At 37.5% G+C, this 60,948-nt stretch overlaps 1 protein-coding gene across 5 annotated transcripts; it reads left to right on the forward strand.

Moving 5' to 3' along the window:
- Positions 1–19,706: 19,706 nt before the first annotated feature.
- Positions 19,707–57,207, forward strand: MYOCD (myocardin). 5 transcript variants are annotated; one of them, XM_014058814.2, is made up of 14 exons: positions 19,707–20,040; positions 30,387–30,452; positions 31,389–31,437; positions 35,655–35,710; positions 38,334–38,409; positions 39,977–40,138; positions 44,439–44,614; positions 48,023–48,148; positions 48,832–49,088; positions 49,855–50,002; positions 50,738–51,691; positions 52,350–52,463; positions 53,996–54,053; positions 55,563–57,207. In XM_014058814.2, exons 3-14 carry the CDS (start codon positions 31,389–31,391, stop codon positions 56,129–56,131), a joined length of 2,745 nt encoding a protein of 914 aa, XP_013914289.2. In that variant the 5' UTR covers positions 19,707–20,040; positions 30,387–30,452; the 3' UTR covers positions 56,132–57,207. The 5 variants fall into 5 exon arrangements, with proteins under 5 accessions (XP_013914289.2, XP_013914288.2, XP_087565949.1 ...); XM_087709822.1 differs by lacking the exon at positions 19,707–20,040 and adding an exon at positions 20,388–20,764; XM_014058813.2 differs by lacking the exon at positions 31,389–31,437.
- Positions 57,208–60,948: the final 3,741 nt, after the last annotated feature.

Below are 60,948 nucleotides of genomic sequence, written 5' to 3' on the forward strand. Positions count from 1 at the left end.
ACCTTTTTCATATGCTGACATTGCATGTGATGTCCATTAAAAAGGAGAAAGTCTTCAGTCAAATGGTCATACCCACACTGTTGACCTGTTCATGGATGGCTCTGATAGTCATGCATTCCTACTGTCTGATCTAGTTAGGCTCAGCTTACATGGGATATTTAAAGTTCAGAGGAATGACTTGCCTCCAGAAATTGTGGGTGCTCCAATGCTGGAAGCTTTTAAGAAGAGATTGGACAACACTTTGTCTGAAATGGTATAGGGTTTCCTGCTTGAGCAGGGGTTGGAGTAGAAGACCTCTAAGGTCCCTTCCAATCCTGTTACATAGATGTTTCTTTCCTCTTCTGTCTCCTTGGAGGGAGAATCTGAAAAGAACTAAGACTGGGGCAGTTCTCTGAAGCTGAGAACTTACAATTACATATTGCTTTCTGTGCCTGCCTCTGGCTACTGCTTCCACTGTAAACACAATCTTTTGTAGCCTTCTTTGGCTTTCAGATCAGAGCCAGGCTTCTTGATTTTCCCCAACAATATTGTGCCCAGTGGACTACTTCCAAGAGGCAAACTTCCTTTCTTTTCCACCCATTGATGTCTTCATGGAAAATTTTTAATGATTTCTTTTTAAAAAGAAAATAAATATGCAATCAGAGATGGTTTTATTGAGAGACTGGCAAAAGACCTTTTAATAACATCACACTTCATAATAATTAAATTATCTATACTAATACCACAAAAAAGCCATCCAAAGTTTCTCTCCTGAGTCTCCTCCCTCCCTCCATCTTTCTCGCATTCTCTCTCTCTCCCCCTCCCTCCCTCTCTCCCTCTCTCCCTCTCCCTCTCCCTCTCCCCCTCCCTCCCTTTCTCTCTCTCTCTCTCTCTCTCTCTCTCTCTCTCTCACACACACACACACACACACACACACACACAATAATATTTGTGCTTTCAGTTTAATTTTCCTCTTTGGTTTTTCATCTTGAATCCTGGAAGAATAGAGTCCAGTAGTTGAATTATGTACCTGTAAACATAGTTTTAACCCTTACCTATTTGCAATTAATGACATATGATGTCACAGATCAAATAGGCTGAACTCAAGCAAGAGGTCATAAGACATTTTTTCTCATATATGCGTGTGAGAGTAAAAGAGCAATCTGGGACTCTGAGAAGTCAAATGCATATTCTAAGTAGGTGATGGCATGATTTCCTCCAGATTATTTTTCCTTTGAAGTGAGGTTAAACTGTTGCCATAGTATTCTAAGCTTGTTTTAGAACTTAACATATGCAAATAAAGCACCAAAATAGCTCTGCTCAGGTTGAATAAATTTTAGCAGAATACTGCCATAAGATTCCAAAGGCCTTGAATAGGTGATGAAGTGCATTGGCTGTCTAGTCCTTTTGTAGATGTTTGAAAATCCAATGTTTTCCAAATATGTGTTTAACATATAAATTGATATTAACTTCAGTTGCGCAACATTTCTTCATTCCTTGAAATAACTGTAACATTTCTCATGTTGGCCTCTCTGCTAATGTCCTCCAAAGCAGCTGTGCTTAGGTTTCTATTTTTCCTTTTGGTTCTCTGCTATTTTTTCCATGATGTCACATACATATTGGGAATTCATTCGTTGACATGGAGTCTTATCAGCTCTTTTGTTTTCTGTTGGGTTTTGGATGAAGGAAAGTGAACAAGCTCTATATGTACTACAACAATATATTAAATCACCCAATCTCATGTTGTATTTCCTACCATAATGAATCAGGTGACCCTTTTAAGGCTCACAAGTGGGACATAACAGAGAAGTCTTACTTTCTTTGTTCTTTACAACTAGCTCTAACTAGATGAGATTTTTTTTAAAAACTACATGTGCGTAAGGGAATCTTATTCTCTATTCTTTTGACATGTTCTCTCCAAATCACTATTTCTTTACTTTCTTTGTTTGTTTTGGGCTTTTTTGCCATATCAAAAACTTAGTTTTGAAAGTATTATCCATTTCAAAAATAATTAGCAGCAAAATATGGTAATTCAGTTGAAGATGTATAAGTCCAAATCACCCTACGGTTCTTTGGATCTTGGCCATAAACATAATCAAGACATACACTCCAAACCAAACTGGGGGGAAATGATACATGCTGAGAATATTTTTCAGTATTTGTTCCAAATAGTTCTGAAAGACTCACAAAAGCAATGGGAAGCTTTACTTTTTGTATCAGATTTAAGCTCTAATAGTTTTGGCCACTGTATGGAATTAAGTTCAACACATAACAGCTATAAACTGCATGCACATGTTGGGATGAATATGTGGGGATTAGGAGTAAAAAAAGAGTAAAGGCAGGGAGCTGTGGGGAAATCCTACTACACCTCCCTATATTTGATAGAAGATATGAAATGTGTGAACTCAAAAACATTATGTATAATGATTACTGAGTAGCCCAGCAATATCAATTACACCTAAGTAAGAACACATGGGGATATAAGACCTGTGGGTTATCTAACAAAAGCAGTGCTTAAACCAAGCCTTGAAATGAATTTCCCAACTTTGAAAACAGAATATTTTCAGGAGTATAGAACTTGAGATGCTTTATATATTTGCACCAGCGGGAATACTCTAAATTCTTCCACTTAAAATGGGAATGACGTCTGAACAAACCTTTGCCTCCTCTATCGGAAACCCAGGCATTTTCAAATGATATGCACTTGAATCCAAGCCAAATGGTTTCCCATATGATATATACAGGAAGACCCAAACTGAAGAAAGCCATAGACATTTGGCCTAGAATAGTCATTCTCTGTGAATGCAAAGTAGAGCAGGAAGCTAAAACCAAGTAAAGTGCTCTTGACTGCTAGCCTGAATGACCAGGAATGCTGTGAATTAACTTCCCCTGGCTTATCTCAGGTTTCTGGTGTTGACAGTAGTAGTGATTTCTTGCTATCACTAAAAATGGTGCCCGGAATCTCTTGGCAGCAGGAAGAGTGTTTGGTGCAAAGATCAATCCTGGTAACCTTTCTAATGTTGATGGGAAAAGGGCCAAATGCCTCTTTCATTTTGCTGCTGAAAGACCAAGAGATTTACCAACTTCACTGGCTAAATTGGGATCCAGAAAAAGCAAAAGGGGAGGCTGGACAGGCAGCCATCATGTTCTCTGCTGGGAAAGCCGGAGCTTTGGAAGTCTTATCTTTTTAAGCAATAAACATGAAAATCTGTGCAGTAGATGGGAAGCAGATATGGTGTGGGAAAGCAATTCCCCCAGAGACATGACTGAAGCAGTATCCATTCAAGTGGGGAGCAAAGGGAAGAGAAGGAAATGGAGATGTTTCAACAAGCAGAACAGCAAGATTATAATAAGCCACATTTTCAAATGGACTGTTAGTGCTCTTCTATTCCAGGGAACTAATGAGCGTGGCATTTTGTAATGGAGAAGAATGGAAATGCTACGCTGAGCCTCACTTTGCAACTAGAGTTGGCTTGTCATTCTGTTTGTGAAACCAATTGTCTTTCATGCACAGGCGTGTATTGACTTCAGTCCTGGTTATGTTTATCTTGAGTTGCCAATGAAAAATGAAAAACTCTAGTCCTAAAGACAGATGAACTGTGTGCCCTTTTTCCTCCTCATAAGCATATTTAGCATTATGGTAGAAATGCAAACAGATCCAGTTACAAGTGCCAATAACTTCCTATGTGTATCATCATCATCATCATCATCATCATCATCATCATCATCATCATCATCATCATCATCATCATCATTTTAGCCATTGTCTATCCACTGCAGAATGAAGGCCTGTTTCACATGTTTCTAACCAATACAATCCTGTGCTTTCCTTTGCCATTTGGGCCCACAATACTTGCTGGTGTCATCGATTCATCTTGTTTTAGGTCTCCTTTGAGAATGCTTTTGTATCCATTGGGATCTGTTCCATGACTGCCTTGGTTCACCTGCCATCAGTTCTTGCTATAGGACCAGCCCATTTACATTTCAATTCTTTTACTCTCTTGCTGATATTGTATACTTCATTTGTTCTACAATCCGTGTGCAGGTCTTTCTATTTTGTCTGGTAATGCCAAGCGTGTATCTTTCCATGGTTTTTTGTAGCTTTTGTATCAATTGTGAGATTAGTATCCATGTTTCACTGCCATGTGTTAGAGCAAGTAGCACACACTGATCAAAAACTTTTGCTCTTGAAAATTATGCTTAGCTTGCTGAATACCTGCCAACCACATTTAACACACTGATCAATTATCTTTATTGCATCACTTTCCATTGAGATCTGTGGCCAAGGTATATGTAGTGGTCTACTACATCTAGTAGTTCTCCAGATAGATATATATATATATATATATATATATATATATATATATATATATATATATATATATATATATATATATATATATATATATATATATATATATATATATATATATATATATATATATATATATATATATATATATATATATATATATATATATATATATATATATATATATATATATATATATATTCTTTCTTTGGTAAATTTATTAAATTTATCCTGGCTGTTTTTTCAGATTTATTTTTAAGCCAAATGGTTTTCCTGCTTTATTCTGATGCAAACAGAAGACATTATTTATCTATTGCTATCTCACATCCTTTTCAAAGGACTGACAGGTGAGAGGAAGTGGTATAAATTGGTCAGTGAAGCTTTTTCTCCAAGCATACAATAATAATGACAAGGTTTAAAAAGTGCCCAGGCTTTATTATCTCTAAATAGCATTCTTCTGATGTGTTTACATAACAAACCTTTGCAAAACAACTCTGGATAAAGAGCCATTGGCAGACTTTCCCACCAACTGCATGGAATAGAAATAGAATCACTATTTAATTTATTTTTATTTATTTATTTAATTTGGTGTACTGCCAACTACCAAAAGATTTGTATGGGTGTATGATTTGTTGATTTGCCTAGTGACATAATGAAAAGCCTGGGTACAGTGATATAAATGGGAATAAATACAGACAGAAATACAAGGACATTGGAAAATATTGTTAAATGTTGAAAAGAAAAAGGTCATCAGCTCGGCACTCTTTACGGTTTTATCCAAGAATGCCAGCTAAAAGAAGAGTACAATATATATAGTTATCAAAGACAGTGGTGCTGGATTTCTTAATCTCTCTATATAAAAGTGAAATACCACTCACTCATCATGAAATCTCCAGAACTGTAAAGCCTACAAACTTGAAAGTTGGTATGTATGTTCCTCTTGGCTTCTTGGTGCTTGCTAAGAAAGGATTTCTTGAAATGACATTCAGATCATTAGTATTTCTTATACAGTAATTAACATGCTCTGATGCTAAGGAGCTCTACTCCCTCTCCCCACCTGAAAAGAACTCTGTTCCAACTGCCTGTTGTCTCACATTCTGTTACCTCAGTTCAAACTGGCAGAGGTTCCATTCCTTCACTCAGGAGTGGTCTGGGGCTCCTTATAGTACTAAACATTGGTATCTCATTAAAATGCTTATGGCTTTCACCTATGGAACTGCTTCTGGAGTCAAGGCAGTGGGAGCAATATTTCCTTATGTGTTTCAATCACCGACCACCACTGAGCCAATGGATTGAACCGGAGTGAACCAGATTTTTCCTGCATTGCCCAATCACATAGTTTTGTCGCGAAGCACAGGTATCCAGCTAGTGTAAAATATTTCTGTGATATTGATTGGTCAACTTAATTTATTCACCTCAAACTTTGGTAGTTAATGAATTTCTTCCTTTCCCCCAAAGTGGCTTCTCCTAACTGCAATTGGTAGCAACTAACCAGCCTTGACCGATTTCAAAAAAAGAAGCAGGGTTGAACCTGATTACCGTAATGTGTAAGATGTGAGATCATCAGGAAGTTTTAGGGCTGATATCTGCCTTGGGCTATCCTGAAAGCAGAAATGGCAAAACAGGTAATGGTATTGAATTGGCAGGCCATCATTTGGATCCAAAGGCCAGGAGAAAGAGGTACATCTTAACTATCTTTCTAAAGGAATGTATAGTTGCCCATCATTATATTTGAGCATTTCTTTTTCTCAGAAGCAGGGAAAAGTCATGCTTCCAAGATTCCCAAAAATGGCATTGTCCCAGTGAGGGGATCTCAGGTGTATCCTCTATGTTGGAGCATGTAGAGGGGGCAGATACACTTGGCTCTTTTGACTGTGATTAAGCCTTTTCAGGCCCAAATCACTTTTGATTTGACTGTAAGTTCTATAGAGGTTTGTCCTTGATATTATTGCAGGTATTGCCTGGTGAGAAAGCCAATAATTATTAGTCCGGATCTGAAAAAAAGGCCAGGGATCTATAAGCATGAAAACCAAATTTAAAAGAAAAGGATTTTGGGGTGGGGGTGGGGAATGCTATAAAAATGATTGCTAGCAAGGCAGTCCAAATCAATCTATAATATATAATTATCAGGGAAAGGGACATCCTTCATAATTATTACTTATAGGACACAGGAAAGCATGGCATAGGTGCTCCTGAGATTTCAGCATTAAGTGAGGTATGTTTAGCAAGGAGAAAGTATTTGCATTGTTTCAAGTATAAAATGGAATTGTTTCTGATAGAGAAATGGCATTATCTCTATATCAAAATTATCCCATTGAAGAAAGACAAATTTAGCAGTGTAGTGAGGGAAGAATAAAGGCCAATCTTGAGCATTGTGATGATGTTACTTTTTTAATTTCAGTTTAGAGACACAGTTTAAAACTGTAATATCTCTTCTGTGGTTCTTGTAGCAAAGTACCAAATTAGGACTATTAATTCTGATTTCTCTAATTTTCTGATATTTAGAAATAAGATACAATCTTCATCATTTAAAATGTAAAATATCTGGCAGCTCCTATTCTGTAAAACTGTAAAACAAAAAAACCTATAAGACAGCCAGTATTTTGGAGTCAAATATAGAAAGTTTAAGGAATTCATAGTATGATTGAATAATTGTGAAAAGTTTATCACTTATATGAAGTATCTGTTGGATATCACAAGAGGTTTTCAAGCTGTAAGAGCAGTAACACACTAGAATGTCACACTAGAACAGTCTGGACATCAGCATATCCTTCCTTCCTTCCCTGCCTTCTTCCCTCCCTCCCTCCCTCCTTCCCTCCTTCCTTCCTCTGTGATACTTTTAGGAAATTAATTTTGGGATATTGAATCACTTGGTGACTCAGAACTCACCCAGCTAAAAAGACCATGGCTGAGATACCAGGCTCCAGCTTAAAAGACATATTCCCTCTTTTCTCTCATGAAGAAGAATGCTTATAAAAAAGGATGCCTTCACATGGGAACATAGGATACTGCCTTATGCTGAGTCAGACTGTTACTCCATCAATGTTACTATTATCGCTAATGACTAACTCCAGATTTCCAGGCAAAAGTTTTTCTAGCTCTATGTAAGGGCTGAACTATAGACCATGTATGCAGAATACTAGTATGGCTGGAATGCTTTCTGGTTAGAAAGGGGGAATCAAAATAACAACAATATAAATACAGTAGCATTTTAAAGCAACTAAAACAAATTGTTCTTGCTTCTACTTACTGGTTTTACTCCTCTGCAGACATTACATAGTTGACAACTTCTTATGGATGATCTGCTATGGAAGGTAGAGTTAATTATCAGGATAATAGAGTTACTGTTTAAAACAGCAATAGATAGCCTTAGAAAATATTCATCAGTCAGGGGATGTGGGAGTGGGGCAAGCAAAGATATAGAAAAAGAACTGGTGTCAAAAAGTCCTGTGATATGTCTATTATTTTTTTACATCTCCCCCAAATGGATCTGTCTCTCTTTTTGGCTATCAATAGAAGATGTCATCTGTCAGCTGCATCTGGACATTGAACCACACAGAGTAACATCTTTAATCTGTGTTCCCCCACCTCCTCCTTCCTTCAGACACACCCCAGGAAACCTGCCAGACTATTATGCCCCAGCCCAGCAATGAGATAATGCATCTTATCTATCTGACCAACTTTTAATGTGGTCCTCTTGATTAGTGTTTAGAAACCAAGCAAACAATTGATTTAAAATAATTGGTAAATTATGATTAAATAAAGATGTTTATACAGAGGAGTTTGTCATTGATATGATAAAATAAATATTTGCAGAAGGAACTTATTCTTGGCCTGGAGCCTGGCCCATGAGCTCTATGAGATTGACCATGGTCTCATTTTAATAAATATTAGAAGGCTTTCCAAGAAAACAAAGTACCCCCTTCCACCTCTTAGGCAGCACACAGGCACAAGACAAATATTGCAGGCCAATGTAGCTTCTCTTTGCGTTATTCTGCCAATAGTGACCATTTGCAAAACTATAAGTGAGTATAAAAAGATAATTTGGGGCTAGAATGGGGAAGAAAAATAATTGCATATAGGCAGTGTTTCTAGAATCAGAAATTTCTCAAGTAAAACTAATACAATCTCAGTATTTCATTTTAGAAATATGTGAAGTTAATCATTGTCTGCTACCAAAGTCTTGAGTGTTAAAATTTCAGAAAACAGAGAATTCTGAAAATCCTTTTTTTAGTCGAATAGACAGATGATTCTGAAAAAATATAGGACTGTTAACTCAAAAAATGAAGTTAGCCCAGGAAAACAGGAAAGTGTGAGAAAGAAAGTAAAGATTGCTCTTAGCTCACTTTGATTTGGTGTATGCATTGTTGCACTTTCAAAATTCTGTTATTATAGCCTACATCAATAAAATAGAATATTTTAATGTAATGCTTATTTCCAGTGGTGTGATCAACTGGTTTGCTGAGCATGTGTGCGCGCGTGTGGGCCCACCTGAAGGTTGGAACCAGTTCGCACACAGCTGATCTTCAGCCCTACCGATTCGCTCGAATCAGGCCGAACTGGTAGAATCTCACCCCTGCTTATTTCCCTAATATGGCCTACCTTCAAGGGCTAGCGTCTTTATAGATACCTAGTACTATCATAAAACTGGGTTCCTGAGAAGAAGAAAGTGATTAGATTCATCAGGGCTTTTAAAAAATAACATTTTGACATATTTTGTTTGTGGGAACTCACCCATCTCTAACATCTATAATGCAAATTTTGTACCAGTTTTTTTAACATAGTAGATTCTTGAGACTACTTCAACAGTATATGTGTAAGTGTCTTTCTTGTTTTGTTGCAAATGCATCTAGTGTGGTTAGTGAGTTTTCTAAAGAAATCTATTTCTTTTGGTCTGTATTTTGCTGTAAGCATTTTCATGTGCAGTCATAAGCTTGGGGTTTGGTCTATCCAATGTACATTGAATTCTGGGTAACTTAGCACCGAATTAATAGGTTGTGGCTTGTCAAAGTCAAATAATTGGTTATTCCTAATTATCTGTAACACTGAGTCTATTGAAGCTCTGATTGTACAGATTTCTGATAATACAGATTAGGTGTCACCTGAGTAATGGGGGGGGGCATGGCTGGATTTACATATTATGTTAACTCATTGCTTGTTGAATTAACTACAGTGACAAGTTTTACTCATTATATTCAGCCATAAGTCATAGTTTCTAACCACATGTTTGAATTTATTCAATACACATTAAAGGTTAGTGCAGTATATGAGTCCAGTCATTATCAACTTTCAAAAAGTGTGAAATGTATTGCATCTTTTTTCCATAGCGAAGATAAGATTAATAATAATATAAGTTCTACTATTCTCCTCTTACTTCCCCATATACTAAGAGTTAACAAAGTAGAATTAACCTAGTTTAGAAGACTCTGAGCTTACATAGCACTTAAATAGCAGTCAATAATGCTTGACTGCATTATTTCTAAGTAATTGTTTTATGAGAGAAACAACCCTATTCCAACTTTTTAGGAGTTTTAATCAAGAAATAAAGTCATAGCTGTAATTTATGCTAAGGGAAGCCATGCCATGAATAGAATTTATTTATTTGTTTATTTAATAAACCTCAAGAGTCTCTGGTTCAACACTATATAAGTCAGGAATACTTTTATTATAACACCTACAGGAATAGAACCTTGGGAGTTTGAAAATGCTTCCCCTCTATTTTCTTCTATCTTCACGTGGCTAGGAAGGGTCTTTGTCTGAGACAAAAATTGCTGATGTTATTTTCTTGGCCTACGCCTCTGATGGCGAACCTATGGCACGTGTGCCAGAGGTGGCATGCAGAGCCCTCTTTGTGGGCATGGGCGTCATCGCCAGCTGCTCTTTGCGGGCGCCGGAGTGCCAGAAAATGACCCCCAAAATAACCAAAACAAGGCCATTTGGGGGGCATTTTTCAGGCTGTTTTCAAGCCATTTGGGGGGCATTTTCAGGCTGTTTTTCAGGCAAAAACTGGTATGCTCATTGGCCAGCTGGTCTTCAGGTTTCTGGCACTCTGGCACGCACACATGCACTCGCATGCACACGTGTTCCAGTTTGGGCACTCAGTGCTGAAAAGGCTCACCATCACTGGCCTAGGTCCTAGACTAAGGTGACCAGACATCCTGATTTCAGTGGGAAGTCATGATTTATAATAATTTGTCCCGTGTCCTGGGGCGTTTTTAAAAAGTCCCAATTTTCTGGCTTCATGTTGAAAGCCCAGTGGATTTGCTTAAGAAATCCTAACCGGAGCAAGACAAAAGATACTCTGTCTAACCTCTCTCTCTCTGTCTCAGTACTTTCATTGAAGATATTAAAAAGTTAAAGTAAGAAAACGGACACACACACCCGCGCCCCTTTTACCTCATTTTATAAGAAAAAATGACCAAGTACTATAGGGCTCCAGGAAATACTTGGCTAGAGAAGCTGCAAGTGTTCCTTCCTGGATTTTCTGGAGGGGAGGGGCACGGAGGTTGGAGGTCGGCTCGTGTGAAAAAATGGTGGCAAAGTTTCTTTGAAAAATATTTCCCTGACTAATTTCACCATTTTAATTTGCTCACTTCTTTGTATTAACATCTACATCATTCTGGATTGACTTGGAGTGCTCACTTGTGCCTGCTGGTAAGTGAGCTGGATTTTTTTCTTTTATTTTTTTAATGTATTTTAAAATAATATTTTATTTATTGTGCATAGGATTTTTTAAAATAGTTTTATTCTGTGTGGATTCTTTTTTTAAATTGTCTTAGACTATTTAAAAAAAGATTCTATCCAAAATAAATTGAAGTGTAACCATTTTTAAAAATTCTATGCACAATACTTGGAAATGTTTTACTTCAATTTATTCTGTGTGGATTCTTTTTTTAAATTGTCTTAGACTATTTAAAAAAAGATTCTATCCAAAATACAAAATACCAGCTGCAGTTATTCACTTAAGAACTGTGGCAAGAAAGGTGGTATAGTAACCAAAGTTACAATGGCATTGAAAAAAGTGACTGATGACCATTTTTCACACTTAGCGACCATTTTCACACTTAGTGACCATTGCAGCATCCTCATGGTCATGTGATCAAAATTTTGATGTTTGGCAACAGTTACAATTTATATTTGTAAATTGTAGTTATGTTGAAATAAAAAAATATTACAATACTATTTTTGCGTTGTATGAAAATTTTTGTTGCTCCGTATAAAATTTTTAATCAAGGCCCCCCCCCCCCATCAAAGGTGTCCCTCTTTACCAATCTGAAAATCTGGTCACCTTACCCTAGACTCAAGTCCGTATTATCTGATCATTGCCTTGTATCATTGTCCCTTCTTCCTATCCTTTGATGCCATTCTCTATACTCTGTATAGAGTCACAAAAAACTCAGGTGGAGATCTGCCCAGAAGAGTGCAATTGCAGCATCGTAGGCATACTGTTGGTGGTGGCTTGTTTTCCAAGTTCAGAGAACAAATCACCACCAACATCTACTACCACCCATGGTAGGCATACTTTCTGGTTCCCACAAGATGACATTATTTAATTGACAGGACCCAGAGTACACTCACCTTGCTAGATTGTACCACATGGGCAGAGACTACTGGAGATTAAATTTAAATAAATTGTGAAATCTAAATTTCTCTTAGAATAATAGAGTTGGAAGGGACCTTGGAGGTCTTCTAGTCCAATCCCCTGCTTCGGCAGGAAACCCTACACCACTTCAGACAAATTGTATTTACTGATACATGTACATACCTTTAGAGCTTAGGGAAGAGACTCTAAGCTTCATTTTGAAGCCGTTTTTGTATTCTCAATTTGATAAGTGATTTAATACTCAGGAAAAAAAAACATTTGAAAAATCTGCAGTTTTAGAATAGCTGCGGATGAGTAATGGAAAGCCACGCAAAATAGCAGCAAAGGCTTGAATTCATATTCTAACTCATATTTATTTTCATGGGCCTACTTCCCCCGCTCCAACTTCAGCCCTGTGTTGGAAAAAATGAACCCAAAATTACCATGACAATGCAAATGAAAAATGAAAATAAACTCTATCAATAGCACACAAAGATTGCAGAAGGAGATAGTGATTGAAAGAACATGGATTTTGCCAGTCCTGCACAGTTGCCTGGGATAATCCCCATATTGCCAGTGGGGATGAGGGAATGCTTGCAAAGAGACCATTAAGAAACAATCTTACAGTGTGTTCTACTTTTATTATCCAAGTGTCATTTATCCCATCCCATAATGCATTCAAGTTGAAGAGATATGGCAGTGGAAAGCTGACTGTTAAGTCAATTATCGTGGAGAGATTGTTCCTTTTGATATAAGCACCTAAATAGATGCACTTGTGTCAAAGGCTTATGTTAGACTGCCTACAAAAATAAGGAAGAAAGGGGAGAAAAAGATATCATTATTCCAGTTTTGGGGTTATAAATAGCTGAAAGGAACGCTCTCAAAGGCTTGTCTCTTTTAAAATGAGTTACGATAATTATGAATTTATCCAAATTTGGGTGGTTGTTGTTAATTTTCCTGATTCCTTCCCCACTCCCAGGGGTGGAATCCACTTACCAGTTCGGTAGCAATGTGAGCTCCACTTCCACACATGCATAGGAGCTCCCGCGTATGCACAGAGCATCAACAATGGATGTGGGTGGGTGGGCAGAGCCTGCTACCAAGTACCTGAAAAGGTAAGTGAACAACAAGGGGGGAGGGAATCCGCTGTGCCATGTGATTTAGATTAAGGATTCCCTGCTTTCTAGCTAATACGGTATAAATCGCGCATAACAGCTGATCGTCGAAATTATTATTATTATTATTTTGGCTACCAGTTTGGGTGAACCAGTGACACTTTTACTACCATTTCGGGCAAACCAGTCTGAACTGGTAGCATCTCACCCTTGCCCCCTCCCCAATACATCTGAATTATCTGAGGAGTCAAACATGGCTTCCTACTGGTAGATGACTATGAAAGGTGACTTGTGATGCTCAGTGTAAGCTAAAGGATTCTCCTTTCTGTAGAATGTTCTAGTCCAGGGTTTCTCATTCTTGGCAACTTTAAGACATGTGGACTTCAACTCCCAGAATCCCCCAACCAGCTTGGCAGATTCTGGAGCGAAATTTACACATCTTAAAGTTGCTTAAGTTTGAGAAACACTATCCTGGCCTATTTATTGCATTGTAAGAATCCTTCTCTGTTCAGTAGCTGAGGCTTGTGTCTTGTAGCCCCTTTTATCTATTTTTCCTACATACTAACAATCCTTTGGTGTAAGTTATTTCTTTATCTGAGAGTGGATTAGAATTTAGGTCTGATCCAGGACTTTTGAGAGTAGGCCACAATTGCTCTCAATTCTCTTGACATTCTTCATACAACCCATCATTACATCATTATAACCGAACACCCTTCATAAATACTACATTTTTGCAGATCGGTTTTTCAAAAAGGGCCATTCTTGCCACCCATCAGAGATGTGATTGGCAAGGTTGAAACCTGAAAAGTTGCCAGCATCTATACTCTTATTCATCCTAATGCACCATTCACATTATCTGAGAGTTGGCATTTGCTTTTTCCTTGATATGCTTACAGCAAAATAAAACTGTGCTGGTAAAATAAATAGTTGCAAGGTGTTCATTTAGTAGAACTCATCAGATAAACTTTACCATTATGGAAATATAATGGGACACATTGTATAAAATTAGCAATCACTCTCACAGCAGTAGACACTTTTCCAGTTGATTTCAGAAGAGCAATGTGTCAGAAGTAACAAAAGAAGTACTTTTCTGGGTGAAAAAGTAATGGAAATGTATTTTATACTACTACCAGATATCTAGATTATTTTCGTCAAGTGTTCACCACATTAAGTATGGGGAGACATAGATTTGTTTTCACCTTCAAGAAAACTCATTGGATGCTTTTGGGCCAGTCAGGCTCTCTCAGATCAGCTTACCCCAGGACTATTGTACTGGGGAAAATATTGAAGGAGATACCATTATCCATGATGCCTTGAGCTTTTGGACAAAAGGCAAGATATAAACCCAATCAATATTCTTTCTCAGACGATTCATCTTATATGCTCTTTTATTTCTCTTGTATGCTTTTTGATCAAGCAGCTTTGCCTGCACCCAAATTGCTTGTTTACTCCCTATACTTGGTTTAAATGCCAGTTGCACGTGGGACTTCGTACATGACTTTTTGAGAGCATGTTTTGTATAGTAGTTAAGGCATCAGACTAGAAACCAAGTGATTCTAGTCCATCTTGGGGACAAAGCCAGCTGGGTGACCTTGGGCCAATCACCAGCTGTCTCACCTTCATCCTTAGGAAGGAGATGGTGGCAAGCTACTGAAATCTTGCCAAGAAAACTGCAGGGACTTGTCAGGCAGTCACAAAGAGCCAACAGGCCACACAAGCACATACAAAAAAGAATATTCATGTACATGTAGGTTCATCTAAATATAAGAGTTTGACTACTGGATCAGCCCATCCTGATGCATTTATTTAAATATCCAGTAATTAACACTTAGGAGTCCTTGGTGCTCTCTAACTTTGGTTTTTTTTCTTACTCACATTTCATTACCCAATTAGCAAACTTCATTAGGGCTAGTAAGAGAATAACAAGGACCCCACAGTTCAAACCCTAGCTTCAGATCTTTTTTTCTATTAATTAACACCCTCTTATTTGTTAGTCAAGCAGGGTGACTTTTTCAGCAAAAAGAACATTAAGATAAATGCTTCACTTCTGGGCAGAAAGATAGTAGGTTTACATCAGCAGCATCAGATCCCATTAAATTCTGATCTTATGCACATTTAGCCTCTCCCCCTTTCCTAGCATGTCTATTCCTTTCATATTTTCTTCTGCTTTGTTGTTTTAATGAGGGAGATTACCTTTCCTTCACAAAGAGCCTATGTTAATGACAAAGTAATACCGCAGACAAGACTATCATTTATTAAATGCCCATCATAGGTGACTTTGGGTGACTAACATCATTTAATTAATACCCATCCATCTTATAAGACCTAGAGAGACAAATTTGATGGCCATCATTTTATCATTACAACAGATGTGTAGGTTTAGAGACAGCTTTGCCAAATATCAGTTCATGCGCTTACCCGAGTCTGTACTACCATGAAGATTGCATTGCCTTTGGAAGTTGCTTATTTCTTCAATGATAGAATAGAATAGAATAGAATAGAATAGAATAGAATAGAATAGAATAGAATAGAATAGAATAGAATAGAATAGAATAGAATTCTTTATTGGCCAAATGTGATTGGACACACAAGGAATTTGTCTTTGGTGCATATGCTCTCAGTGCACATAAAAAGACAAGATACATTTATCAAGAATCATAAGGTACAACACTTAATGATAGTCATAGGGTACAAATAAGCAATCAGAAAACAATTGATATCAATATAAATTGTAAGGATAAAAGCAACAAAGTTACAGTCATGGAATGCCAATTTAATTTCCTTTTGTTGCTTCAGCATTTCAAGAATCATGTTTGGCTAATGAGACAACTTTTTAAAGATATATTTCACAGTTCTTTATGAGGTTTCATATCTTCACAGTTGTTACTCCACAGATGCATTTCAGCATTTGCTTTGCCTGTTTCACAGATTACATCACTGTTTCATTGCACAATGCAAGGAAGCAGCTTCCTTGCAGCAAACAATGGATGGTTTTCACTGTGAATTAGGCTAGTTTTCCAGTGAAATAAATGCTGGTTTTCCCCTTAATTGCTAAGGCTACCTGAGTTTTGAATCTGCTGGCTCACTAGGCATATCTGCTTCTCTAACTATATTTCTGTACCTCAGCTGGCTTTTACAACAGAGCCAACTGTTTCTCAGATAATTGAGATCTCAAGGGTGATGTAGTATTTTTAAAACAATGAAACTGAATTTGATGGATGCTCATTCTAGAAATGATCTGGAAATTAACTTTGAAAGAAAAAAAAAGACTGGCAATGTCCATTTATAAGGTTTGGGCTTCTAGATAGATAGGTAATTTGTTTGACTTGAGTTTTTCCCTGGGAATGCTTTATAAAATATGTACTATGGAGGAGGAAAGGGCACCCTCTGATTGGTATTTTAACTGTTGCCCTTTCCTCTTAGGAAAGCTTAGCTTTTGGGTGTTCAATGTGTATTCTAGAAAGTTCCCATGAGGACATCTCAAAAGAGCCCACCAAGGCTACATTGGCCGGGAGATTAAGGGGAGCGCACACAGTGATCTTCCAGAAGGACAGAATTTGTGGTAGCAAAGCCAGCCTACCCCACCCTGCACTTAGTTCGTATGTTGCATCCCTCCCTTAATAAACACAACAGATTGCCATTTTTTAAAAAGGATTAAATATTTATGCTAAGCAGAAAACATTTTGCATGGTTTTTTAAACAGCTATGTCATCTTGCTCTTTTCATTCTCTAATCTTACAGTTCTGAATCAGAAGTGAAAATTTTTAGCCTATTTCCCAAGAAGTAAATATTATGATGGAAACATCAGACAGCTTACTAGTGACTTTAAAAAAAAGGCAGAGAAAGCATTTTCTCTAGTAGTGTGTTGTCAATTGCAAACATCCCCTGGGCTACTAATGTGCCTAGAATGATTTTGTTCTAGTAGTCTAATCTTAGTGTGTTTCCAAGTAATTGGCTCCTAATGTTATCAGTCCAAAAGCATTGTGTGACTTCTTCCATCTTTCCCTCTTAAAGGATTCTTGGGTGGCAAAAGACAATAAAGACCACAAAACATGAGTTGGTTTGAAATATGTCATTCTGGAATTCTCTCCACCTTCCTCTTGTAAAATTCCAGGCATGAGGCAGGGCAGAACCTGTTCCTCAAACACGCTTTGAAGATTATCTGTGATCACCATCTCTTTCTAAAATATTGCATTGCTGAATAAGAGCAAAAATAACAATCCTAACTATATAACACTGTACTGCACTGCTATGGATCCCACAAAAGCATCTACTGGACACAAAACAGATATATGAATTGATCACACCCCCTTTTTCTCATCCTTATTTAATGTTGTATGCATCTGACTGCATGCAACAAAAAATTCTGAGCAGTTCCTATAAAGGGGAGCTGCAAAGCCAACAAAATGTCTATCTCTTTAAAAGACCTGTTAGGGGACCTGAAGAATAGGAGATGAGCAACTGGAGAAACAGTGTTGCCTATAGGTCATATAAAGCCTCTACATTTCAAAGAAAAGGGTAATTTTACAGCAGTTTTATATATATTCAAGTGAACCAGAATTCAGTCAATTTAGCTCTTGGTGATTACAATTGTTATTGGATTGTATAGTTTCAGAGCAGGCTTTGTCCTATCTTAGAATGCTTGTGTAGAAATTTACCTCGGTCTGCTTGCCCATAATCCAAATAATTGAGCAGTGGGAGAGCTACTACAGTATTGATCCTTTATCCCCAACTCCAGAAGCTTTGGACTTGCAGAGATCAATGTACAAATGAGAGTTTGCACATTTAGCAAACATTTGAAATCAAAATCAAGGTAATTATTTGTAATGATAATACCTCTAGATAAGCTATGTTTCAGGTCTGATGCTGCAAAAGGAGCTTTACAGTGGATGTAGGCATAACATTGTATCTGTTAGCACTTCCTTGAAGAAGCTGTGTCTTTTCTTTTGCTTGCCCAGCATCCATACAATTCCAGGAAAATATGACTTTGACTTAAAAAGTGCCAAGAAGTTCAACAAGATGCTGCCATGTCCACTTCAAACCATGTTTTCAGCTTCAGGGCATGTCCATAAAAATATTTTGAAAATGGTATGAAATACACAGCATTTTCTTTCTGCATCTCCATGCAGCACAAAGGTCTTATATTTGAAGGATACTTTAAAAGCTAATTTGCAGGGGCTGAGAATAGCCATTGGGAAACTATCAGAAGAGAACTGAGAAAGATTTTGGCAGAGGAGACAGATCAAAATTACTGTTTAACTGTGAATTTCCCCATTCATAGTGGGGAAACATCAACATTGGGTGGGTAAAAAATTAATTACCCCTGGTCTAATTTTTTTTCTCCAGCTATTGCTATAAAGAGACATTGGTCAGGTGGGGAAGGCAATTAAGGTGATAGTCTCGGATCATTCTTCTGAGATGCCATTGCCATAAGGGTTGAAGACGATGGTAGAGTTCTTTGTGCCGCCACCCCTTGCAGTACATGTCCCTGGTACATGAAATATCTGTGACTGAATCATTATACAGATAAAAGTACATAAAATGTATTGCAGGAATTCAGCTGAAAGATTGCGTACATGGAAATACCAAGCACATTTTTTTTAAAAAAAATACTGCAGACATTTAAAAATAGACATGGGTTAAAAACAAACAAGGAGTAAAGCTGCATGAAAATCCTGCCCTAGTTTGTGAGAATAATAAAAAAACTAATTGAAGTTCAGGATATGTTATCCTCTTGGATGGATGGATGGATGGATGGATGGATGGATGGATGGATGGATGGATGGATGGATGGATGATAGATAGATAGGTAGGTAGGTAGGTAGGTAGGTAGGTAGGTAGGTAGGTAGGTAGGTAGGCAGGCAGGCAGGCAGGCAGGCAGAGACAGACAGACAGACAGACAGACAGACAGACAGACAGACAGATAGACAGATGTTGGATAACCATTTGTCTGAAGTGGCATAGTGTTTCCTGCCTAAGCAGGGGGTTGGTCTAGAAGACCTCCAAGGTCCCTTCTAACTTTGTTATTTTATTCTATTCTATTCTATTCTAGATAGATAGATAGATAGATAGATAGATAGATAGATAGATAGATAGATAGATAGATAGATAGATAGATAGATAGATGACAGACAGACAGACAGACATAGACCTTTAGATTTAACTCTTTTTCAGCTGGCTAAACAATAATTTAAACATGAACTGGGTAGAGTAGGGAGAACTTTGTCACTACTGGACTCACCTAGAACCTTTGTTTTCAATATCAATATTTTAAAGCCATATCTGCACATAAAATCTGTTTTTGGTGAGTTTTTGACCATTATTTATGTGACATCTGTGAATTTATTAATAGCTTTTTTTGTAGAATAACAGACATAGAAAAGAAGAGCCAATTACAAATCTCTGCCGAAGTCCTTGGAATGTCGTTATTAAGCTCCCTGGTAAAAGCCCTGTCCCTACTCCGGTCTTCTTTTTTGAATTCTTGGTTGCAACAGCTCAGCAAGAGTTAAGCAGGAGTCTTGTTGATATTTCAGAGTTGCTTTGAACCCCTGCAGTCAGAGGGAGGGAGAGCCTTGATTGGCCAAGTTCCTGTTGGTAGTAATAGCGGATCAGATATCAAACTTCTGCCTTTCCTAAGGACCCTTTAGGGATAGTCTGCTCCCTGCTAGACTATGACATCAGTCAGGACACCCGGTGATGTTGCTGATAGTAAACTTTGAGAAAGGAGGGGAGGGGGTGGATAGAAAGGAGGGGTCTGCTTGCTGAAGTTAACTAGCCCAACACAGTGCAAAGGCATGCAGTAGGTTTCCGTGGCGGGTTAGTGCTGGATGAGACCAAACTTCCCAAACTCTTCTGCTGCATTCTGCAGTCACCTACACTCCAAGGAGGGCTAGATGAATTGCGATCCTTTGGTTGTGGTCAGCTTCTCTTCTTGGTGCCGGTTTATGATTTGAACTGAGGGGCTTTCTGACCCTGGGAATTTTCACAAGGCTTCACCATGACACTTCTGGGGTCTGAGCATTCTATGCTGATTCGGAGCAAATTCAGATCAGGTAGGGCTAACACAGCAAGAATTTCTCCTAAAACTTTCCTTTTCAGTGAATCTCAGCTAGAGGCTGTTTCTCATTAAGCAGCATGCAAGTAAAATAACCAAGGAGTTGTAAAGCTGTCATGGGCTTGCGATCACAGAGGCTATTCAGTAGACGAAGAATGCATTTATATCTGTTCTTTTTATCTGCTCCCTCTCTTTCTGTCCTTTCACTGCTTACAAGTTATGTCGATAGTCTAGCTTACTAAAAAAAAAATTCAGCTGTCATTCTGAAATCTCCTAATCTAGGGGAAATTGTGTGGTGTGTGTGTGAGAGAGAGAGGGGGGGAGAGGGAGAGAGGGAGAGAGAGAGAACTGGATCAGAAATCCATAAGGCTGCTTGTTACAATATGAGTATCTCCTCCTATCTGTTCAAGTCAGGTGCTCTCCTGTGAATGCCGGCCCTAATACTTTATTCCAACGTCTAGGCAGCCAGCTTTCTTCCTTTAGAGTTGTGACTAATTGGACAAACATGAATTGCAGAAAGGCATCATTTTTTTTAGAAGTACAAATAACAAATGGAACATGCAAAATATTTAAAATGACATCACCCGAGAAATAAAGCTAGAGCCAAGCGACTGATTGCCATTTACTGAAGCTTTGCTACAAAAAAACATGTACCAGATCTCCACAGAGGGTTGAAGCCCCATTCAGGGCTTCTTCTTTGCAGACCTGCAACAGGAACAAAGGTGAGTGATAGTGAACCAGAGACCATTCTCTGACTGAGTAGTAGCATCTGTAAATAGCATCATGGTAATTTTGAGTGAGTGTCATAGCGTACAGGAGAAAGGAAGATTCTTCTGCACACACTTGTCTTGATATTTTGTTTTTATTGGCTGTGATGAAAACAATTGCCAATTTTGAAAGCATTCTGTTCTTGCCACCCAAGGATGTCTCTTATGTGTGACCAGTGAATGCACAGCACACTCCCACTCTGCATTTGTACGGTGTAACTCATTCCAGGATGTCACCCACTCGATATGGGAAAAGGAGATGGTGGCAGCTGGGTTTGATCTCTGCTACATCAGAGATAACAAGGAGATCAGAAGATTCCTTGATGCTAATGCACTCGGGTACTATCAGGACGTGTGAGACAGCTGGGTGGTCAGTTGCAATGTTTGCTTAGAAAATAGAAAGTTGGCAGCTGCTTAAAAACTCCAGAGAACTGTGTACACATGTAAGAAGCTTTGCCTGGCTCGGTTCTCCATGATTTGGGATCAGTGCTTTGCTGTGGTTTCTCTATCAATGTGATCTTACATTTCATGAGAATAACTCATTCCTCACAATCCATTAGTAGACTGTCTTGGGCTAATGCTACAGAGCCATTCACTGAAAAGGAGAAGGCTTGATCTGTAAACCAGGAATCCCAGAGCAACACTGCCATCTTCCTGAAACAGGCAGGAGAGATGGGGATAATTCTCTGAGCCACCGCATTCCTCTAGAATGAGCCACTATTGTTTTTAAGAGTCATTTATGTGTTATTTTTAAAGGCGGGGGTGTTGGGGGGTATAGAGATTACAGAGCTGATGGTAGGATCACAGAACATAGTTTTCAAATGATTCCAGGCTAAAAGTAAACTTTATGACTCTTTGAGACCCATACATTTTGTTCCTTTTAGCTTTTCTAATGGAGTCAGTTTATGGGGCACAGTTCCAATCCAGATTCTCTTTCCAAAAAATGTAATTACCCTGTACTTGTTTTAGGACAATGGCATATGCAATGCTGGGGGTGACTGTGCCCATCTTATTTCCTGGAGAACTCTTTCGATGAGCTGTATAGGCAACACCTATGAGCAGTTCTCCGTAAACTAATATTTTTGAAAACTAATGTCGCTTAAACATGATCTTGTTGGGTCAAAAATATGTAAATGCATTTACTGTTTGTCATTTAGCATATTGAGGGGAACAAAATGAGTCTCTGACATATCTTTTCTTTTGTATAAAGCTGGGATTCAACTGTTAGTTGAATCACAGTGCTTAAGGTCTTAGCTTAGACTGTTCTTAGCTTAGAACAGTCTATCTAGTTAACTTGGTGCTTGGAGTCATTCTCCCCAAAGTGAAGGAAAAGTGCTACCTACAGATTATGGCTTGCTTGTGACATCCAGTTCCTGCCACAGGAAATGTAGTGAAGACACAAAGGTGTATGATGGGTTCTTTTACTTTTTTCAAGTGTGCTATAGAGCTAGACAATCAGAGAAATTGTTTTCCCTCATCTTGGCTTTATTTTAGCAATAATTTGCATTATTTGTGCCTGATACTGTTTTTATAGAATGACAGCATATCCGCATAAACAAAAGAGGTTACCAATAAGGCAGTTACTTGCTAAGAAAGTATTTCATTTCTTGAAATCCCAAGTTGCTTATAGCGACAGCTTTGTCATTATAACAGCATAATGCAGATCAACAAGATGGAATGTGTTTGAATGGCCCAGTTCTCCCTGGGGTAAAAGAGGTGTATCAAGGCTACCCAGGGAGGGGAGTTAGTAAAAAATCAAATATTTACATCTAGAAATTTCTTTTTTCCTGATATCTAATTTCTAGGCAGAGAACATATTACTCTAGGTGAATGCAGATCAGGCATTGGGCAGATCAGACATTGGGATTACCATCTCAGTGGTACTAGACTAATGTGAAGTACATAAGGTGCACAAAATTAATTCAGTGTTCAGGGCTTGGATTCTTGGGAATCCTGTGATCTTCAGTGAAACTTAAAAATCCTTAACTTATTGTAGTAGATATGTAGATGTCTATTATCTTGAGAAAAGAAAACCGCACCCTAACCTATATCATGTTGATTCCAATGAACATTAGATAGTTTTCCATCTGGACAGAAGAATTGTTGAAACATATGTTCCAACTTTGCAATTCATATGTTTAATTTGTATATCTGTCTGAAAAGTTAGTTTATTGGCTAGATTTAAAATGGTGATAAGAAAAACACTCATAATGTATATTCATTACTTACCACATTGTGCTTATAACTAAGCATTTACAATTTTTTATTTTTTTACCACTGTCACTTTTTTGTTACCGCCAATTCTGAGTTTCATTCATAGTGCCAACAGCTTACTGGACTGTGCACCGTTTTCTTATGAGAGAAAAGTAGCAGAAATATTCTGTAACATAGTACATTTTACAAAATAGTAATGTGTCCTGCTGTCTTATAAAATTTAAAAAAACAAATTTGTCATTGTTTAAGAATACATGCTGAGGGCATATTGGATTGTTATGATGACTAATTGAAATAATTGCAGAATACATACTTAAGTGTCTCCTTTCAATTTAGGTGGCAACCTCTGATTTTTATAATTCCCTGTGAGTTCATTAAATTATTTATGCATTCCTTATTTATTTAATAAATAATGGCCGATAATGGCATTCTCCTTGTACATGTGTGGGCAGGTCAGAAGAAGGGACAAATGGTTATTATTTGACCTGTGAGAAGGATATTGAAGAATGCTTTGGGATAATTATTTATGGGATAGTCTAAAGATCAGGTTCCTTGCCACTGTCTTGCACATTTTGGTAATCTTTCAGATGAATCTCAATAATTATATATGTTATATGTTGAATACTTCTAGTAGTTGGAAAGCTACCCCAGCACAGAATGCAGCAGTTTGAATTTGGTTGTCCATTGTAAGTGACCTTCCCTGGTTACAAGGCTGTTTCCAGATCAAATTCAAGGGGCTGATCTTTCTTTTTAAAATCCTAAATAATAGGCCATCGTAACTAAAGAGTAATTTTGTTCATAAATCTCCCCCCCCCCTCTTGTTTTAGAGTCAAATGTAGAAACACTGATTTAAAAGCCATCCTATACTCAGCTGAAATCGTTTACTCCTAATTGTAAAACTTCCTGGGGGTAGCCTTATTACAGAATGTTCTTCTATGACAAGTTCTCCTTGTCTCGAAAATTGACAGGAATAAATCATATTTTGACAGGCCTGTTGAGCTTTCCTTTGTTTAGCTCTTTGGTTTTTTTCTAGGACTGCATTCATAATAATTGTAGTTTTAATTGCTTCCTACTTTGATTATATTAACATGAACATTATAAAACCAAAACTCTCATTACAAATAAAGAAAGAAAGTGATAACGGTAGGTGGAGTTCTGCCAAGCTTATGCCAAGGAAAAAGCAAGCAGGTTTCGCTTGCAGTGCTTCAAATGCCATTGGGACAGACTATCCACTGCTCTGAGTGGGTATCAATCTGAAATGGACTCAGCAGTCCTGCAGGCATGGAGATTTTTCCCCTTCTTCTTCCATTTCCATAAAGTGCAGAAACTATGGCGTATGCTATTTTGTCTATTTTGCCAAAGATATATAAATAAATTTTAAAAACCCTGAGGTCATCCTGACAAATTTCACAGAAACAATGACTCTTTTGGCCTGGCTGCCAGGTTCCAAGTATCAATGGAATTGTATTAAATCAAATGGGACAAACATTAAGTGGTTGGCCCAAGAACCCTCCCCCTAACTGTTTAACTTTTGCTGGAGGTGGAGGGAATCCTTCCAGAGAATTGTTGCTCCCAAAAATACATGTTCAGATAGTATCGGACTGCTGCAACTAGATGATGCAACTTGGGAGACTACTTAAGTGTTCATCTCTGATCTGCTAGCTAACACTGAGGGTTCAGGTTGGTGACTGGTGTTTGACTACATGGGAAGTTATGGCTTGTGGGTTCAGCCATACTGGCTAAAGAATCTTAAGCAGTTGTACTGAAAATGGGTTGGTTTGTCAGTGTATGAAAGGAACGTGTGTGTTCCTTTGAATGTTGTATTGAGTATTATACTGTATTGAATTGAGCGTGTTTTGAGTACAGAGATAACTTACAATACAACACTGAAACCTAGATTCATTCAGACTATTTATCCTGCCTCTGCTTTGTTTAGATTCTGTGCTGTCTGAATGTATTTTATGCTCTCCTATGAATGGAGAGCAAACCTCTACCTGTTTTCCTGTCAATAGGTGTAGCTGGAATCTGCTTTGTATGGAAGTTCAGATGCTACTGAGAATGAGAGACAAATAAAAGAACTAGACATACTGGATTTATATTTTAATAGTGCAGATTTTGGGAACATGTTAGACAAAAGATCTGTTTTTTAAAAAATCCATCTAATGTGGTAACAAAGAATTGATAAGCTCCTGATGAAAAAAAATGTTCAAATTCCAAAACAAATGTTCTTTTGATTATCCCTCAAAAGTTCCCAGAGTTATGACTGAAGATTGAAATCAACATTGTCTGCTTTATTTGCACATTTAATTTCATTAGTTATATTTTTCACTGGGACTATTATTATGCCTTCATCAGAAAACTGAGGTTTTTCATGATTTAAATCTCAGATTTATCCCGCCTGCATTTGTTATAGCCTGTGTCATGGTCGTAATTGATCTAAAGGCAAAGGCAAAGAAGAGCAAACTTACAAATATCTGAAATTGTTTATTAATGCAGAAAATGAGCAGGTGTATTTAGACTCATTGCTTGAATAGTGGTGAGAAAGATGCTTCGGCATTATGGGAAAACATTTAAAACAGACATAATGGAAATATTCATAAACCGCCCAGATTAACCCTAGGTGGCCAATAAATTGCATAAAGATATGTTGAATTTCATCATTATTTTTGATAGATTTGATAGCTTTACCACCAAGTCTACATATGAATAACTATCTGATCAGTTTAGAAAACACCTGAAGAATTATGGTAACTTGACATTTTAATGATATAGTCATTCAGTAAATCTCTAATCTTGTAAAAGGTTCTCCCTGAGAGACACAGGACATATCAGTTTTTTCACTAATGAACATATATTGGGATGAGGAGGGGGTATAATAACACCGTGCCAAAATTAGACTTCTTGACCTCAGGCAGGTTTTTTATCAATAGTATAATCCTAACACATTTATCTCAAAAGAAGGAAAGCTCAAGAATTCTGGACCTCGCTCAACAACTGAATGGAAAAAAAAAGAAGAATATGAAGAATAAATTTGCAGCATTGAATTAGTTCATAATGTATAGAAAAAGTACCTCGGAAGGCACCAGAAAGTTTTCCAGCTTGGTACAATTTCTGGTATCACCTTCAGAATATCACCCTTTGAAAATGCACAAAGGAGTGTTACTTTCTAATTTTAGGTCATTGCTAATTTCTGAAACTGAGTTCCTTTTCCCTGACATACAGTACTGGAAGATCTCATATGGGTGGAATTCATCGGATAAACAAGATTAATCTGTGCCTTTTTAATGAACTGTGAATAATTAAATACCTGTTCTGCAGTTTTGTTGCACTGGAATAAATGTCACCTATGAATGAACTTCCAAACAGTGCTACCGTTAGTCATAATGGGACTGCTATGTTGATTAATATACCGTCGGGAGTATGGAACAATTTTTTGAGACTGGGATTTGAAAGTGTGTGTGTGTGTGTGTTGTATGACTTAGACTATGCCTCTGGCTGTTCTGCTGCCCTTAAAGGCAGGGTGGAGACTCCAAGGTACAACTGCCAGTCTAGCCAATTTTTGAATGCGCTTAAAGGAGGGAGTGGCATCTTCTGTCTTACTGAGACAGAAGGATGTCTTAGGCTATATAGGCTTTTTGGAAAACTGCCTCTATCTGTGTATTTGTAGCATTATGTTAATTTTCATAGAGAGCCTATGTAAACATAGGATAGATTGATGGCCTATCTTGTTCATTGTTCTAGTTAAATAGTTTTTCATGTTTCATGTTTCATCTACTGGTTCTGTAACTAACCAATGATGATGGCAAATTAGCTCAGCCTTTGTTCAAACTATCATTTGAAAGATAAGAGATAAACTATCTCTAAAACTAAATGAAATGATTGCACAGCTGCTCAGCAGATTATTTGTTAATAGAATAGTACATGGATCGTAAATGAATAGAAGTAATAAGTCAAATTTTTTTGCAGATGAGTGATTCACTGCAAATTCTATCTCACATACATGCTTTTATTTTAAATAAAAGAACAAAGTATTCATAATACCAGTTGTATTATTCTGATATACACAAGATAAAAGTGGTTTCAACTGGACTTTTTAATGAACATATTGGTGTTGATTTTCATAATACATGAGTATTTAAACATTCTATTAGCTAATAATTAGTTGAAACATCATTATCATTGTTTATGCTGTAATTGAAAGGTAAACAATAAAAAAATCTTTTTTAAAATGCCATTGTTATCACAAGAACATCATAATGAATGAATAAACAAATAAATACTAGTATATGACCAATTAGAAAATAATTAATATTCTGCCTTGACAATTAGTAATTGTATATGGTTATAGAGCAACTCTTTTTATTAAAAAAGAAGAAGAAATGTGTTAGACCCTCTCTGTGGTTGTTATTTTTCTGGTCTTCTATGGGGAAGAAAATTCCTCTGAAACTTCTGGGAATGATTCCCTTTCTCTCCCATACATATATGCTGAAGATGCAAATCAAGTATTCATACCATTCAAACTAAAGAATGTAGATGAATTATAGGACTGCAGAAACTCATCTAATGTTTCCTCCCAGGATTGGCGCTTTTGAGCTTTGCTGTAAATGGGAAGTTTTCGTGGTGTCAAAGCTTTGCATCTGGTTTCTAAGACCATACAAAACAGGCCACACTTTCTGAATGTCCAGGTCTTGGGCAGCTGCCTCCCCCAGCTCTCTATCTCTTTCCTTCCATGTTCTCCTGCTGAAATGACATCTCTGAAGTGGGCAAGTTCCTTGTCTAGTCCTGATTAAAGCAGCATGCAAACAGATGTTTTAATCCTTCTGCAGTGGTAAGCCTGAGCAGGCATAAACAAATCATGAGAGCTTTTCAAGAGGGTGCTGGTGCCCAAGGAAGCCATTTGTCTCCGGGACTCATTTCTTGGAGATCATTTGTGGAAATGGCAAGAGTCCTCACCACTCACTTCCATCCAAATAAGAACTACCGTAGTCCCTCTCAAGAAGGCAAAGCTCCGTTCCCTTAACAGTTCTGCCATGATTTAAAAATTGAGATGCTTCCCCCTCCCTGACGTAGCATTAATGAATTTCTTCACCAAGATAATGGATGTTGATTTTCTGAAGTTTTTGAGAAGCCCTGTATGTAATTGCAGCAAAAATGCATATACAGAGTTTTGTCTATTTGTTGATATAGCAGTCATTTACTTAAAGGTTAAAGGAAAAAAGTAGATTTTGCAAAACTGAAAGAATAACATCTAGAATGAATATTACTTGGAAAAAGAGAAGCTTATATATTATACAAGTTTCTAAGACAATTGTTTCAAAACTATTATAGGAAGACTTTAATAAAGTGTATGTACATTTGTCTTCAGATGAGTATATGCTGAGATGAATCTAAGGGGGGAAATGAAATTATTCACCATGGCAGCTCTATCTACTCACTTTCTTTCTGTTATAACATCTTATCAATACTGTAATCTCAGATTTCTTGATATAGAGAAAAGAAAGATTGGGGGGGGGGAATCTAATGTAAAAGAAAGTGAGGTGGCAAAGGCTTTGAATACTTCACTTTTACTTGACTAAATTGTATTTGGTCAATACAAATTGGCAAGATTTTATTCTACTGAGTTTTGGATAAGAATTTTCCCTGCTGATTTTTTCATCAACAGGATGGAAAGAATATAAGATGTTTGAAAGTGTTCCGATAGGAATGGGAGGGGTTGATAGATTCATTCTTTGCTAATCTTGGTTGGTTCATCTTCTGTTGCAGTTTTGGGGATGTTGACTCCTACTGCCCTTTGCCAGGCTTACTCGCTAGTGACTATGTTTTGGATTGCAAATAAGTACAGATCAGTGGTGAAATTATTTTTTTTTTTACTACCGGTCCTGTGGGTGTGGCTTGGTGAGCAAGGCAGGGGAAGGATACTGTAAAATCTTCATTCCCACCCCGCTCCAGGAAAAGGATGCTGTAAAATCTTCCTTCCCACCCCACTCTGGGCCCAGTCAGAGGTAGTATTTTCCGGTTCTCCGAACTACTCAAAGTTTCTGCTACTGGTTCTCCAGAGCCTGTCAGAACCTGCTGAATTTCACCCCTGGTACAGACCTATCAATATGTTGAGCAATTTTGAAAGATTTCTGCATAATATTTGTAATATGTAAATTGATTCTTGACTTGTTTCTTTGACAAATGGCTGAGTGTATCACATCTTCCTGTAGCAGGCAAAATATGATTTATTTGCTTAACATTCTCTCTGGTCTGCAGCTTTCATTTCTCCTAATTTTTAAAATGTCAGGTCCAAAATGCTATTGAACTTGATTTTCAATTTGGAAACAAATCTAGTGACTTAAATGTCAGAAGTTTCAAGATTAATCAATTATTTATAGTCACAGGCAGGCTTCTCTGTAAGATTGTCCATACATTCCTAGACTGCCTCTCATTTTTACTACATCCATTATTTTTCTTCAAAAGCCCCAAAAAACAAAACAATGGAAAGAAGAAGATTCCTTTTCATAGCATCCTTCACTTATAGCTTAAGGCTGCCATCTCACTTACCTGGGAATAAAACTTACTGATTTCTAAATAAGATACATGCACAGCATATTATGTTATCTTTCAATTTAATTTGATGTAGTTAGAATTTCAGTCTAATAATACCATTCATGCTCTGGCAGAGAAAGAATAGCTACTGCTTGCATTCTCTTGTCATTCTTCATGTTCTTATCTTACAGATCAAAGTTATCCCATTCCTTTACTTTACTATCCCAAACCTTACTTTTTGGTTCTTAGATATGGCCCTATTCGGGTCTTTTCCCGATTTTTTTGCTTCTTCTTGTAGTTCAACAGAGCACCAAGGGTATCTGTTTGGCCACATATTCCATATGTGAAATAATGTAATTTTGTAGCTGTCCTACTTTTCTTTTGTAAACTTGTGAAAATATTTTGTTTTTTCCATCCCTGCCTAACATGAAAGAGAACTCTACAAATCAAAACGAAAGCATTATAAATTTATTAAAATAACAAAAGCTCAATATTTTTGTCAGCCTAGTCAAATTTGCCACAGCTCCAGTCTTGCTGCTGTGTTATAAAATTATTAACCTTTGCATATGGGAGAGTGGAAGGGGGAGAATGTGGAGAAAGGATCCTTTGACCAAACCTCAGGTTAATTGGTTTAGTTTTAGAGAATAAGAAAAAAAAGTGCATTTCAGTAATAAGACAAAGCTGTTGGAATAAAGGCGATTCTTTCTTGCGGGTGATCCAGTCCAGAACTCTTCCTTTGTAGTTGTAGTGTGGAAAATCTGAACAAATGAAAGGTTTGCAGTTATTTGGGCAGAACTTAGAGTTCACTTCTGAAAGGTGCACTCTCTCCTAGTTTTACAGTTGCGGTTACAGCAGCGAAGAAGCCGAGAGCAGCTTGCCAGCCAAGGCATCATGCCACGTAAGTACTTTGTTTTGTTCTCTCTACCTATAGTGTATCCAAGCAGACTTGGTTGAGGTCTGCCCTGTCCCCTCCACCATTCCCCTGCTCTCTCAACCCAGTCTCTGGAGTATTTCGTTAGGATAATTATTGCTTCAGAGCAGGACACGGCCTCTACAGGTGCACTGCTTTAGCATCTCCAGTCTAATGCTATGCAGTACCCTTGGAGGAATCCATTTTTTCTAATGGGAGGGTTCAAAAAGGAGTACTGTAAAGAAAGATGTTTCCCAAAGAAGGTGAATATATGTGTCCCAGAATACTAGTCCAGGATTCAATCTGAATCAGTCACCGGGACCAAAGGTTTTGCCTTCCAAATGTTGGATCCCATCCTCAGGAAACGTCTCTGTTTTGCTTGGGCTGTTTTATGTGTGATATTTGTATGGTGGCTATTGTGTAGCTTCTTAGATGTATATTGGGGGGGGGAGTTGATGGCTGGCTATCAACAACCCAATAGCCAGCCACCAATGCACAGAACAACTCAGAGCACATAGAGAAGCTCCCTGAGGATGGGCTTCAGAAGATAAAACCTCTGGTTCCAGTGACCGACCCAGATTGGATGCCGTAGAAAGAACTTTTTTCTCTGCTCCTCATCCTGAGAGGAGTTGTACTCCTATTTTCTGCTGAGATGATAAGCAAGTAGAAGGAATTTCCCTGGAAATAGTGCTTGGGATATTTTTTAAATTGCCAAGAGCTATTGCTGCTGTAATAATGAAAATAAGGTATAAAACTTTAACTTGTACTTTTCTAAGAATTCTAAAGAGCCCTGGGTCCATTGGAGGGTGGTGGTATAAGTGTGGTAGACTAGATTGTATTAATTTGTTGCCAGGTTTGGGATGCCTTGCAAAACAACCCCTCTAAGGTAGGTCATTAGGTCATGATTATTCCAATTTTTTGCAGATGGGGAAACTGAGACTGAGAGAGATAACACCTTGCCCAAGGCCACCCAGTGAGTCCATGGTCAAACTAGGATCTGAATCCAGGTCTCCCAGCCCAAACACTCTATCTGCTGGATCACCCTAACTCTTAGCCACACACACCATTTCTGCAAAATCCGTTGGGTTTAGCATGTGGCTGTTAGCTCTGCTATTGCTTTCCTCTTGAGTCACAACTTGCCAATGGTTCTATGTATTTGGCATGGATCATCTGTCACTTCCCTGCAAATAGCGCATGCAGCAGCTTGGCAGTTTCATAGGGCATTTCAGCCTCTGTAGGACAGGTACAGCATGTAATCACTTCTGAGTGGATCTCACGGACTGTTTATGTAATTGTGTGGCCCAAAGTTCTTGACAGTTTTATTCCTATCCTGCTATCAGGCCAAGCTGGCGTGTTCTACAAAAATGAGGTGTCATTGGTGTTTGCCAACTGTCAAAGGATGCTTTGACACTCCATAAAAGTTCTAGTTTACCTCCTGAAAGGCATTTTTGGTCACAAAGAGAAGAAGGAAGAAAGTGACGGGGAACTAGAAGCAAGAATAATAGTTGTAGGTTATGCTGTCAGGCAAACAGATCTGTACCACCTTCCAGACATTCACCATATCGATGGATAAGCCTTTATCTCCCTGTTCTTCATAATGCAAAATGTATCTTCTTCTAGAAGACAAAGCTTGACAGTATTCTTCACATCCACTGTAGAGCAATGGATTTATTCACCTAGGTTTTAAAAAAGCAGATAGAAGAGCAACCATGAAATAAGGCATGGGTTTTGTTAAATTCAGCAAGCCATATATAAGATAAATGGATTTGTGCTACATGTCTTTGGCCACTGTTTGTTTTTTCTGCAAAAAAAGTGGATAAGGAAAAATCTGAAACAGCCTTTGCAGTAGTCCATTTTAAATAGTAGTCATCTATTATGGCAAGTGTTGTCAATTGCCTTTTAATCTGATCATTTGCTCATTCTCATTCTTCATTCAGTGATGATTTCTATAGAATAGGCAGGGAAATAGTGACCAAAAATGGCCAGAAATAGCTGCTGAGGCAATAAATAGTATGCCAAATAGTATGAATTTGGATAGGAGATTCTTGGAAAAACCACATAGAGGAAGAGCAGAAGTATCAGCCATAATATTCAGCCTTCTTCCTCATTTTTGTCAGTATTTACTTTATATAAATGCTCTGCTTTTCTCTGTGATTTTTCTTTCTATATTCCTTGCAACGTCACACAGGAGAAACTGATTACTGAACATAACAATTTAATTATTGCCGTTATTTGATTCATTGGTAGAGTTTGTTTTTAAAAATGTATTTTCCTGAATTCTATTCTTCAAAGCATTTTCATCACCTCCTTAGTCCAGATCACACATCAGGACAGGCATATTCGTTCTAGAACATCTCAAAGGAGGAAGAATTTTAGATCAGTGAAGTTGGCACTGATCCTTTTTACAGCCTATTCTGCCTTTTCTCACAAATCTTTCTTCAACTGTTAACTGTGGCATTAGAAGAGGTTCTATGCTATTTTTTATTTCATTCTTTTTTTCTTTTTGTTTAGTTTTTGTGGAGTTGCTGTTTGTGTTTGAGTGTATATTGGAGGCATATATCACCTGGGTCCTCTTAAATCTGGGGAATAAATAATAAATTAGCTTGCCCAATACATCAATGCAGAACGACTCACTTCTCCGACAACAAATTTCATTTGAAGCAGAGAAGCCATAACTGGCACGTGAAAATTGTATAAATCATTAATTAAGAGCAGTTTTTACTCTCTTATTATTTGGGGGATAGGGAACAAAAGTAAAAAAAAAATGCTTGTGAAATTAAAAAAAGTATCATCTGTGATTTTCTTATTGCACAGCTTGGCTGAATGCCTTATGAAATTGTGCAAAGAAAGCAAACAATAATTTGACACTTACTAAAACAGGGTCCTGAATTGTGTCTGCAAACTTTCTTTTGGGCCACACTTCAATTAATGAAATAAAGCTCTAGATCTAGAAGCTTTTGTATAGCTTTGGATAGTAGGAAGTTTTACTCTTTAACCTATAATAAAAAGGAGGCTTAGAAATGGCCCCAAAAATGAGATTGAAGTCAGTCAAGACTTATGTGCCAACAGATCTTCTCTAAGCCTCTTAAAATACGGAGCAGCCTCCCACTTGATGAAAAACAGTTCCAAAAACAAGTTTATGGGGAAGAAAGATTTCCTTATGAAAAATTCACTGATGTTTCAAAGAGCCAGATTGGACCACTTGATCAGTATTTATTTAGCTTCTAGTCAGCACAGTTTGTCAAGTTTAAGATTTTGCAAAAGAAGATTCCTGCCTTCTATTTTCTCATTTTGAAAGGATTTTTTTAAAAAAAATGACAATGGGGAATTCTCTCTCTCTCTCTCTCTCTCTCTCTCTCTCTCTTTCTCTCTCTCTCTCTCTCTCTCCCTCCCTCCCTCCCTCTTATTTTCTCTAACTCCAATGAGATTACTAGATTAAGGATAAGTGTCAAATCTGGCATAAAACAAACTCCCTGCTGATTAAACCTTATATTCAGGCACTTGCAGTTGCACAAGACCTCTCTCTATCTCATTGTTTGTGTGAACGTCCATTTCAGTATAGTTCCTTTCCCAGCACAAAAAAAGGACCAAAGGAAAGGTGTGAATACAACGAGCTGAAACTCTGCATGCTGGCTTGTCTGCCTAGTTAAGTGAAATGGGATCTTAATTGTCCCACAGCTCTTTACAAATTAAAAAAAAAGATAAACTATGAAAAAACACACACATACAAACCCCAAAACACACTGGCTGGTTCCATGCAAAACAAAAGGGAACTTTTTCTTTTTACTGTAGCTTGTTTAGAAGCAAACAGACAATTAGAGCTGGCCTATTGCCTGTTAACTCAGGTCAATTTTACTCCTGCGTCATTTTTCCTAGGCTACGGGACATGCAAGAAGAGTTTCAAGCAAGAGTAGATGTAGGGGGAATCAGAAGCAAGCAAAATATTTTATATTATGAAAAATCAGAAGACACGGGAGATGGAAAAGCAGATATTTTTGAAGTGCCCCTTGCCAGCAAATAATTTATTTTCAAAATATATTCTTGAATTTATACTCCACTTTTCTGTTTGTTCCAGCATTCCAAGTGACTTATACTAGCTTTAGTATTATTTCATATATAGCAGTGTTTTTCAACCTTGGCAACTTCAAGAGATGTAGACTTCAATGCCCAAAATCCCCCAGCCTGCAGGGGGAATTGAAGTCCAGGCTGTTAAAGTTGCCAAAGATGGGGAAAACCTGCATTATTGCATAATCGGAATTGGATTCCATGTGAAGGACCTGTAGAGAAAATGAAATGATTGGATACTCAAAAATTGAGGAAGCAGCTTTTGCCTCACGCACTACAATTTCCCTGTCTCTTCTCCTGAGTAAATATGTAGTTGCTGTTCACTGCTGGCACACAAAATGTTTTCAAAAGAACATTGCCCAAACGTACCTTTTTCCATTGATTCTGGGCAACTTGATGGTCCCAAGAGGCTATGCAAGCTACACCCCACCCCCTCATTACAATAATTTGGCATTTCCCCCTCCTATATTTTGTTGCTGGCTTTTTAAGATGGTTTTTAACTGCCTGCTAAAATAAGTATTCTAAAATGGTTCATGAAAGAAACACAATTGGAAAAATTGGAATTTAATGGATAACTAGTAACTCTCTAAACTTAAAAAAAAGATAAAATAAAATGGGGTTTTCCTTTCATTGATTTCTTAAGTGCTGATGATATATAGCTCAAGTGTTGCTAAAGGGAGACATTCATTCGCAGTCCAGTTTACAGCTAGATCTTCTCCGACTGATCATGCTGAATTCTCCACCACAATCTGAGAAGCATGACCTTATGTAACAGTATTTAGAATTAATATACAAGATTATGAATGCATTTCTTAGACTGTTTCAGAGAAAATGCCCAGATCCTGGATAAGCTGTGCTTTTGTGTTAGCCTTCTTCACACCAAGATATCCACCACAAGAGAGTCTCCTGCTTAGATGACATCTGTCTCTTTGCTCAGCTCCACCCTCCACCATTTTTCATGCCACCACCCGATCTATGATAAAGATGAATGATTTCTATAAGATTGCAAATGTTAGTGTTACTGTTGTGACTATTATTGTTATTATTATGAAGAATGTGAAGCTGAATGTAAGTATGCTCTATACATGTTAGGCTCACTGGGCTTCTCTCTATTTCTGTTTGCAGCACTGAAAAGCCCTTCTCCCTTCCATGAGCAAAAGAAGAGCTTGGAGAAAACTAAGGTAACATTGGGGAGGGATTTGAGTGGGTAGATGGTGATGGCATCCCTCTGGATAACAATCTTTTTAGGACTCAGAGAATCCCTCTGCGAAGCTGTGGCTGAAAAAAAAAGCTTAATGACATATTTCAATGAAGGCAACTGTGCTAAATACAGTGATGGGATGTTCAGCTTAGGCATTGGCACATAGCCATAGGAAAATGAATATTTGAACTCTGTAAGATGGAAAGTGTATTCAAGTTAGCTACACTTGATCACGCAAGCCACAGGGGTTGTGGGGAAATCCCAGAAGGAAACCTTGATACCTTTGCTTGCTGTGTACCACATTGCTCTTTAGTTCTTATGACAGTGTAAGGTTCCTTTGAGCTGGTGCTCTTGTTATCAACAGCCCTTGCTGTGAGATTAGGCATTGTAAATCAAAGCTGGAAGAAAAGCCAAAATGGAAGAGCAAATGACAAAAGGGTGTGTGTGTGTGTGTGTGTGTGTGTGTGTGTGTGTGTGTGTAATATCAAATTTATCTTACTACACGTAGGCTTATTGGTTAAGCCAGATTCCTATTATGAAAACAGATTGACTTGTTCTGTAGTTGATCACAGGTTTGGATAATAGAAACACCAGTACTGCAGCAGGGTTGGGATTCTAATAATGTTACCCACTTGCAAATAAATTATCTGGAAATTAAGGATTTCTTGTGTTTACTGGTGATTCAACTTGTTCTCCCGCTCCCAACTGGTGTAGGTTCTCCTATTTTCAAAGACTAAAGTATCACCTGTCCTCCAACAATATCAATAGGATGATGTCCACTCCATACTGTTTGTGATATAACTGATAGAAATACTTATTTTATTCAGGCAAGATTCCATTTCTCTTTGCAGATATATAATATGGAGGTCCTTGTCTGCATGGAACAGTGTCTTTTTAAGAGATCTAGACCAACTAGGCCTTTTTTTAAAAAAATGCATAAGAAGAACTATAATCCCACTGAAAAAAGCTTTGTTTGTTTGTGACTGTAGTTCAGTGGCCTATATTTCTAATTTATGGAACATAACAGAATGGCTGGAAAGTCCTTGACCACCATAATGTTGCTAGGTTGTGGCCAATAGCATAGAGAAGTTTTGTAAGATCCTAGAAGTGTCCATTGGTTTGAAATGCTTAGGAATTACAATAGTAATATATATTGCCCCAGAGTGTTTTACAGCACTCTCTGTGTGGTTTACATTGTTAGCATATTGCCCCCAACAATCTGGGTCTTCATTTTACCTCAGAAGATTGGAAGGCTGAGTCAACCTTGAGCTGGTCAGATCAATCTCCAAAGTTAGCCTGTCATGCTACATTCTAAGCACCAGAGCTCTTTATACTTATAGCCACCATAACACAGCATATGTGTTATTTCTCTGTTCATGGAACAGTAGGGTGACTGGGTCTCATGCAGACAGGGGGACCAAATGATTGGCTCCATTTTACAGTTCTGGAGAAATATACCCACTCGTTTCAAAATGATGCCAAGAAGATGATGGGGGAGATTACATTATTTTACATGAGTGTCTTGCAAAAAGTCATGGCTAATGTAAAGAAGGATCTGTAGCCCATTGTGAAAAATTAATGTGCTTGGGAGACTTCAAGCAGTCTGAAGTATCTTTGAAGTGTTGTGTATGTTCAGACATAGGTTAATATCTCACTGTCTCTTGCAAAGCTTCTACTGGCTGATTGCCTAGAAGAAAAAAAGGATTATATGAGTCAAAGGACCTAAACTGGATCCATTTGGAAAGCCAAAATAGACTCACAAATACATTCTCAACCTTTATTGAAAGTACTGGGTTCTTAATTGAAAGTGAGTGAGAAATTTACAGTAGTAGTATATTTCTTAGGTAGCTAGAGAATGGTTGTTTGCTGGGAGGTCTGAATGAACCTTTTTTCACACATGACCTGAAACAACATTAGTTTGGATGACTGAGAATCTCCAGAAATAACATTAGTTTAATCACATTAATTTAAACAAATACAGCAGTGGTTAAAAAACAGCACCTGAAATTTATTTAAATGAAGTCAGTGAATTTGCTTTAGTCCAAGTATATGTTGTAGGCAGTTGCAGTCTATGTTACAAGAACTGAACTGTTTTGAATTTAATACATGTTCTAAATTTCATGCAGCTATCGGTAATTTGTGTTCTAAGAGATATTAATGGAGATTTTAACAGATCCAAATCTAACTAGCAAAAGTTTGGTATTCAGATTAGAGATTGTTGTAAGCAGATCATGTTTTAAGTCTAGAGCAAAACAGAGAGTGTCTACTAAAATAGTACAGTTTCCTCATTATAAGGAAATACCTAATATCTTAAGTTAATAGCAATAGCACTTAGACTTATATACTGTTTCACAGTGCTTTACAGCCCTCTACAAACGGTTTAGAATTAGCATATCTCTTCCAACACTCTGGGTCCTCATTTTACCAACCTCGGAAGGATCGAAGGCTGAATCAACCTTGAGCCTGGTGAGATTTGAACTGCCAAATTGTAGACAGCCAGCAGTCAGCAGAAGTAACCTGCAGTACTGCATTCTAAACACTGCACCACCTTGGCTCCTAAATTAAGCTAGTGAGGTAACAATCTCTGCTCTTATGTTCTACAGACTGAAGATTATTTTAAGCACAAGATCCGAAACAGACCTGAGCATTCTGAACTGCTTGATATGCACATTGTTCAAGGTAAGACTGGCTGAAATGCTCTCTATTGTAAAAATCCATTTAATAAGTAACTTAAGTCTTAATACTCCCTCCAGCTATGTTTCATTCCACGTACGGATGGTACCTTTTATCTACTAGTCCAAAAGTTTTGCATTTCCCTTTCAGTTTGAGATATGTAGGTTTTAAAAAAATGGATATAAATGATTTTATCCAGATATGATTTACATAATGCCCATTAACTCTAGTCAATTTACACCAAGAACTCACTCCTAATGATTCCTAGTCTACTGAGATAGAGGCAGCGTTGTGGGAAATGCTCACTTGAATGGAAAATAATATTAGTTGGAAACCATATACAGGTAATACTTTTTGGAAACCATATGCAGGTAATACTATTTGGAAACCATATACAGGTAATACCTGAAAGAAAGTCCTTTCCAACCCTTACATTCTGTGATGTTAGATACCAATTATCTAATGTAGTCAATCTAGTTATATTTTCTGCATATGACTAGTATGCTTTGTTGAACAAGCCAGTAATAAAGCAAATAAACCATGCAGTTGAATAAATCTTTATGATAGCATGAATATTTCTAATAGATAGTAACAATCAATGAGTCAATCACTAGCCATTGTGTGAAATCATGATTTCCTTTCCACAATTAAGTTATGATTTACTGACTGACCTTGTTGACATATCACACTAGACTACAAACACATCACTTTATGATTATAACATAGCATAACATAACATAACATAACATAACATAACAACATAACATACACAACACAATATAATTAGCATAGCATTGCATTGCATTATATATAATATGTATTCTACAAAGTTATAGTTATAAGAAGATAAAAAGATAAGTAATAGGAGAGATGAGAAGAAGAATATAATTGATTATAGAATAATAATATAGAAGAATTATATAATATTATAAAAGAAGAATAGAATGTATATTATATATGATATAATATGTATTCTATTATTATAATATGCATTATATTATTTTTCTAGATTATTATTATTTTATAATGCATTCTATTCTTCTTCTCGTCTTTCCTATTACCTATCTTATCTTCTTTCAACTATAACTTTGTTACTTGTATCTTACAATTTATATTGTTTACTTAGTATCCTATTATGATTTTTGTTGATTGCTTATTTAGTATCCTATGACTATCACTAAGTGTTGTATCTTATGATTGATAATGAATGCATTTTTACAATGACTATGATAATGATTTATCACTTATTGCTTGTATGGACACTGAGAGCTTACACACCAGAGACAAATTCCTTGTCTATCCAATCACACTTGGCCAATAAAGAATTCTGCTCTGCTCTGCTCTGCTCTGCTCTGCTCTGCTCTGCTCTGCTAAAATGGGAAAGCCAAGTGCGTTCTGGTCAAATGCTTTTTGTTACAATTGCATCCATGTCAAGGAACCTGAATATTTTCTCTTTAAAGAAACTGTTCTGACATGATGTATAGCATGCAGTGCTTGTTGAGCTTTTTTCTAAGCAGGAAAAGAAAAAGTCATTTGATACAAGACTTGATCATTTTCACCACTTACTTGACAGATTCAACTGCAGAAGAATCCGTTCAAGCTAGTCAGATGAAACTAAAACGAGCCCGTCTTGCAGACAATCTGAATGAAAAAATTGCTCTTAGACCAGGACCTCTGGAGCTGGTGGAGAAGAATATCATTCCTATTGACTCAGCTGTGAAAGAGGCCATCAAAGGTAATTTTAATAGGTACCTGTTCAGGTTTTCATAGGTAATGGTTCAGGTACATTTTTGTACCCAGCACATCAGAGGAGGAAGGCACGTTCCGCTATAATGGAGAAACTCCTTTAGAGTTGCCTTTAGAGTGATTCCTCTGAAGGAGCATGGATGTATGTTGATGAGCAACCAGAACTTAAGTATTCCTGAATGGTTTATTCCTTATTGGCATGTCCCCTCCGTATCCAACATATCTCCTTGCTAGCTAAGCAGGAAGACACTTGATCAAAGCCAGACTCGGCCCTGCAAAGATTACAGGGCCTAGAAGGAATCTTCTTTTCTTTCACTGTCTTCCAGTCTTTCGGGGGCTTTGTGATAGAGCCTGTCTTTCCCAGCACTTTACTTATCAGTAGAAGCCAAGGGTCAAGCGCTTTTGCCTGCTAGATGACGGGATATTGCACAGGAACACTTTCCAGAACTCCTCCAGTCTGCTGAGTGGCAGAGAAGTAGCATCTGGCAGGAGTCATACTGAGTCTTGAGGAAGCAAAACCGACAGGGCAAAAAAGTCTCCTCGTTGTGTTCCTCTAAGGAAACTGCAACATTTTTTTTTAAAAGGGAGGGCATTTTAGAATTTTGATGTTTGTTGACCAGAGATCGGGCAACACAGTCTTGGGGACTTCCTTGGTACATTTTCTCTCCCAGGATGAATGATGTTTTGCCAGCAATTCTATCCATTTTTAAGAAACAAACTGACAGGAGAGGAATAATTTGTCCTGAAAGAATAGATAGCAGTTGCATTCTTCAGAGCTGTGAAATTCTGGAAGAGAAATAAGGATCTGAATCTAACGAGGCTGCTTGGATTAGTGTATGGTTGGCAGAAACTTCCAAAAGTTCACTTTGTTGAACCCAATTTGTGTTGAGCTCATGGTGAAATCCTGTCTTGACTCACCTTCAGTGACAATCCACAGCTATTCCAGGGGTACTCAGGTGATATTGCAGATTCCGTCTGTCTACTGTTATCTGTTATCTTTCCCTTCCATATTGTAATTTTCAATACAGAATAACAGAGTTGGAAGAGTTCTTGAAAGTCTTCTAGTCCAACCCACTGCTCATGCAGGAAACCCTATACCATTCCAGATAAATGTCTGTCCAATCATTTCGTCTACAAAAAAAGAAATTGATGACGTGATCACAGAATAATTGTATCTTGTTGCAGTTAAGGTTAAATATAAATTAAATGAAATCAGATATAGATTTTGCCCTAGACACACCATTTTTGCAGTGTTGATCCAGTATGAGATTTCAACGTCCAGTATAGCTTTTGTACAGGAACTGATGGGAGTGATTTAGCAACTTACATGAAAATAAATTGTGTGCAAATGGTATATTATAATACCTGCATTAAAATTGAAAATGTACTTCCAAAACCTAGAATAGAAAATAATGGCCCTTATTGCTTTAAGAAATATCTTGAATATATGCCTACAAGGTCTGCTAAAAAAATCACTTGCTAGAAATTCCAGCAGTCTAAGTGTATATCTTGTGTATTCAGCATAATTTTATCTGTATATATGTGATGATGAAATATACATTGAGTTTTACAGCCAGATCAAAGTATTTCTCTGAAATAAATAAAGTATTCTCTTGCAATTATAAAGCTCAATCTCTATTTATCAACTTACAGTGATGGTTTTCATCAACTGAATATAATCGTGGGTTGACCATTGCTTAATTTTGAGTGCTTGGAATTTATTTTGGCGGGGGGGGGGTTGGTTATTTATATTTTATTTTGATTTGTTTTATTACGGTTTACAGTTAGATAAGCCTTTGTTATTGCAGCTTTGCTAATAGAGATCCTGATATGGTACATGCATAATCATCCTATATGTAGTTTTGATCTTGTTTTTGTGATGTGTGCAAAATGGGCAGTCATTTTGCACACATTCTTGTAATACATGCTGTATTTAAAATTTATATAGCAATAGCACTTAGACTTCCCAGTGCTTTGCAGCCCTCTTGAAGTGGTTTACAGTGTCAGCATATTGCCCCCAACAAACTGGGTCTTCATTTTACCAACCTCGGAAGGATGGAAGGCTTAGTGAATCCTGAGCAAGTGAGAATTTACATGTATGGTAAAAATTTTAAGGATACAAGTAGATCATCTGGGCAGTGTACTTCCTAGTTACTGTAGGTTTTGGTGGATCAGCCTGGTTGTGAGGCTTCATATGGATTTCCTGTAGCAACAGACTTCTTTGCAGTGATTTACTCAGCTGATGATGGTGGCAATATCTCAGTTGCATCATATGACTCATACTGATTTCTCTGCATTCTCTTTCACAATGTTGGGAGAGTATCCTGTTGGTTGTGCTGGTGCAGATGATCATAGTTTTGTACCCCATTGGCCACTAGAATTTGCTGTGAGCTGTGCAATGCCTCTTTTGTGATCTTCCTGGATGGGCCTTTCATCAGTGAAGCAACTGCACAGTACTCATGCCTTAAGAAGAGCCGAGGTGGCGCAGTGGTTAGAGTGCAGTACTGCAGGCCATTTCAGCTGACTGCTATCTGCAGTTCAGCGGTTCAAATCTCACCGGCTCAAGGTTGACTCAGCCTTCCATCCTTCATAGGTGGGTGAAATGAGGACTTAGACTGTGGGGGGCAATATGCTGGCTCTGTAAACTGCTCAGAGAGGGCTGAAAGCCCTATGAAGCGGTATATAAGTCTAACTGCTATTACTATTGCTATTGCTATAGCTGTGTCATCAAGAAGCCCCTTCATTGAGATCACAAGGATTGCAGATAGCAGAAAAGCCTGTGTCACAGGAGACAACTGTAGCTACTTCTTCCATTATCAGTCAAGCAAGTTCTCTAAAGAAGAACTCCTGCTTACTTGGAAAGTCATATGGAGCCTTGCAAAAAAATTGACTCAGTCAGATCTGCCAAGAGATACATTGACATCAGTGGAAGGACAAGACAAGAAATGTTGTACAGAAGGCAAATGACAACTAAAGGCTTTGGAAACTAATCCCTCACATGCTCCTCAGGGCTGTGTGCTCAGCCCCTACCTGTACTCGCTGTATACACATGACTGCATATCCTCTGATTGACCCAACATCATAATAAGGTTTACAGACAACACAACAATGCTGGGTCTTATAACTGGAGGGGCCGAATCAGCATACAGGGAAGAAGTCCAAAAGGTATCCACATGGTATTCAAAAAAAACAACCTACATCTAAACACCAGCAAGACAAAGAAGATGGTGTTGGATTTCCAGAAACAAAGAGAGGAACCTGCCCCACTGTATATCGGGGGGGGGCGTGTTGCGAGGGTTTCCTCTTTAAAATTCTTGGGAGTGCTCATTAGTCAAGACCTCACCTTAAAAGACAACATGTCCTTGGTGGTTAGTAAGGCTCAACAGAGACTTCATTTCCTTAGAGTCCTGTGGAAAAATCAGTTGGAACAATGGCTGATGATTTCTTTCTATTGGTCCATAATATAAAGTGTTCTCACATTCTGCATAACAGTATGGTATGCTGGTTTAACAGCCACAGACAGGAAGGCACTACAGAGAGAGATCAATTTGGCACAATAAACCATTGGTTGCCCCCTAAAACCACTGGGTGACATTGCCAGGTCTCATTGTTTCAGCAGAGTAAGAAAGATACTTAGGAATGATTCACATCCTGACCAGTGTCTTTTTCACTTTTACCATTGGGCAGAATACACAGAAGTACAGTCAGCTGAACAAACAGCTTTAAAAACAGCTTTTATTCATGGGCTGTCAGACTCCTAAACACAATATAGCACCACAAACAGATTAATATGATGAATTTCACTGTGCCAGTGTAGTATGTAATATGTATATACCATGATATAAGATCATACAGCAGAGTAATAGACATGTTGCCCAGAATATGACATACATATGGAATCGTATGACTAGTTTTTCCCCTAACTACTTATATAAGGATTATTCTTTATATTACTCATGTTGTCTTGTATTCTTGTATGGACTGCACTAGTAGAGGCTAAACCAATTTTGTTGTATACATGATGTACAATGACAATAAAGGTTTTGAATTGAATCAGTTCCCATAGACTCAAGTTCTTTATTATTCACAGTTTTATGGTCTTCATTGTAATGTTAAAATGAAACATGCCCCCTCCCAAATAATGAGTCTCTGCTGATGTTATATATACTGTAATACCAAGTATGAACATTTCCCACTTGCAATTTTTCCCCTTGCAAATTCATTCAATACCCATTGCCATTCACAACAAAGTCATTATAACCTATTACTGAGTTCATCTATCTTCCTAGGTACCCAAGGAAACTTCACTAAATCTTCAGATGCCTTTGCCTTTGAAGAAGATAGCAGCAATGATGGACTGTCCCCAGAGCAAGTTAAAAGTGAGGATTCTCAAGGGTCGACAGAATTGGCAGCAAGAATTAAAATACCCGAAGCAACATTTTCTTCAGTGTCTGGGACAACTCAGGTAAAATAATATTTGGTGTAGATGTTTCACGTCTCATATCCTATTCAATAACAACTAGTTATTTTTTAAAAAAAAACTTTCAAAAATTAAATTTTTTATTATCCTTAAATTGTGTGAAAGCCAAATAATAATAATAATGGGGTCTGGTTGAGAAAATGAGGTTTGAAAGTTCAGTAATAGTTAACCTTGACTTAGAGTGACTTCATAGCTTAGAACCTGTTTTGAAGCGTACCTCAAGAATGTGTATCCTGCCTCTTTAAATAAAGTCATTCTTTGCAAGCATCTTTGGCCCCAGCAGTCTTGTGCGAGAAAAATGTTTTGCCTCTCACCCCTAGAGGCAGGTTTTTAAGAGAGTGTTTAGATAAAATTGGGGAAAATCTTGAACAGCAGTTTTAATGAAACGTTCTGGGATGGGGAGTCCAACAAAAGTCCAAAATACATTTGCTGTTGTATATAAAATGGGTGGATACATTTTAGCAAGAATTCTAGGGCCCAAACGTAGCTTGGAAAATGATTGGAATTCTTTCCAAATTTGAGGAAAATAACTGGATTATATCTAGCTTAACAAAAAAATGAGCCTGGGATTGTTTGACCCAATCTATAAACAGCTTTGTACACTGCAGTAGTGCTGTTGACATGGAATGTTCTAAGCTTTGACAGTATAATGAGTCTAGAGTGATCTCACTTTCCCTTTCTCTGTGATGAAAGAGGCTTGGGATGACTGGTTTGCCACCTGGTAAGAACCACAGCCAGGAAAGACTGAGTTAGTAGTACATGGTTATTAGCTTGCCATTACACTTCCCTCAGTTTCCTGTCTCTCATCTCTTTGAAACCATGGTCATAATGGTTTATCTCCATATCAGTATGGTCATCATGGTAATTTCTCTGTTTGGTTATTTATTATATATTTTAATATGTAAGGTGTGAAAGCAGAAGGCAATATTTCCCCCTCTCCAATTTAGTGTGAGGAAAAACTGTACTTGTAACGCCAGTTTTTTATTTTCTCTGTGTTAGAAAGCCTCAAATTAAACAAAAGCAAAAACAGTTTTACTCAGAAGAAAATTCCATGAAGTGACTATAACATATGCAGTATAACAGTTGCAAGGTAGATTGTTAAATTGATATATGACTGCTATAAATTTGCTTTGCTCTGATTTTGGTAGAATCTTCAGGTTCTAGTATATAAACTTGGTCAAATAAGCATTTTTAATATTTGAATTTCAGCTGAGTTTGTGTCTAGCTAAGAAGAAGGGGTTAGTAGACTGTCATTTTATGCAATATGAGTTGTCATGGTTTACTTGTCAGATTGACAATTACTTCTACTTGCTAGATTAAAACTGATATGATATGACAAAGCTATTCTTAGATATTTTAATCACCTACTGCAGGCTAGATTGCAGAGAGTTGTGAATATTATGCTCAATCACATCACAGTTTGGAATTTGTCTTGCTCAGTAGTAGGAGAACTGAAATCCCATTCAATTTACTGTCTCATTGAGAGGATTAATTAGATTGTATAATGTATTACTTCTTACATGAGAAGTTGTTTTGCCCATTTTGCTGAATTACCGGCTCATCATCTCAAATTACTTTATAGCTGATGGCCTTCGTTGGCAGTCTTGGATTATCTCAAAAGGCTAAGGAAAGATCTGGTTAATATTCAGATGGGATTCTATCTGGGGATGTCAAGGATGTTGATGACTAGAAAATGGAAAAACATCCTGGGAAAAGGCAATGACAAAATACTTCCATATTGCTGCTAGGAAAACCACACAGAAACATCCAGGAAGTCACCAAGAGTAGAGCTTAACACAAAGAAGATCTTATCTTCCTTTGGGACAGTGCACAGCTAATATCTGTATACAAATGGTAGTCATTTTTCCCATCAGTACTCTTAAGTATGGTTTGGGAAGAAAAGATACCTTACAACCAATATAGTAAGGATATTTCTCATCAGCCTCATTGTTATATATTTTCATAATTTGCCTTCATTTTAAAATAGCATTCAGAATTAGCTATTCTAACCCACAGAAGAAGGCAAATACAAGGTATGCATGTAAAGGTGCAGTATATGTCAAAATTCTCTAAGGGCACTGTAACCTGTGCAGGAAGTCATCCTTAAGGTCAGCCTTTGGTGATTACATAAAACATGGAGGTGTCCTGCAAAGGATCCCAAGCCACTGTTAACCTGAACACGACATATTCTTGGCTAGTGCTGCTCTTCTTCATTCCAACAGCTTTGTTACACAGTGTACTTGGCATGGGGCATCTCCATTTTCCAAGCACTTATGGCAGGGAGCCCAATAATCCTCCATTTGGTTTCCTAATAACACCAGCCTGATAAATGTGATTGGTCTTAGTACACATATTACTTATAGGAATAGTGTAACAGGCCATCCAAAGTCATCTGCAAAAGGTATTGATTATGGTGAATATCCCAAAAATGTTGTTTGCATGTACACTTGTATATGTGAATCATTTGGCAACATGGATTTACTTAAACGTATGCAAGCTAAAAGATGATCAGATTTTCACAGTATACTTCATCACTCTCACGGGTTGTCATGCATATCAGGCTACTCTACTTATTGCTTAATTTTGATGCAAGGCTGCTTTTGCTATGACTCCCCATAAGGATTTTCCTAATTGTACAAAGAAGTTATAAACTGATACATAATCAATGTGTTATGCTGCATGGAGAATTACCAAATAAAAGAATACCTCAAGGAGGTAAGATAATGTATAGATTCAGCCTGCACATATCAGATTCAATCTGTGAGGTACAATAGTTAAACACAGACTGTTTAATCAAGTCCCTTAAAGTGAACATATTTGTATTTGCAGAACTCCAGCTATAGAATATATAACACACATATGATTTGAGTGTCAACTATATAAGAAAGAGAGAGACTGGCATCTTGAACCACATATTAGACAAACAAGATCCTCATATTAGAACTACATATTTCATATGCGGTCAGAACTCAAAAATCACATACCACACACCCCTTTATCTGAATAAAACAGCTTAGTTGGGATCTACATATGTGGGTCTGATTGGGGTAAATTGTAGAGATGACTCAATGATCTAATATTTTATTCTTTAGTTTATCCTTTTTATTTAACCTGTTTCTCATATTCCACTTTTATATATAGTTCTATTGTGTCATATATTATGTTTTATTCTGTATTTTGATATGTCCCATGAGCCCATATATAGATTGAGCCCTTACTACAATTTAAAAAAATGGAACAAAGGCAAGGTAATCAGCTATCAATCCACCTAGTGTAGCTCACTGATATATACTTTCATAAAATGCCTATCTGCACCAATCTTCATGAAACTATCTACCTTGATGGCATAATTGTCACATGCATTTTCAATGCTTTTTTGTTTTTTTGTTTCAGGGCCATTCCCATAGTTCTGAAAATGATATGGCTGATTCATCATCTCTGCAAAATAGTCACCCAGAAAGTCCAAAAGAGCTCAATGGGCAGCAGACACCTCCTATTCCTATTACTACATCTGTAAAGGTATGTTAGTATCTTTCATAATTTAGATAAAAGGAGACAAATGTTGACCAACTAGAGCATAACCATGGTTGCTCTGAAAGAGAAATGCTAGTTTTAAAAGTCACTGGAATATTTCTGAAATTATAGCCCACAAATATGACTACTAAGGCAATTTTGCATAATTTATTAAGTGGAGTAATTGATCAGAAAGGCAGGGATGGCAGTTAGTGTTATATAGATGCATCTTTTTTGCCCTGCTGTCATTCATGAAGCAGACAGATTTAAGTTAGGAAGTTCAATTTAGCTATTTAAGGAGGCTTCAATTTTTAAATATGCTAAATACCTTCACTAAAATGCAAGAGTCCCATTGCCATTTTGAATTATTTTCCATGTTCTCCTAAATGGCAGCAGGTGGAAAATCAGAATATATGAAAGGAACGTGCACCTAATATTATGTGAACATGATGCCAGTTGTTTTATGCGCTGAACTGCATATAAAAGGAGGAAGAGTGAATCAGGTTTCTCTTACTGTATATTCCTCACCCATTAATTTGAAGCTCAAAGGCTTTTGTGGGTACTGAATATCAGGGCTAGTCCTCCAGAGAATCCAGACTTAGCAAGAAATGGGTTAATTAGATAGGCCTTTCAAAAGCTCTGGGTTCCAACTGACCTTCCTGATATTTTTTTGCATGGAACACACACAGTCAAAATCTTCAAGTGATGGTAAGAATCGCCACAAAAAACCCAAGGAGATGAAGCCCAAAGTGAAGAAGCTAAAATATCACCAGTACATTCCACCAGACCAGAAGGCAGAGAAGTCTCCTCCTCCCATGGACTCTGCCTACGCCAGGCTACTGCAACAACAACAGCTCTTCCTGCAGCTCCAGATCCTTAGCCAGCAACAGCAGCATCGGCACCAGCAGCAGTTCAATTACCCTGGATCACATTCCTCTCAGCTAAAGTGAGTTGCTGGTGGAAATGTTTTTCTGTCTTCCTGGGTGACCATTTATAACAGAGCTATGCCACCATTTGGTGGTATGGCTGATTAGCATTCTTTAAATATTAGACTTGCATGTTATAAATATTCCTACTACATTCATTTGCACACTGGAAATGAAGGATCAATAGATATCCAGTGGGTTTGGATGCCCGTGCTACAAGAAATAAGAGTTTGGGGTTTAGGACTAGGAATTAATTCTTCTGTAGCTTGGAGACCTTGGAATAAGCCTTTTAAGGCAGGGGTGTCAAGCTCAAGATCCAGCCCACGGGATGCTTCAATCTAGGCCGCCCTGGAAACAGCAAAGCACTGATCTGTGGTGCCTCTGCCAGCAAAAACAAAGCTCCATTTTCACTGGCAGAGGGTTGCAGGAGCCTGTCGCAGTTGAAAATGGAGCTCGGGAGCCCGTTTTTATTGGTAGAGCACTTGGGCAACCACAGGCGCCCCAACACACCCTATCCCACTTGAGGTCAAATACAACCCTGAATACAGCCCTCAATAAAATCAACACTCCTGTTTTAAGGTGAGCACTACAAGTCTGTAGTGGGCCAAAGCATCTCTCTGTTTGAAATTCTGCTAAAGTACTACTATTTTGTACTGAAATCTCAGGAAAAAAATGATAGTGAATGCATAATAAAACTAGGATCAAAACTGATATATTGACAATTGACATTGATTTAGAAACAAAAGAAGATATCATAGTAACAAATGTTACTCCTGTTTTCTTTAGACAACCGAATGAGCCTAAAATCTCAGGCTCTTCCCCTATGACAATCACCAATAATCCTCTTTCTCCAGTGAAGGGAACCTTTTCTGGGCCATCTTGCATTTCATCCCTCAAACCAGGTCCTCTCCCCTCCAATCTGGATGACCTTAAAGTGAGTATTATGCGCAGAGTATGGTTTAACAATGTTGGAAGATACAGCAAGTTGTAGAAGGTTTAATTATGGTTTATTGAATCAATTGCAATGGCCCTCATTTGCCAAAGGCTGAACCAGAAACTGAAACTTATTGTATATTCCAGAGCTATCTTTTCCTGGGCTTATATGTGACTCCTGGAAAAAGTACGCCTGATTTTGACTCTAGATCTTTGCACAGTCTTAGAGTCAATGAACTTATTTGAATTCTAAGGTAACTTATCGGAATTCTGGTTACCTCAGCTAAAATACCTTGACATGACTTCTTTGATCCACATTCTGCTTTTCTTTTACATAAATTGGTTGATGTACATCTAGAAACTCAGCATTAGAATTATCCTGACATATATGAATAATAACACAGGCTGAATTTAGACAAATATATGTAAGACAAAGGCATTCATTCTTAATTCAGACTCATTACTGTACACTATGATTTGATTATTCCAAATAATTCCAAAATTATAGAAATCCATTGGAAATGACAAGGTTGTACAAGGTTCCCAATTTAGAGTTAACAGTTAATAGCAGTTTCTCTGAAGGCTAGGTAATAAGATCTCTCGGTCGGAACAAATGATTCTAGATTTAGCTTTTGTTTGGCTAAAACAGTGTGATTAAAACAAGTTTCTTTTTCAACAATAAACACACAATAAAGTAAAAAATGAGGTTGACACTAATGAAGCCATTTTATCACAGGTGTCAGAATTAAGACAGCAACTCCGAATAAGGGGACTTCCTGTATCAGGTACAAAAACAGCCTTGATGGAACGTCTTAGACCCTTTCAAGAGTGCAGTGGGAATTCAGTGGCTTCTTTCAATGAAATAACCACGGTCACTTTCCCAGTAACCCCAACAAGCTCTCTCTCCAGTTATCCATCACAGTCTTCTACCAGTCTGTTATCCAATGGCTTTTACCATTTTGGCAGCACTAGTTCCACTCCGCCCATCTCTCCAGCTTCCTCTGACCTGTCAGTGAGTGGCTCCTTGCCAGACAGTTTCAATGAAGGACCAATGTCTTCCCCTCAGTTTGTCTTGCACCCCTCACCTGTGCAAGGTGGTTGTGAGGAGAACTTGGTGGGAAGCATCAACGGAGTTGGTATCCAGCATGATGTCGAAAGAGTTGACACAGAGAAAGACAAAATGCTCGTGGAAAAGCAAAAAGTAATCAATGAGCTGACTTGGAAATTGCAGCAGGAGCAGAGGCAAGTGGAAGAGTTGAGAATGCAGCTCCAGAAGCGCAAAAGAAGCCATGGACTGGAAGATAAGCAGCCCCCAGCACATGTGTTTGGTTTTCCAGTCAAGCAGGAGAATGCAGTGTCCAGCTGCCCATTTGCCTCTAAGCAAGCTGCCTTGAAAGGTAAGGCTAGCAATTCTGAGGCATTAAGTAACTGTGGGACACCTCAGATGCCTCATCTTGTAAATAGCCATTGCATGGAACCTTCTGGACAAAATGGCATACTCTCCTCCACATTCCTAAGCCCACAGTGCTCTCCTCAGCATTCTCCACTAGAGGCAGCGAAGAGTCCTCAACATATCAGCCTTCCACCCTCACCAAACAGCCATTACCTTCTCTCCATGTCTCCTAGCCATCAGGGAGAAGGACGCAGCAGTTCTCCACAACCCCCCAGCCGCCATTTGTGCACAACTCTGGTAAGAAAGTACACATATTTTGCCTTTGTAATTTACTCATTGGCCTTTTAATAGTCAGTGCAAGCAATTCAGTAATAAGAGTCCTATTTTAAAAGGACGTATTTCTGGGGGGAAAGTCAGGGAACCATAACCACATCACTATTTCCAGTGACGTTAGATGTAAAGAAACAGCTGCGTAGATATACTTATAATACTTGGACAACTGTATACAAAATCTCTCAAAATAGGCAGATCCCAGGTTGTTTGGGGCTTTAAAATATAAACATGACACTTTGAGTTCAGTCTGAAAATAAATTGAGAGTTAGTGCAGATATTTTTAAACTGGTGAGATGGGTTCCAGGCATTGTTTCAGCACCGAATAGAACCTCCATTATTGAATGTCTTCCTTGGATCAGTTGGAAATGGAGTTGGTTTTATGGGTTACGTGAGGGTGAAAACTAAGCAAAGTTTTCCTTGCATCACTTTAGTAAGATTGTATCAGGGTGGAAAAAGTATTTTTGGCAAGATCTGGGTTCATATTTGTTTTCGTTCCTTGGGGTTGCATTAAGCTATGATTGACACCAATATGTAAGATGTTTCAGCTCAGGGGACCTCAGGTGCAGCTGCCAAGGAACAGAGATTCGATTGGATTCCTACTGTTGATTTTGCTTCCATATAGGTGCCGACACAAGGGGGCCCAAAGTATTCCATTCTGTCTGCCAGCTTTTGTAAATCAAGTACTGCTCTCCCAGAGGGAAAACAGCCTCCACCTTATGCTGATGCTGTAAAACAGGTAATGGTCCATGATGGTATTTTAGGGCTGTGCTTGGCTACAGGTGGTTTTTAGCATTGTACTCTTTCATCGCAAAACACAATCTGTTGCAAGGATTTTTAAAAGTCTGGTCCTTAAATAAAGGAGTCCTTTTATTTTGAATGCATAAAATAAATACATGGATTTACTGCATAATATAAAGGAAACCAATTGTGCTCAAATACAACTATCAAACTATTAAATATGTAATACAGAAATATGTTTTTATTAATCCATTAAATTAATAACAATATTCTTTTTTAGTTTTAATACTTTTAGCTAGTGATATTTCTTGAAATTAAGAAATTTTATTGCAGTCTAGAGGTCATAGATTACTTTGTTGTCAACGTACAAGCTAGTAAAAATAAAATTGTAATATTTTCCAATTCAGAGGAAATCAGGAAGGAATCCACAAATCCCAGGTTAAAAACACCTGATCTATGTGGCCCAGGCAGAGTGGGGGGAATCAAACAATGACAAACCTGAAAATCTGAGACACATGCTCAACTTGAGCATTGAGTCTGGGCTAGCAGCAGCGAATTTACTAAAGGATAAGTGATTCTTCCTCTGGAGTTACAGGATTATTAACTTTAATTTATTTGGTCAATGAAGTACAGATAATTGGAGCCATTCCTTTGCAGTCCTTTAAGGCTTCTTACTTCATCTAGCTTTCAAACCCCGACTTTATAGTAATGCTGGTATCTAGTTATCTAGCTGTTCTGGATCCAGTTTGTCATAGTGTGACATTGCAATTTACAGAATTAAAATAAAATTTAAACCAAGGAATTAAGCCAATTTTTTTTTTATTAGAGGTGAAATAGCCCTGGATTGCATTCACTTGAGTCATCTAGACTCTTTCCTCCCTCCCTCCCTCCCTCTCACAGAGAGGTTACAACCCACATAAATAAGAACTGTAAATCCACTGGAATTATTTCTTAGTAACTATGAAAAGGATGAGGTTGAATATCTTAGGGAATCCAGGGAGGGGTTTTCATTCTTGTTTAATATTTGAAAAATGGGACATTAAATAATGCACCATAGGGCATATTAACTCCTGGGTCACATGGGCAATACTATTATTAACATTTTAACATTCATAGAGTTGGTTGAGGGTTGTAGGAAAAGTGAGGCCAAGTCATACAAAAATGGTTCCCCTGGGGTTTCTTATTTTTTGACCCTTTCAGTGTTCACATTACATTGTTCATGTGGTCCCCGTCAAAATGATACTGCTAGTTTTTAGCAGTTATGATCAGCTCTGCCTCCAAGACCAGAAAAAGTGGGAGGGGGACACAGGAAACCACCTAAAGCCTTGGAAGTCACAGATTGCTCACCTGTGCACTAAAAACTGCTGATATTTATGTGGAATTTGCTTGTTACGTCAGATTTTTAATTGCAGCAACAAACACTACAGAACTATGATATCTCATTTCCTTAAGAGTGATTTCTTTTACAATAAAATATGTAATCCATTTCTTCACTTCCATATTTCATCTCCTTTTTTTTTCTTGCTGCAGCAAATGACTCAAAGTCAGCAGATGGATGAACTATTAGATGTGCTTATTGAAACTGGAGGTAGGTGATGCCAGTAGAATGAGGCTCTTGGTTCTAACCTAGCAAAACAGGATATGAACCTCAGACTACCCACAGCAGATATTCTGTGCTTATCAGGTATGGGAAGGACTGAAATCCATCATGGATTCCATCCACTTCCCAAAGAAATATGTAAATAGCTGTTGCCTAGTTAATTTTCCTAAGCAGCATTCAATCTAAGCACACCCGGGATCTGCCTACTAGAGCAGCCATTGACCATTTTAGAAAACTGATAAGTTTTTGCCACATTTATAAGAAGAAAGAAGCAATTCTGGAAGCTTAGCTGTTTTTAGCAACTCCCAGGAATTGGTCCTAGAAACTGCTGTGGTTTATCTTGTCAATTTGTATTGACAACTTTCCAAGATTGAATAAAGGGATTTGAAATCAGTGACAACCAAAACATTATTAGAAATGTACATTGAACAACAATACAAATACTGAGAACTTGTATGCAGGAATAAAAATAATGCTGAATAAAATTAGGGAAAAAACCAAACAGTAGGTGAGAACTGGCACTTTGTAGACCAAGAGAGATGCTACAAAGGGCAAAGGAAATGACCGAGCGCTCTGAAAAATCACATTGGCATGGTCATGCGCATGGGCACCTATGTGTCTTCTGGTTCTTCCTTTGGTGCACAACAGGTTATTATAGCTTATTTTTCAAAAGAAATGTTTAAAAAAACTGAAAGAAGTGGGCATACTTTGCAGATTTCTTTTGGTAGAATTTTTTATGTACACCTGTAGATTTTTTTTTTAACATTGGGTGTCTGCTGCTCACTGTTTTGCTTCAAAGTATGCCCCCAAAGGAAAACACAACACCAAAAGTGGCAAGGCATTATGGATAGGAACATTCTGTGAGGAACACTAGAAGCATTTTCTTCTGTTTGCCTTCTGTTGTGAGCACTTTATGATGTGAATGTGTAAGCCGCTCTATCAGCCTCAGGCATTTTGGGAGAGGATCACAAAATACTAGACTCCACAATTAAACCTTTGTAAATGTTTTTCCTCACTAGCTTCTGTCTGCTCCAGTGAATGATGTAAACAACTTTAATTCCTTCATGCCTAATTTAAATGTTTTAACAATTTCTTACCCTTTGCATGCTCGAGCATGTGTACACATATCTGTACGATCAGTCCTTATTCTAATTATTCTTTACATTAAAAAGCACATCAGCTTTTTCGCTGATTCTAGGATTACAAACACCACTTATAACAACTTTGTCTTATATTAACACAGCTTCATCACTACTTTCAATTGCAGGCACTTTATATGATCTCCGTGTTCCTCTCACCATCCCTTCTGTACCTCTTTGAGCTAGTATAGCAACAAGTAAGGTTTTATTCAGCCAGAACAAAAGGTTGGAATGTGTCATTGTAATGGCAGATGCTGTTGAGAAGTCCTGTTGCACAAGCAGAAGTGTATTCACTTAACTTTGGAAGTAGACCCAAAGAGGTTTTGCTCTTGACTTATCATATTTGGTTTGCAAACAGAAATGCCTGCAAATGCTAAAGAGGACCGCCCTTGTCTTCAGAAGGTACCTCAGATAACAGTGTCTTCAGGAACTTCTGGAACACCCTTGTTACTAAAGGCATCCACTGCATTTGAGCAAAACACCTCAAATCAGCTCCCCTTTGAACGCTGCTCTAGCAATGACAGTCATTTGGAAATCCTGTTAAATTCCCACAGTCCTCTTGGGCGGTCAAGTGAAGTCACCCTTCTGAAATTGGGTACTGAGGAACCTCCCTTTGACGGAGCAATGGAAGGATTTTCTAGCAAGGCTGCCGATGAATTAGTCTCACCCCATGAGATCCTGCCAACCCCCCTCTCGCCCATGGAGACTCAGTTGTCTCCCTCATCTGGTGAAGGAACTGGTTTGCACATGAGCTTCACAGAGTCTCCCTGGGAAACAATGGAATGGCTTGACCTCACACCACCAAGCTCAGCCAATGGTTTTGGTTCCCTGACCACTACAGGGCCCAGCATCTTCAACATCGATTTCTTAGATGTTACTGATCTCAACTTGAACGGCACTATGGACCTGCACTTACAACAGTGGTGATCAAAGTAAACCTTTTAAGGATAGGGAGGAAACATACCACAAGTAATTTGCATGGAAAGAATTAAAAGACTATTTTAGAATGTGCTGGAATAATGCAGAGAGAGCAAAAGGAACTGGAGTCATTTTCCCCAGGACATAATTTATCTTTTCACCATCAGTGGATTCACAAAATGATTATTTCCTTTCCTTGCTACACTCAAAATAAAGAATCCTTCATTTCTAACACAAATTCCTCCTTACCCTTTGTAAGCAAATCCAGTTGCTCCTCGTCAGTTTCAACCTCTTCCAGAAGGAGATTCTCTATGCAAGACAACTGTACATTGCCCAAATTTGTCAGAATTAATCCTAACAGGTTTATCAAACTATATGACACTGTTATGGGCATATTTGTAGATCCCATACACTGCTTCTTGTGAACCTTTGCTCTTCATGCTTATTATATACGGATATGAACAGTTTAACTGGGGATTTCCCTAACCCACTTTTTAAAGTCATCTTGCTCTGATGCATCAAGAGATCATCAACCTTTTACTATCAATTTTCAAAACTGAAATAATTTCCTAGCGTTTCCCTGAATATTTTTCTCTTTTTAAGTTTATTTATTCCTTTTGTTTTCTCAGTTTTAAAGATACATGCAGCAGACCTGAAGTAATATGATTTATTTTGTAGTGGGCACTCTCCTTGGAAAAGATTTCAAAATGGAACAACAAGAAAATGTAGAAATAAGAGGTCTTTAATTGAGTGTAATTGGAGGAGAGCCTTCGTGGCCTCACCAATGTTCTGCTTTAAAGGTACATTCCTCCTTTAATAAGTACTTATTTCATTGTTTTTATTTTTTTATTAAATTAAAATGTAAACTGTATGTATGTATATAATTTGAGATACATAAAAGTTGTAACAGTTCAGCACATAACCAGTATTCATCCATCATTCAAAATCTTTTAAACATTTAACATAAATTTTGTCCGTGATCATTAGATAGAAATTCCAAATAGCCATATCAAGAATAAATTCACCATAAGCAATAGTGTCTTCACCCCTTATAAGAAGTAGAAGATGAGCAAGATAAAACCTTTCTATTCTTCTTCAGATTTATTTTTATTGGGTTGCCATATCTTTATGAATGTGTCAAATAGTTTTATTCAGTAATTCTCAATGTTTGTCGAATTGCCTCTTGCTTCAGTCTCTTTTCTTTTGAATTATTTGCATATATTATTTTTGCTGCCACTATGGAGCAAAATAGCAATCATGTCCTAGCCTTTTGATACCAGAGATACTTGAAGCAGCCTTGCTGGATTTCTTTGATTTCCTCAATCTACTGCAATTTCCCATGTTTCATATCTGTTGCCATTCTAGAGGATCCATCAACCCTCAAAAGTGCATCTCTGTGAGTTAATATCAAATAAGGGAATAAAATCAGGAAAGCAGAGACTGGAAGCAAAGTTCTTTTGGTTTTATCTGAATCCAAAGCTGTTATATTAATACTACAATTAATTTCTAAGTTTTCTAAGAGAATGATCTTGCTGCTGTCAGGATTATAAAATAGTGGATTGTCCACATCTTCAGAAATCTTGATAGCTAGGTTTTGAAAGAGATGATTGAAGCAGTGTTTTTGCTTTTCACTAAGTAATAAAAACAGCTCCAAAAATCTCTTTCAATAAACAAATTGTTCTCCCATGATTAGTGAAAGGTGTTGCTTCCAAGTTCTTCTTCAAACCAGCCTTATATTATGAATTTCAAATCTTATCATACCTAGCTGTGACAGGCAAAAAGTTGCAGGTTATTCATGTTTAGCAAATTCTGAATTATGAGTAACAGATAGCATATAAATTGGATTAAGATTCCTATATTTATTCAAAAGCATCCAGATTGTTAGATAACACAGCCTCATTTTGTGTATATGTGTAGCTTCTCCAGGGGATTCCAACCTTCCCTGTTTTCCATCCCATTTTCCTGTCCCGGCTGACATGTTCAAAGTAGCCATTCTTCCAGTACAGACTGTCTTACTCCATAACATCTCTCTACCCTGAATCACCAGAAATCAATCAAACCATTCCTTGCTGCCTTCTTATGGTTCAGAAATCTTATATTTGTCACTTTCTCATACAAGACAATAATAAATAAAATCTCAAATTACTGCTATTTTTCAATAAGGCTATGCTATAAAAATGTAACTGATTTGAACAATGGCAACCCCTGATAAGCTATAACTGTTCTATTTTAATTTAACTTTTATACAGTACAAAAATGGGATGAGAGGAACCTTGACTGGAAAAAAAAACCTTGCTTTAATTATTGTTGTTTCTGTGTTGCTTAGACTTCAGTGAAAATAATTTCGTTTAGGCAATGCTCCATTATAGCCTATGATATGACAACCACATACCTACATTTCAGTATTTCTTCCCAAAAAAAGATTTGTGTATGCGATATAATTTGTGAAACAATGGCATCAAAAACTGTTCTTAATCTAATCACTATCTCTAGATTACATTTGATAACTTTCAATAATAGCTCCAAATATGAATAGTTTGGAGGATAGAGATAGCTTTCTGTCATGTGCTAATCCAAATTGGGCAGTTTCTTATGAATGAAAAGTTTATCTTCCATTATTTCCTTTTTTCCTTTTTTTGTGACTGCAAAAATATTGAATGCAAATTTCCCTGCATGCAAGATTTTGTAGGTTTGTTTTCAGAACTTTTTCATAAGTGTCCCTGTCAGTTGAGAACTGGAAAAAAATGTTGAAACATCTCTAGGTTTGGATAATTGGGTACATGGGTGTCCTGCATTTTTATAAACAAATCACCCAGAAGACATATCTTTCAGAATGAACCTTAAAATAAGTTGCAATTTGTTTGATCATTTCTCCATATAAATGTCATCTATCACTACCTTAGGACTTCACTCTATTTCAGTTTTGCTTATTCTCTTGTAAATGGATATTAACTATTATGCTATTATGTCACTTAAGTCTATACTTGCTTTTTCAAACCAATTACATTACTGAACTACAGACCAGCTGTGTAAATTCATTCTTCAGTGGGTTTTTTAATGTTTAAAAATCAAATACTTTGATTTTTTATTCCAAAAAGAAGAATCTAATTCAGCCTGATTCATGCTACATCCCTTAATATTTAAAGCATGCATCAAAGAATATATTGTACAATCTTAATAGTTGATATTCATTATTTAAAGAATTTTTTCTTACCATCTTAGCTGTCTGCCAAACATACCTTTTCTTTCTTTTTTCTATTTAATTTTTAAAAAGTGGCCAAACTATTACTGTTTTCCTGCAAAAGACTAAAATGTCTTTGGTAATGGCATTTCCTTTAACAATTTGGTACTAAATATATCTTGTTAACTTAAATGTTTTAATTTAAATATTAATTCATAAATAAATAAAGAAGAAATGTATACATAGGCAATGATGGATAATATATGGAAGAAATATTTAAGGAAATGTCAGTTTAAGAAATCCCTATCAATTTGGAGGACCAATTATTATAATATAATTATAATAGCTACTTTATTGTATTATGTTTATAATAATGTAACAGAACACAATAAGTTAGAATAGAATAAGAGTTGGAAAGGACCTTTGAGGTCTTCTACTCCAACCCCCTGCCTAGGCAGGAAACCCTATACCACTTCAGACAAATGGTTATCCAACATCTTCTTTAAAACTTCCAGTGTTGGGAGCATTCACAACTTCTGGAGGCAAGTTGTTCAATAAAGTGATTTATTCTCCACATAAATAAGATAGCCAGTGTGGCCCAGGGGCTTAAGATGCTGGGCTGGGAGCAAAGAGGCTGAGGTTCTACTCTACCTTCAGTCACTGATGCTTCCAGGTGACTTAAAACCATCACTTTCTCTTAGCCCAACTGGTTTCATGGGGTTGTTGCTGTAATGGGGGATGGGAATGAATGCTAATGCTATACCTGTCCGGTGGGACTAGTCTATTAGGGCAACCTGGTCTACCAAATAATGGGACGGAGCATACGGCTTGTTTGTTTTTGCCTTTCAGCCCCAATCTAGGGGCCTTCACAGGCAGTCGCTTTTGCGACAAACTATTTTTGTGTGAAATTTATGTTTTACCAACAAATTTTATTTCTCCCTTTATTTTATTTGTCAGTAAAACTGTCAGTAAAACTGGGGTGCACTTTATTTAGATCATTTCCTCAGCAACTCTTTTTGAGTGTCTGCTAATAGTTTCCCTATCTACATAATTAAAATAACTTTTTATCTTAGACGGGAAGGAAAAACAAATTGTAGAGAGGTCCATGATAGGGCTATCCTAACTGGTCTGCAACCAGTGTGACCACCACTATTTAGCTAGTGGGCTCAGGGAGAAATATGCTGCAATCCCAGGAATTTTGCAGTACTCCCCACTGACTGACTGAGTGAGCAAACTTAATTCACTACAATTCTAATACCAGCCCCAAACAGCTTACGAAAGGAGTAATCCTCATTTTTGTATTTTTTTAAATTCTAATATTCAGCTCCGGTCCCTCCAAATGCCTACCAAGTGTCACCCCAATGCTTGAGACATACCCAAAGTATCAGCTCTGGTACCTCTGTGGATCTAATAGGCTTGGAATGATGGCCCTAAGCATATCTACTGGGTGAAAAAAATGATAAAAAGGGGGAAGCTATGTTAACTTTTTTGACCACATCCTGCAGACACCATCTTTGCTTTGCCTCTTCCCCATCTAGAATACAAATGGAACAAGGGTGCTAATATTGACCTTCTATTTTGAGAAAGTAGTGCAAAAATAAGTATAAGTTCCAACACCAGTTCCTTCTTTTCCATATGACAAAGC

Source organism: Thamnophis sirtalis, unplaced genomic scaffold (assembly GCF_051295495.1).
Source record: "Thamnophis sirtalis isolate CommonGarterSnake01/CBP01778 unplaced genomic scaffold, rThaSir2_p1.2 scaffold_3, whole genome shotgun sequence".
Lineage (NCBI taxonomy): Eukaryota > Metazoa > Chordata > Lepidosauria > Squamata > Natricidae > Thamnophis > Thamnophis sirtalis.

Coding starts and splice junctions, on each gene's coding strand:
- MYOCD (XM_014058813.2), top strand. CDS start 19,986: ATGACACTTCTGGGGTCTGAGCATTCTATGCTGATTCGGAGCAAATTC. Junction 20,041..30,386: donor TCGGAGCAAATTCAGATCAG/GTAGGGCTAACA, acceptor ACTCTCTCCTAG/TTTTACAGTTGCGGTTACAG. Junction 40,139..44,438: donor TGTGAAAGAGGCCATCAAAG/GTAATTTTAATA, acceptor CTATCTTCCTAG/GTACCCAAGGAAACTTCACT.